The sequence below is a fragment of the Chaetodon trifascialis genome, chromosome 23 (genome assembly GCF_039877785.1).
Source record: "Chaetodon trifascialis isolate fChaTrf1 chromosome 23, fChaTrf1.hap1, whole genome shotgun sequence".
NCBI classification, from domain to species: Eukaryota; Metazoa; Chordata; class Actinopteri; order Chaetodontiformes; family Chaetodontidae; genus Chaetodon; species Chaetodon trifascialis.
Window position 1 is genome coordinate 10,611,735 of NC_092078.1, and position 61,157 is coordinate 10,672,891.

The window sequence follows — 61,157 nt, forward strand, 5'->3', positions numbered from 1 at the left end:
CGATGCTAGTTATGATGGGTGTGCGAATGCAGACCTTGTGAATCTGTGCATATACATATGCAAGCACACAAATACGCGTACCATGGCCTTGAGGCGTAAGGGAAGATGGATGGCCACTAAGTGTTTTCTGAATCATATTACAGTCCATAGATTATAACCATTATAGGTAAACCTCCTGGCAAAAAGATTAGCCTAATTAGTTCTCTCTTCAACTATGCTCGTCTTTGGTTGGACACATTCATGATGCATTGCCTCTTTAAAATTTAGAGAAGCAAGTAGAACGCCACTTTAATCGAGTGTTTTACATCTTCCAATCTGTTTACCCTTGTCATCGTAATGAGACTTGAAATGCTTTAATAGCTCTTGAAACGATTTATTGATGACGATTTGCTTAATATTTGTTTGAGGGAGCTCGGCCACGAAAACGCAAGAAATGCACAGACAAACAGCTGAGCTGCTGTCACTCCTGCGCATCAAAGACATCTTCCATCAACTTTGAGCCGTTTTTCCTCCTCAAAATATGGACTTGATGATACCCATCTCTCACTCCTAAAATAAGCAGACAGATGCCTGACAAATGTCCTGATATTTATCAAAGTACTATCTCCTTGTCTTGTTTTTTCCCTATCCATGCAGCTGCCAACAATACATCACTGCCTTTGATCCCAACTGTCTAAATGCCTGCTGAATGTCACACAAGTTTTCAAACAGCCTGTCAGTGTGTGTTGAGTGGGCAAACGCCGCATGCGATATATGTGCGGAACGTGATGTGAAGGTGGCTTGATTGTGTGAAAACACACAGCACTACTATATTATGTGTGCGTCTGTGTGGCTGCCCTCGTGCATGTGTGTACACGTCTGAGCACAAGCCTTATCCAGAGAGGGATAAATCCAATCCATTACCTGGCGGGGCTCAGGGCAGCTCAATCGATGGCACTCTCAGTGGCTGCTGATGAACTTCCCTCTCTGACAAGGTGTATCATTCAGACCTGTCGCGGAGCAAGGCTCTGTCTGGCATTTCAAAGCACCAAGAAAACTTAAGGCCAACATTTTTACTTGAGGGAAACTGAGCAGACGGTGTCCGCACCGACTGAAAGTATGTCCACAACACATTTGTGTCTATAAATGATTGCTCTCCCGACAGTCACTTGAATGGCTGTAAGCAGAGCTATGTATATCCATCATGCCACATTCCAAGAGGCCTGAGTACTATTGAATGCATGTATTTATCAATTCATGCATGGGTTGAACATAAACTGTAATTATATTCAATCATACCGAATAAGAAAACACTGAATAATATGCTTCTGGCGTGTCGGATCTGTGCTCATCTACAAGCATGTTTTCTTATCGTCGGGCTGCCACTTCCCTTCAACCTGAAAAAAAAAAAAACGAGAGGGATGGAGAGATGGAGGAGCAGTCAGTGTGAAGGAGGAGGAGGAGAAGATCAAATGGCAGGGCGGTTATGAGATGTGTGTCTGATGCCTTTTCAGACTGCGCTGTTTTGGCCGCCGCACCAGTCAATCACGATTACAATGGCGAGGAGAGATGGGAGCAGTGGTGCAGAAAGAGCAGGAGTGATAATTACAATGCAAGGGACAAGATAATGGGAACACGCTGCACTCTCCCAATCATTTCATGTATCAGCAGCCGACCGACCCCCTCCCTTACTGACAACCAGCAATCACAGGTCATATTTGTGAAATCCAAAATGAATTAATTTGATGACAGCAGTGGGGGTTGTGATCCATCTCTGTGTACGCGTGTGTTTGTGTGCAGAGTTTTGTCAAATGTCAACGAATATTGACTTGTACTTTTTCCCGATGAAATAAGCATATGAGCGTGACATCGTCATTGCAGGATGAAGAGGAGAGGGGCCGTGAGCACCGCGCTGTAAGCGGCTTGTTGCATGGATGACACGAGGCATGCCGATCCCTGATCTCGAAATGCTAGAAAAAAAAAATGGGAGCGCAATCTCTAAATCCTACACACTGGTCCCTTAAAACAAAACACATACTACATTCGCCCCTTTTAGCAATGCTCATATCAATGTTCTGCTTTTCAGCCATAATCTGTAAACATCTAGTTGCATCTTAAGTTTCATATTTCTTGTAATCCAACAGCTAATTTCAGCCAAAGTGTGTTGAATCTGCCTTTATTCCAACCATCACAGCACTGATTAATAATTCCATCCGCTGCAGCCCTGTTGCATGTCACGCATTACTGCCCAAACCTGCCTCCTGTTTTGTGTTTCCCTTCACGATGCTGCGAGCCGTTCATGTTACCCCACTGCGCCTCTTAAGCATAGTGGGCTGAGAACATTAATCATAGGATCGTCTAAATTAAATTTACCATAAAGCGTAAAGACGCTTAATGAAAATTAAGTTGTTTATGATGTGCATGATTACAAGGGTATCTTCTCTTTACTGGAAGTGCTTGAAATGAGCAATGGGATTTGAGCCATTTGGAAAGGGACAACTCTGATCACACAGCTGACGCCCAAAAGCATTCAAGCAAAGTATACAGGCACAATCAATCATTGCACTATTATTGGGGAAGTTGAGCTGTATGGTACTCACTTGTATTTGTACTAACTCGACTTATACTCAAAAGAAATATCCAATACAATCACAATCATTTTGGCCAATATAGTCACGCTATACAAGCGTAGTGTTCGCAACAATATTCCCATTTCTAGTGTAAATACGCTACACATGAGCAAACTCAATACATCACAGCCTGCAAATGATAAACAGCAAAAAAAAAAACCCACACTTCCTCTGAATACTGAAAGTCTTTGAGAGCATTAATTGTGTCTGCTTGCACAATGTCAATCAACTGATCCTTGCAACCAAAGCTGTTCACACAAATACATGAGGAGTGGATGATGGTAGATTACAAATTATATGCATCCACGGTCTGTTTAAACAAGTGTCAAAGATAAGGCTGCTTTCCTCCTTGGCTCCGAACAAATGACAAAGTTGCCATTTCATGCTTAGCAAAACTGAGCATGCTTTAAATGACTGAAAGGTAGATTGTGTTGTTGACCTCGTATCCAGGGCTGCACGAGATATTTGCTGTCCTGCTTCGAGTTGTGCAAATGAATATCATGTTAACCGTGCGGCAGAAGACGGCTCAATGTGTTTGTGGTGTATGTGCAATAATGAGTGAGCAGTTAGAAACATACGCAGCAGCACACAAAGACAACTAAATAATTATAAAAGTGAACAAAATTAATGGATCCAAGCAAAAGTCTCATCGCCCACATGCTCTTTGTGCACACACGCAATTCTGCATACTGTGTGCACAAAGCAAGGAAGGTTGGAGAGAAAGAGACCACACAGTTAAAGCTGCTAGAGGGAGAAGGCAGAGCTAATCCGTGGTTATCAACACTTTTAAGCCTGCAGACTTCAGAGCCATTTGCAAACACTCCCCTCCGTTCCCCCGCCTCGCCTTCCCTTTTCACTGGCGCACGAAAATGCTCGTGTTTCCACCTGAAGCCGTGACAGACCGCCTGCAAGTGGCAGCGCGGTAATGGTTTCCAGGGAGACGGTGAAAGCAACGCTCCTGGATGTACGAGGATGCAATGCGTTATGCCCCATTTCTGCTCCCGGGCGCAAGCCGCTGAGTCCTCTATCCGGCAAGCTTCTGCCTGAACGCGTGTTTACCACATCATCCCGGGCAGCGGGGACTGAGGATGTTGTTGCCACCCGCTGACGAGCGTGTGACTAATACCACCGTGTGGGGCCATTTTTGCTTTTCCGCTGCTAATGAACAACAAAAAAGGGCAATTATTGAAAACTTTAAGATTACCAATGCAGAATATTTTAAAGGGAATTTGAATTACTGCTGCAATCCTTTGAAATATCCCCAAAATGTTTCCATCAGGTTAAACTGCATGGCTTAAGTTAATGTTTTTCAAAGACTTAAAAATCTCTTTCACATTTTTCATTTCCAGCTTCATTGTTCTGCAAAGTAAGGCCCAGCACTAAGCTTAAATGTCAGATTTGTTATTGTCATCAATTATTTGGTGCAAACAAGCCAATTACAGCCTCAATCTGTGACAAATAACTGCTTCAAATGATTGTGCTTTTCTAATTTCCCTCAGTGTATGAAAGGGAATTCGCTTAAATCAAAATGGAAACAAAACACAGGGACTTCTACCTTCATCATGTCACAGTAATCTGCCTTAAAAAGCAGCAGCACAAAGTAAAATCAAGTCTAATTAACATATCTGTGGCTGATATCAGGGCAAGGAATTCAGCTGCTGACACACAGAAACCTGAATCAACCAAAAACGGCCGCAAGCAGCAGGCAAGACATGCAGCTTGAACAATTAATCAAAGCAGAATTTGGTCTCGCAGCCATCCTCAACGCAACATCCTGAAAACACACAAACACACACACCCACAGCGCCTTAAAAAGTCATGACGGCTGATGTCATTTCTGCATAAATATTCACAATTCCAACAACTTCGGGGGCTTAGTGATCAAAGCGAAAACAGGAAGTGAACAGAAAAAAAAAAAAAAAAAAACATGCTGGGGTCAAAGAACTAACACGCAATCAGGGCGGCCTCTCCAAAAAAGCGGGAAGATTATGGAAGGCGCAAAGCAAAAATGTTTTCTCAGCTAAAGAAAGGATTAAAATTTCTTCAAATTGCAATTAAAAACACTCAGAAGTAACGGCGAGGAAAAGTTAACAGCAAGCACTTCTTCATGAAAGACACATTTCAAATTCAGCGTTGTCTCTGTACATTTTTCTATTATTCTAATCCTTGTAATAGCTTTCAGCATATTATAGAGTCTGAGCTTCCCTCTTGCATGATATTGATTTGTTGCAAGTGAAGAAAGTCGATAGCGATTTGTCGTAGGTGTCGTGAAACAAACAGCGCGCCTGGAGAAGGCAACAGAAACAAACACAGACCAGCGTCGTGGCGTCACTGGGAGCCACCTCCAGCTGAATTTTACATACAGTGGAGGGGAAAGCACAAGGCATGTGGATGATAAAGAGAAGGAGAGGACAGAAAAGAGAAACCGGGGAAGGCCGATGGCAAGTGGAGCAGACATATGATGCTGCAAAGCATGTGCTGCCGAAAGCCTCTGCCCATCAATGCCATTCCACCTCTGTCAACATCGTCTGAAGCCTTTCAATAAGATGTGAGATCGCTCTTTTGTGGCTAATCTGCAGCACTTGGAGGAAAACTAAAAATGGGCTGCTGTGTCTGTTTTTATTTCCCAAAAGACATCTCTTCCCTCACACTCTTGTGCTACTGTTTGTCTGCACCGTGCAGTCATTATAGTGATTTTGTTTCGTGCAGGCAAGTGGAAGAGACTCATAAATGGAAGTGGTGGAAACTGGCAAGGGGGCTTTGCCAAATAGCCTCAGGCTGGAGTGAAACGAGAGCGCGACACTTTAATGCCCCCTAGTGATGAATTAGGGTAACACAGCAGGTGCCAAATGCTCCGCCTCAGAACTTTGTTTATATAATTTATGAACCTTTTTGATGACAGAGGTGCATTTGGGAAGAACAGCAGCGTGAGTTGTGACACTGTTTCAAAAACGTGACACTGTGACATCTCTTGATATCATCCTTCAGCGAGTTAACAGTACAGCAGTAACAAAACCGAACTTGCAAAAGAGACGCTGGGGAAAAAGTAGCTATTGCCACCTATGCACCCTGCAGCTTCTTCTCTCTGTCCTCTATTAAGCCACCCTCTCAAAGTCTGGAAATTTGGCAAATCCCCGGAACAGACTACACCCTACTGCTATACTGCTTCAGCCTGCTCATATTTAGGATTCCACCGACCTCACAGGGTCCTATTTTTTAAATCTTCCAAAGCAATCAGATTTCACACTTTCTTCTGCCCCAAGTAAGAGGCCCTCTACCCATAATCCTGTTCCTACTGCTTGTCAGGATGACAACGAGAACAGAAAGCTGTGGGCTGTGTGTGCGTGTGTCTGTGTGCGCGCTTGTGCACGACTGGGCGCAGGGTGGTCTGCTGAAGAAGAGATCCAGACAAGACAGGAAATTCAGGGGGGGGGGGGAATGTAGAAACTGTGGGGGGAAAGGAAAATAAGACATTTGAAAAACGAGTGGAAAAGACTTAAGTGAATTACAGCAAACATATACTACAAAACAAAAACAGCACTAAACACGCACACACTAAAACGGCAGACATAAAAATTAATCAGTCACAACTCCAGCCACTTTGTCGATCCCCCTTCTCAAACAGGACGCAGTGAAAGCCTTTCCCTCACAGCCACAGATGCAGTCAGCAATAAAAATCATAAACTTGCAGCTTAAAGCTGAAAATTCATTGCCTCCTCCAGCAATGAAGCAGAGGAACCAAGTTTTTCAGAAAAAAAATAACATTACGGCATCAAATGCATTTATAGACAGGAGGCAACAAGCGTCACACTCCAGTGGAGAAGCAGGGGAGCCGCTGATTCGGTGTAAACTGGGGCACTCAGACCTCCATCGAGGCCAACAGTCCACTCTTTTGTGACATGCAAACCTGCAAGCTCAAAACTTAATATTATCACTTTTTCAAATCTCCCTGGTGGAGTTTAATGCAGGCAATTCACATTAGGATGAAAAGCAATATTTGTTTGCATGTTATGGGTGTATTTACGTTTTAGTTTGGGGGGAAAAAAAGGCTTTGATGCAATTGTGATGTTACAACTGCACCAGTTCTCCCATGAAACTACTGTGCACCAAGTTTCATGGAAATCCGGCATGCTGATTTACTGTAATGCTGCCGAAAAACAAACAAGCAAGCTGACCTGAAAGGACAACCTCAGAGGGAATGCACACAAACATCTTTTAGCCAAGCAGCAGCCACCCCCACCAAAAGTGCTGACAGACAGTGTTCCTCTGATGGCCACTTGAAGCGGCCTCCAGAATAACGCTCCATGCTTGGATCCACTGACATGCACGGAGAGTCCACACTAACAAAATGTGGGCAGTTTGCTCGAACACGTCTGCTTGTGGAAGAAGAAACATGCTCTGCAAAGCACCGAAGGGCTCAGTCACACCAGAACGTGGAAGACCATCGTTCCCTCCTGTGGTGATAACAGCAAGTGATCGTCTGGCAAAAACTGATCCTATCATCCAGTTTATACGTCTGCAGGTGCTTTTATATGGATCAAACAGTCCTGACGTGCAAATAATCACAATTGTAGCCAAAGAAATGTGTTTGCAGTGCAATCAGGCATAACACTATACTACTGTTTACAATGTTTATTTATATGTTTAGGCTTATGTTTGGAAACTTGACTGTATTTAACATCATGGCTCTGCAGAGTTTCACCTGTATTATTTTACCTGCTGCATTGTAAATGATCAAATCAATTTCACCAGTTTAAATATCTTCAAAACAGACAGCCATCAGGTGTCACAGATTATCAGTTTTTGCAGCAGCTCCTGAGCTCAATAGCTTTATTAACTGCTAGCCTATTAGCTAGCAGCCAGCTCACAGGCTTTTAGGGTGGAGAGCCTGCTCGTGCACAGGTGCACTGATCAATTATGGATCCGTGCAGGACACCACAGGTCCTTCACCTCACTTCCTGTTGTATTATCTGACTGATGTTTGCAGATCATCATGTCACAGCTGACCCTAGTTGTAGATTATTGGCCGGACAGAAGCTGCAAACATTACCAAGCCACCAAAAATTAAATAAAAAAGAACAGCTGATGTGTTCATATGATCAAGCACTCCCTGCAAACAAACTACTGATACACGATGAACATTTACCTTAAAATAACAATGTGTCCGGGTCCGGATAAAGACAAAACACAGCATGACTCACCAGTGGAGGAGTTCACGGGTCAGTCGCGTTGACCGTTGGCATCAAATGAACGGTGTCCGTGTGTAGTTCACTGCCTACCGTTAGTCCCATCAGCTAAAGGCCAAACAGCTCGTTTTAACTTGTCACTTTGTCCGAGTTCAGTTAAAACATACTCATTTCTACTCCACATTATTCGAGGACGAAGTTCAATACGCATTTCTTCTTTTAGTCCTGATAATTCCACATGGTAATTTTCACATGACGCTTCTGCCGTCGCCAGGTGTTTGTCATTAGCCGGACGGTGACGCCACTCAGGTGCATTTCCAAAGCTGCGTTTACGTGCTCCCTGTAAAGTCCCACTTCACGAAATTAATTTACTGAATCCGTTCGGAAAATAAAAATCCCTACAATATAATGTCGTGATGACTGTTTTGGATATCCATAAGCAGCTTATTGCGAAATATATATGCAACAAATTTACAGCAACAGTGCATTTTTGATGGCAAGCAGTCATTTGGTGTGATTAAAATTTGTTACCAGACGAATTTGGGAAAATACAGACAGCACTGCATGTGAATTTTTTTCCAGTTCAAGACAAGCAAGAAGTCAGATGGTTTAAAATAAAATAATTAAAAAAAAACCCTTCTCCAATGAGTATAATTCAATTTCATTAAGTTCACTTCAACCCCTACAAAATGCAAAACAAGGCATGCACAGCATAAAACAACAGAATTCATCTGAAAATTTCAACATGAAAGTTTGGAAATAGTACATTTCGAGTAGATATATTTAAAAAGAATTGTGTGCAAGGAAAATCAGACATGTGCGCTGATTGTGAGACTCATATGCTGATTTAAAGACGGAATAATAGAAAAAAAAAAAGAAAAAAAAACCTGAACAGAGAATAGGAAGTCGGCTTAAAAGGAGTCTGGGGAGGAGATGGAGCATGTTGCAAAGCGAGGGCAGGGGAGAACTGAGCAAGAAGGGAAAGACAGAGGTAAGTTGACAGACTGAGAAATCATATGAGGATGAAGGATGTGAGTGAGCTTGAGGGACAGTTGAGAGAGAGAGAAAGAGAGAGAGAGAGTGAGAGCAGAATTGAGAAACTCTGACTCTGACAGCAAAGTACTGAGTTCAGCTGATGGCCCCTAATGAAGTACGGCAGCTGCAGAGGAGGAGCCCACACTGACAGGCCGGGTCCTATTCTGACGGATGGCTGAGAAGACACACACTCACTCTCTCTCTCACACACACACACACACACACACTCACCAGAAGACAGCTAAGATTTAAGCATACCAAAACTATGATGGACATGCCCTGCAATGAGGAGCAGAGTACTGAATGGCAGAACATTGTCAGGATTCTCTGAATACATTGCACGGCATGCACTCTCCCTTTTCTCCCTCCAATACACACTGGAAGAATTCTTTTCCGGTCTGGGACTGACATTTTAAAAAATCACTATCCCTTCATGATCCTATTTGTGAGTTGTCTTCCCACAAGCGGCAACACATAGTTCATATGATGCAGATGAGTGGGAGTGAAAATCCATTCTGTACCTGTTTTTTCAAAGTCAAGCATGCAGTTGCCATTTTGGTACATAAAAGCATAAAAGTCCATTTTGTTTCCATGTATTTACGTCTTTTTGAAGAACTTATTTAGTACATTTCCAGCATTGCTGAAGAGTCAATAAAATCCTGAAATACCTGCAGTGAGTCACCTGACATGTGGAGGGGCAATGTGCTAGAAAAGGAAGATGCTGTGCAAAAGTTTATATATATATATATATATATATATATATATATATATATATATATATATATATATATATATATATATATGCAGGCATTGTCTTTTTTTTTTTTTAAATTGATGTTAAATGAGGGTCGCAGTCTCCACCTGGGTTACATCTTAACAATGGAAAGACTGGACCACTTTTGCTTGCTAAAAATATGTCATAAAGGCCGACTGAGATGCAGAGAAACACATTAAATCAACAGAACTTAGAGTAAATTATTGTAGACGTTGTGTCTGGATCAAGTTGCATCTTCTGTTTATTTTGGTAGAAAAGCCCTCTACTTCCCTCTTGAGGTTAAAAACAGTATCTTCATTTATTTTGTGTTGTGAATCATAGAGGTGGCAGAAAGATCAAGGGACCTTTTAAAACCATTGATATGACAACAATCCTGAAACGCCTTCGCTTCAAAGTCCGTCATTGGTGTGAGTGAATCCACTGGCCGTGCAAGTGTCTGCACAGTAGCTCTGTGGAAGGATTTCAGAAGTGAGTTGGCATGGTCCAGTGGTATAATAACCTCAGACATGTATGTGGAATCTGTTGTGTTAATGAGATGGTTTTTGTAATGAAAAAGCTCTGATTGTTAAATATATCCCAGTATATACTGTCTGTAGGAGAGTCACTGACACAATTCTCTGAAATATGCATAATTAGTTTGAGTAATTCTATGATGTCAGGCCACATTCTGATCCAGTGGCAGATTGCAGAGACGCCGGTTATCATTTTATCAGGATAGACCTTTCTTTTCAAGTGTTTAATCAGGTAATTGCCTTGATTTTCCCATATGGCGACATCATTTCTCTTCTGTCCCCAGCCACAGATGGAAAGGGCAGAAAATGGCCTTCTGTTGATGTAAAAGTTTGCATAATTTTTCAAAGTATAAGACACACTGTGACACACTGTTGGGTTTTATATGTGTCCTGGACAGCACCACATATACAGTATTGCTCACTGATGCTTTTTGAGGAGTCATGTGCTTTGGGTGTAACTTGTATTTGGGTGAAAATTGTGAGGTGGAGGAAGGGGAAAATATTTAGGGAATGTTAACAATCTGAAGCATCAAAAGCTTTGTTTTCCAAATATCTTTCCAGCCTGGGGATTTTTAGCTGTGTCGCCAGTACTTGATATTATAAGGTGCATTAAGGATACATGACAGCAGGTGGCAGCAAATCACTATACTTCCTTACATTTGCTGAATACAATCATCACTGTGTCATCATGACAGTGTCTGTCATCACTCATATTTGAATAATCAAAAAATGATCATATTGATCATAGACCACATTTCTTCTTACTAAATAATAAAGATTCAAGACCAGGTTTTTGCTCCTGAACATAACATGGCTGGACACACAGATGTGGTTAAATAAAATCATTTATTTAACAATCGTTAATCAATAAAAATAAAATTAAATGTTACAAAAATTCTTTAAAATCAAAGAATTGTACAAACCATGGCTCCAATTTAACCTTCTCATGACATAGAAAAATACAAAAGGCACTGTGCATAAGTCTGCTGCATATATAAAACATTTTGAACCCAAAAAAATAGTCTACTACTCAGATTTACAGCATGTTATTAATAACCTCCCTCAAAAAAAAGGAAGCCCTGTCTCACTGTAGACTACTTTTACGAAACAGGACAGGAAAGTGAAACTGATTCTGCTAAGGACAGAAGATTGAAGTTTATAACTGAGGAGTGTGAAAAGTAAAACTATCAACCAGAAATACAGTGTAAAGACATAAAAAAAATACAGAAAATACGCAAGGATGGTGGGATGTGTGCATATGAGAAGCGACGAACATGCCTCAATTTTGTGTGCCACATACTTTTCAACCATTAGCAATCAATTTGACATATGTATGCATCACCTTACATCCCCTGGACACCTACACTAGTAGTCAGAGATATTTTGGTATGTTAGACCTCCACAGCTTGAATTTGGACAAAAGAACAAGGACAAAAGACAAAAGAATAAGCTAAGAGTGACGTTTGCGGAGGTCAATCAACTCCATGGACCAACAAGAGTCCTGCGAGGGGGTCTCATCGGCCAAAAACCAATGTGGGTGTCCTGGAGTGTCACATTCACAGATCCTTGGGATCCATTCTTAAGTTTAAGAGTGCCCAAAATGCTGAATTGCTTTCCAAAATGTACAAAAAAAAAAACACGTTCTTAACATTATGAGAGCCTTTAAAATCCACTGAAAGGTGCGAAGGTCGAGAACAGATACAACTGGAGCAGACACCTCGTAACACTGAAATGAGAGTAATTAAACAAGTGAAAGCTTCCGTGAGCAGAACTGCAAGACATCGGTTACTTCTTCATGTTAAATAATATTGTGTGGTAAAGTGGCTTGTTTTCTGAAACATTCGTTACTAATCCCACCCTTCCATCAACAGCGATGAGTTTCGTTCTCAGTACCGACTCTCAACTGTGCAAATTCACTATTCATTCAAAGCTTTAGACGTTCATAACAGAACAGCGAGATACTGCAGCTTTTAAGGACACCTGCCATTCTTTTACAATCTCTTCGGCATCCAGTTTTATGTTCAACTTTCTGTTAGGACAGAAGTATACAAACTCAAATCCCAGTTAGGACTCAAATTGTGTAGCAGTCATCGTGTATAACTTCATTGTGGCATCCAATCACTGGATCAGACGAGGTCCATTGATGCTTTTGCTAAAATCATAGGTAACCATGCTCGTCAAGTCCTTTTGAAGTAACTGGGTTCCACTTTGCAGTAGTTTTCATCGTAGAATATCCTGTAAGACAAAAGCCAAAGATCAATGCAAACATTTACAAAAAAATTAAAACTGGTAAATAGTGAAAATAGCATCAATAATAGGGCACAGTACCTGATTCTGATCTGCTTTTGGAAGGCTCTGGTGGCTGAACATCTGGCAAAGTGAGCCCCCTCCCTTCGACATCACTCTCCCCTGATGACGTATGATCCTCTGCTTTCATGTACAAGGCAGGCCTCTTGTGGTATTTGGCCCGGTAAGTGTCCGTCATACAGTTATCCACAGAAAAGTAGGTGGTGGGAAGGACCCTATCTGTCAGACCAGGGGAGTCTGTACCGTCATCGTGTCCGGGCTTTGGACTGGGTAACCTCTCTTCGCAATCGCTGGCCGACAGATCATTCCTGTCCTGGTCCAATGACCCCGACTTGGAGCTGGCATCAGATGAAAGCCTGTGCTCCGCAGGTGTCTCAATCCACCGACGGAGGGTGGTGTGCGAGAGGGGAGACGAGCCATTTTTGGGTTCATTGCGGGGGCTCGACCGCGTTGGCAGCTCCGGCGGTTGGGAGTGAACGCCAGATGGGTCAGCGTGACTGCTGCCAAAGGTCTTGGGGGGTAAAGGTGGGGGATAGTTGTGCGAGAAAGGGTCATTGTGGGCAACACTGCCAGTCTCTTCTTGTTCAGAGAAAGGTCCAGCAAGGTCATCTGAGCTATTCCACTCAGAACTGCTGGTCTTTGCCAAGTAAGGAGGCACAGGGCTCACAGGGCTGCCGTCCACATCTTCCTCTCGCTCACTGTCCAGACCATTGTTCCTTTCCAAGATCCCAGGAGTGTATCGGAAGGCTCTTCCTCTGTCACACAGCAAAAAAACAAACATCAGGTTCTTATTCGCCCTTGTACCAAGTCAACTGTGTTCTCGTAAAGGTCTTATTTTACCTTCGTATTGGCTGACCAGAGAGGATGATTCCATCTGGTAGATCTGGAGATTTCCTCCCTTGTTCACCTGGACAATAACAAATCCTCATGAACATTTTATATCACAACACACTCATTTATAAATGCATGGTCATCACCACCAGATGGTCAAAAAACAGAGCAAGGTAACATCTGTCACGGACCTTTATTTGAACATTGCTACAATATTTTTTTTTCCTGTGTCTCCAGCAAAGACATGTTATCTAACAGGGGTCACGGTGAGGCCCTTTGCCTGGTGCTGGGAGAGGAAGTATCAAAGCAGCTAGTCTGGCAGAGCGCCCTCAGGCCCCCTGTGTACCACTCTGACTGTCTGATCCAGCCAAAGAACATGGCCCCTCAAAGGGAATTTGGGTTCATATCCAGGCCCTGTTGGCTTTGAGCTGAGAGTACTAATGAAACAATATAGACCCTGAATGAACTCTGGCAGATTTAAAAGTCGGAACATATGAGAACAAGTGAAACAATGGAAAATTCTATAATTTCTATAAATTCTATTAGGCCACAATGTGTTATCAGCAAATTATGCTACAATAATTTGAGATATCAACTGAAACAAGCAAAAATGCATGTTTAGAAATCGGCCCCTGGGTGGGTAGGTGGCTGGTGTGGAGCTTAGCCAAGTTAGCAGGGTGGGTGTGATTTACAAGGCCTGAGACAGACAACAGCTGACTAACAGGACAAGGAAGAGAGTGAGTGGCGGAGGACCATCTGTGATGTGTCAGCATCCCCTCTTTTTTTTTCCTGTGCTCTCTCAAAGCATTAGTGGCTAAATCCTTTGTGCTGGCATGCAATTACGCCGGGGTCAGACTCCAGACTCCAGATCCCCTCCACAACACTATTGCATTTTTAAGCCGCTAAGTCCATGCGGCAATTCACAATTTGATGACGCTGATCTGCAATGTTGGCAAGCAACCGTAACAATATCATTCTCGCAAACAAAAAAGGGATGCCGTTTACAATGCTTTCTTCTGAGAAAATCCCCTCATCTTTACGGTCACATGCGCTGCTGCCGAAAGAAAGCCTGAAGGAGAAAGCAGCTGGAGAACAAAACCGCAAGGAGACTCTGTTGGTGTTGGGTTGCAAGACTGTCTCTTAGTGTTGAAATCAAAAGATTGTTCAGCTATCAAATAATCGCCACGGTTCCGTCCAGTTCCACAGGTTCAGAGTCGGGCTGAAAACATTCATGTCAGTGGAATTTTAGAATCACCGCTACAGCTGGGAACGCCAGCAAAACAGATGTACTCAAGGTGTCCTGCTGTTTACATGGCCTACTGCACTTGCCTGGGAAACCATCCATGTACTGAGATTGCATGGATTAGACTGTGGTTCAGTGGCATTTAATGTACTATCTAAACTGCACCAAGTGGTGTGCAATAAAATTTCTATGACATTCCCATGCTAAGTGGAAAGCACAAAGTCAAGGTGCAAAATAGGATAAAAGAAAATGTAGTTGTCTCATGTGCATACATATCTTTTTACATTTGCTCCATGTGTGAGCAGCCATGCTGTATGTGCGACTATATATTCATCTTTTAAATACTTTTGGGCATAAAGATACTCTACTCATGCAAATCACTGGCAGACCTGTCTCTAATCTCATTCCTGCATAAAGGATCGCTCTGAGGAAGGTTCAAGAGAGGCTTTTTGGGGGCCTGCTCTTACCCCCTAAAAAGCTATGAGTTAAGGTGAACAGTGATGTGACCTGACATCATTTCAATTATTCCAACTGCCAGAGTTGAAAATGTGCCTCTATGCAGACCATGAAAGCAAACTCTACCTAGGTTCTGATAAACTCTACATGCAAAAATTTCCTGACAGCCCTCTGAAGTTTTGGTGATGCAACAAAGAAACAAAAAAAACACCTCTACACATTTCAGCTCAAAGGCTGTCAAGTCGAGATTTGTCGTTCCCTGCTGTCTGGAGTACTTAAAATTCTTAAACATCACTCAGACCCGCATGCAAATTTACAGTTGAGCTTTTCATTAAGACTTGAAATACAAAAAAAGGTCAAGTTTTCATCAACTTGATCTGTCAGTGGCTGGAACTCCAGAAAAGTTGTCGCAAATTCTTAAAAATCCTTCGGAGCAGCCTTTGTTACTGTGTGTATTGATATGACACAGGCATCGGAAAATTAAGTAATTGTTGAGTGGTATCAATAGCTCAATTGCTAACTCATGGACACACTTTGGCTGCAGAAGACACATGTTAACAAACACAATGGATAACAAATCAATTTAATCAGATAAAGGATAAACTTCCCCTTTTTTTAATCTTTTTTCTGAACTTCACATCACGAGCATTGTTTCAGACAGGGACACTATCTCAGTACAATCTATGATAATTCAGGATTTTATGCATACATGAGGGCAAAGTTAAGTAGACAACTCTTCTGTTCATATCATCATAACTTTGAAGATGATATGCTCATGTGCAAACTGAGCCATAACAGCCTCCCAAGTGTGTTTCTATGGGCTCCTGTAGTGGCCAATCAGGACAAATTGGCCTGATTTACTGTCAAGATAGCAGGCTGAAGTGCACCCATCTCCTGAGAGCTGTGACCTTTCACACGCTTATCCACAGGATATTTTGCTCCCATTTTAGTATGATGCTACTCAATGAGATTTATTCACAACAATGACAAAAGGTTGCCATTAAGCAACTCAGAAGTGCCCTGACCTAGACGTCCTGTCTTTGATGCAACAAGCGGTCATAAAAATGAATGCCTGTGGCCAAAGTCTCAGCTGAATTCCTCACAACAGCCCGCCCACATCTGTGTGCTTTTAGAAAGGATTTTGGACTTTAATGGACTACTGGAATCTGCTCAGCCTTCTCTGAAACTGCAGCTCAAGCCAGACTACCACCGCTGACTTTAGGCCAAATTGACTTTGGACACATTTACTGCAGCTTGTCAATACAATTTGCAGACAGCTGGGCGTAAATATCCTGGACTGGTTTTAAAATAGCCACTGAAGAATAAACCTCAAAGGACCTCAAAGCCAGGTTTAGGTTTAAAAATTAACAATTCAGCATTAAAAAGCGTTCAATTGAATCAACATTAACGTATAATACAGTGGCAGGTACTTTTCAAAGAAGAGATATTACAAATCAAAGAGGAGGCAAGTGCTTGAACGTGGTTCACTGTGTGATCTGTAGACGCTGTCATGTCTCCTTTGAGGCACTAGGGGGCAAACTGCCTGAGTGAGTAAATAAAAGCATCACAGCGTGCACCTTCATATAAAAATGTAACACTCTGCATACACCTTAGCACTATGTCAAGGTTTGTACAATCAACTATGACCATCATAATTGATTTATCAGATAAGGTTGAGTCTTCATAATAATTTCAGGGAAAATGCTTAAGAAAGAATTGTACTAAAAATATCTCAAAATACATATTGCAGCATTGAATAAATAACCATGCCGACCACAGAAGTGTTTGTCTCTTTGCCTGTGATTCTTTCACATGAATCACTCTGCATGTGCAGATGCTCACAGGCCAATGACAGGACCAGCATGCAACACGATGCATTTCTGCTTTGGTTTCCCCAACTCACTGCACTTGTGTGAGAGTTATTTTTATCTCTGAATAAACCTAAAAGACAGATACAACTGTAGCGGATGTTTCTCTGCTGTATTTCATAACTCTTTGGGACCTTGAAGTAACTGCAGTGCTACAAAACGGCATTTCTGTTGCCTCGTGTTTGAATACCACCTTCTGACAGGCCCAGTCGTGGCATTTTCTGCCCGGCTGGGCACAGCTGGGTGGCCCCTGCGCGCTCACTCCTCTCCCCCTCTTACTCGGGATTAACTCTGCGTATTCCTGCTGAGGGAATTACTGAGGCATTTTTCAAGATATTCATTAATTTAGAAGATATTTCCTCTGTGCTGATACTGTGTATCACAAGCAAGCATGTGCTAGATAAAGAATGTGAAGGGTGTCGAGGCGACAAACCCCCTAGAGCTATTCATGTCATCTAATCTCCTTCCATCCTGTCTGGAAGATAAAAATAACCATTACTGCAACATGACTCATATTTTTGTATTTTTGCAGATTTTTTTTTTGTTCCTTTTTTTTTTTTTTCCAAAACAGCAGTTGTGTCCAAACTGATTCCTCCCTAGATTTTGCATCCTCACTGATCTAAAAGTTGTTGTACTTCCTGGTGCAAGAGGGTTTAATGCAATGTGTGAACAAGGACAGAAGAGCAAATACAAACCAGGATATTTCTTTCTGTCAATGAGGTTGAAAGTGTTTTACTTTGCATTGAAGGAGATAACCAATAATTTAAAGAAGGCAGCTTTCCACTTTGGTTGATGTTTCCTTTAACCATGTACATTTCTCTACGTGCTGCATTACATAAACTTTACTCAGGAAAAAAAGGTCAAGGCGAGGCAGTGAGGAACCAGCGCACACTTATTTCCATACAGTATCCCTTCAATCAGGCTGTGACCTTAACACTACCGATGGAACAATAAATCAAGGAAATTGCTTAGTACTATCTTAATGTTTCAGATCCTCACAACACACGGAAGTCTATCGGGGGAGAGGAAATTTCTTTAATGTCAGGGCCAAGCCTTTGTGAAAGACTGATATTAAAATTTGTGACTTATATCCACAACGTAACACGTAGAAAATCGCAATTTCTTCTGGATTTAAAGGTGCAAATCACAAAATCATTGCTCAGTATTTTACAGTTTGTTATGTTTTAATGAAACCTCCACTCATAGCTAAAGCAAAACTATTGGTGTGCAGAAATAAGGAATTATGCGAAGTGTGAGAGAGTGGCTTACCAGTGGAAAATGCAGGGTGCAATATGTCAGCCTTCAAATCATCACTTCTTCTCTGAGGGAAGTGATCCCTGAAATACAAAATAAATTCAATTATTCATGCAGTGTGGATTGCCACGAGATATTCCAGAGCTTGATCTTTTAACAACCACTTAAAAGTGCTAAAATGGACCTTTGCTGTGAGCAAAACTGGGGAAATAAACTCTCACGACCTCAGTCTAAATATATATTATCATGACTGATTTCTCACAGTATAATCTGATACGAACTCATGGAATATTCTCCTCTTGATCATCTTGAATGTGAAGACAGCGCAAGTACAAAGACTTTTTTTTTTTTCCTTTTGTTGTTAGTGATGTTTACTCTGTGGCACTATGTGTAGTTTCCGTTTTTTAAGAGCTGTGCTTTCTATCTGCTATCAAATGCTTCAAGATGTTGTAAAAAACCTAAAGAAAACTGGTGAGAAAAAAGCAAAATAACACTCAGAAGTTTATACATTTTCAGTTCCTTCAGACCTTAACCCAGTGACAGAACATCTGATGACATCTATGTTAAAGAATTATTAATCAAAAGGAACACTTAACCAAAATACTGTCAAGAGATAGGCTTGAATAATGCACTTGAGGAAGTCAGCTATCTGCTGGATCTCCCCTCTGAGTACAGGAGCTGTCAGCTAGTTGGGATCATTATCTCCAAACAAGACCTGTACTACAAAGCCAACAAGTGACAGCCAAGCATAACAAGGCTGGTGCATCTGCCTTGTGTGCATTTATGTTAAATGGGTCTTGCTATTCTTAGAACAGTTTGTTTGTAATTTTTAATAATTTAAAAATGGCAGCACTTTTGAGACTCAGATCCTTAAATGAGTGGGGCATGTGATGACAAAGCAGCAGTCTGCCGCTGGCATCGCACAGCAAAGATTGTGTGATGGTTATTTCTGCGTCATGCTTAGCGGGGCCAAGATTTCGCATTCTTTCCTTGTAAAAACTTCTATCCAATGTCCGTTTTTACCTTGCCAGGTGCAGCTCAGGTATAGGCCGCAGGTCCTTGGAGGAGAGGTTCTCTACCACAGGTGAGTCGAGGTTTGCTGAGCCATTGCTTAGTCTGTCACTGCTTTCGTATCCAGATTCAGTTCGCTGGATCTTCCAGTTATCATTCCGCACTTTGAGAGTTGCTGAGCCCTTTGACCGGTCTTTGTCGCTGTAGCCGCCCCGGCCGTCTGAGTCCAGCGAGCTCCGGCTGCCGCCAGTTTCGTGCCTCTGCTCATCCTCATAGATAGTCATGAGGCTTTTGGGTTTGCGCTCTTCTCGGCCTCCCCACGTAAAATCTCTGTCTCGCTCTCGGTCACGAGAGGGCGACTGACTACTGGGTCTTCTCCGGGGGCTGTGCTGCCGTCGCTCTTGACTTATCGAGTTACCGCCACTGCCGCCACTTAAAACGCTGTCCACATTTAGCGCTTCCCGCATGGGCTTCCACGGGCGGCTGGACCTGCTGCGGCTGTTACCTCCACTTCCTGGACGCTCCCGGGAGTCTTGGCTGCTGTCAGTGTCGTATCCGTTGGAGAGCTGGTCTAATCTCCGGCTGCGATGACCACTGCTGTTGCTGGGCACGCTGGGCAACACTTGGACCCTCGTGTGAGAGCGAGGGGGCTCATGTGAGGACCGTCCGCCAAGGTGAGGTGTTCGCTCAGTCCGAGTGGGACCTTTTCCTTGGCTGCTGTACAGTCGAGTTTCCAGGTGTTGTTTGAAGCCATTCTCTGGAGGGGAGGCAGAGCGGGAGTAGATCCTGTCCTGACCTGGATCTGGTTTTAAACAAAGGACGAGAGCTTAAACTACGAGAACAGCAAAACACACTTTGCATAGAGGGTTTAAATCAATGATTCAAGAATATAACACTTCGCAGTATATCCACTGAAACCTCTCTCACCTCCAAACTACCATACAAAACCAAAAACTGACTTTTGCGGACACCAAGACACAAAGCTGTGCTCTCAAGCACAGTGCAGGTTGGGCAGAAAGTGAGGGAGGGGCATGACACCATCAGGGTTACTGACATTAATGCCTGCAGATGACAGCAAGGTGAAAATTACAACCGACAGGAGTCGATTTCTGTCCCTCGCGTAAACATTGGCTAGCCAGCTCATGTACAGACATTCATGCAGATACTGATGATACAAGGTAGCACTGCGGTGTTGGGTGTATTTCGTCTGTACATGCACGCGTGTGCATGTTTTCACATGCCATGTGACATGTCCGCACATGATGGTGTGTTACGGATGTGTGTCTGCTACTCCAAGGACACTTGCAGCCATAATAGCCACTTTCAAAATATATGGCCAGACATCCTTCCAGGAAACTAGTTCATTCGTGTCAAACTATAATGCACCTATACATCCTTATTTATCTACCGGGCAGTGACATTTCTGAACAAAACTCGATCATCTGCAGAGGTTTTGCATGAATTTTCTGCATAAAATCAAAAAAGATAATTCCATTAAATTCCGTATATTTCCATGAAAGTGAAACTTGTATTGTGCGATCGCTCATTTACTTACTTTCATCGATCCGATGCATTTTAATAACTTTAAACTGTCAGTGCTTGAATCAGAGGCTGCTTGTTTTGTACTGGCGGAATCTAATGTGTGGTAATGTCATGTTTGAGGGTCCAAAAAGTGAATTTAATGCTACATATAATTGTCAGTCCTTGGAAATATGCCCACAAGAGATGGAGCGCCTATTGCTCTGGATTTCGCTGACTGTGCGGTGGAGTTAAATCACTTTGAACGTTTTTGCTCGTATATATGAAACCGGTGTGCTTTACAGAGTTTCTGCTGTCCGCTCAGTGTTGTCAACAATTCACAAGGCTGTGGATCGCTTTGGAAAAATGGTAACATGACTCCATCAGAGAGAGAGACACAGTGAGAGATCATTAACAATACCCTGGGGTTATCCCACACTCCAGTATGAGCAGCGAAGTTGCTTAAGCTTTTTTTCCCTTTCTGGAGGAGACTTTTTAGCCAAGTGCTAGCCGGGCATGAGCCGTGCTACGGTAAATTGTGACTCCCTACATTAACTGTAGCGTCACCTCCAGCGTCACCATTCATCACAGCAATGACACTAGCCTCCTTCAGCCGACCACAATCAATCATAATGGGACGTGAGCTTGCTGATAACACTGGCCACTGCGGTTGACACAGTGGATTTGGGAGCATGTTGCAATTCTCCATAATCCTTTCACTGATACTTAATTGAGAGCAGCCATGTACCAAAAGAGTATTAAAGGAGTTGACCAATCAGCCTACCGATGAGAACCAACACACACACTCAACTTGTGTTTCACAACAAAGGAGGGGACATGTGAAAAAAGTGGGAGGAATCTGAATGTTTGGATTTCAATTCAGCCTATAATTAAATGATACAGTATTCATCACTATTCTGTTGGATCTGCTTAGTCTGCTGTGTTTGTTTGTTTGTAAATGTTTCTCCAGACCACAGAGAGGGGAACCAATGGCTCTGAATATGAGAGAGTGGGATGAAGGCAGGCTCCAACAGACGTCAGCACTTAATCCCCTTACTGACACATTGCTCCCAAACCGGTGGTTACATAAGGGCTGGAGAAATAAAAGGCTAGGATTTTTTACCTTAAAGCCTGGTAATTCTCATGTGTGTGTGTTTATGTGGCAGTGCATGTACTGTCCTCGTCCATACATCCACATACGACCTCTCTGTGACCAACCTCTGTAGCGTGACTCCAGCCTCCGTTGACCGCTCCTGTCAGGCTCTCTTCTGGATGGATGCATCCCACGCACCTCTCCTGCTCTCTGGGCAACTTCGCGAGAAATGTCCCTGAAGTGACTCTTGGGATCGTTGGCGGCAATTTTCACTATAAAACAGAAGAGACGTCAGGTATTCCACTATGTAATTCATGCGGATTTCGTTTTTCAAGCTCGCTTGAACCTCTGCAGAATCAGGTGGGGACTTCCACCACTGCAGAAACCATTAAAAGTATTTTTATCTCAGTGTACATATTGTCACTACATCCTTTTTCCTTCTCACTGGTTTCCAACTCCAGTGCCCCCAAGGCACTGAGCAGTTGCTGAGTGTGTTGACAGAGGCGAACTTTACAGCACAATGACGTGCTGTAAAGTATTTCCGATGTATACGGTCGATTTTCTGCTTCATAAAGGGAGAGGCAGCGGGGTGAAAACGCAGAGGCTTCGTGCCCAGACGTTCACTTTGAAAGATCGGTCATGGCACTGGAAAACACTGTGGTTATACTGTGGTTCTGTTAGCTGTCTGATATTTAAATAGGACTCACTGTGAAGATGTTGACATTTCCAGAAAAAAAAAAAAAGAAAATCACTCGATGCTTTTTGAGACTACATTTGTGAATGTGTAACAATTCACGACATGATGGATCACAGCTTTCAATCATTTGACTTCAAATTGGACTGTGGTGCTTCCAGAAGCTCTGAGCGACTCCTGACGTTTTAGTGTATTGACAGTTACTTTCCCTCCCTGCGCCACAGCTTCAGCAATGAGCTTTCAAGCGAGGGGAAACAATGACAGATCTCAAGGACCTTCACAACAATGGGAGGCAGCATAGTATCAGAGGAGATGCAAGGTCACCACTTTTGTCTGCTTCAACGACTTTTTGTTTCTATCCAGTAAGGCCATTTGCTGATCTTAACAAATCTCTTCTCAATTCGCACACTTCTCTTTACTTGCACTTAAGTATGCGCAGATTTGGGCAGATCTTTGTGACCTCTCTCTTCAACGAGGCTCCCAAATCCCTTCTGTATTACTAACATGGCCAGATTTAGTTTTACAGCAAAGACATTTAATTATCTCTTCCTCTGCTTGCTATGCCAGATCCGTGCTCGTCACCACTCTCTGTGGACACAAATATTTAGAAATTAAGCAGTCTTTCAAGGCTAAAAACTACAACCACCACACAATATGACTCATTTCTCCTCTTGCATGCTTTTCTCTCTTGATCACTTCCTTCACAAATGTTGTGTTTTTAAACCAGTTTTGTTTATACTGATGTTTGTCATGATGGAACCATTTCTTTAAAACACTCTTGCAGTGTAAACAAGTAAAAATATCTTACTCAACTTCCAGATTTTTCACTCCTCAACACACATTAAATGACTTGATAATATGGAAACTTGTGCTGTGTGTTCCTCCATGTCTTGTTACACATCTCTCTCTTAGCATTCTGATCATATCCGTATGTCCTCTCCTACCTGGTCCCCGCCCTCCACTGGTCTGAGCACTGCCCCTGCTGAAGGTTGAAGGGGTCTTCTGTTTGAAAGAGCCTTGACCCAACAGAGCGTTCAGATTCTCCCTGGTGAGGTCCAGCTTCTTGGGAGCTAAAACTGGAGACTCAAAGCCTGCAGAGGAGAAAAAAAGGAAACATAAAACATCAAATTTTCAAGCTACGGCTTTTTATGCAGGATTTCCTTTTACCAACAAAAAGGTTCATGTGATAAAACAATTTAATTTGATGCCGACAAATACACAGACTGCACCTGAAACTCAGAAGCAGAATGTAAATTACAAAATCCAGACATGTTCCCCTTGGTTTTTGCAGGATCATCCAGTTTGGTCCAGCGCCCTGTCAGCTCTGATGGGCAGTGAGCGGCTGCCACAGCTTGGACCTGGGGCACGGCCAGCATGGAGAGTTGGAGGAGGATCTTTAAAGGGGATAAAAACCTCCCCAACCAAACAAATCCAGGGATATATAATCCAAACAGCAGAGATGTTCAGCTGTTGTCATCAACAAATTTTCATTACCGCCTGCAAAGGCAACTAATATGACCTGGGATTTTACACGTCCTATTAAGAGCTGTTTTTTTGTTTGCTGGGGTTTCTCTGAATTTGAATGAAGTGATTTGTAAATGAAGGGTATTTTGATCTACAGTTAATTAAATGAATGCTGTGGGGGTAAAAGAACTACAAGAATTTTACTTTTCTTTAAAAATATCATGTCTACATGTAAGATTATATTTGTTCTTAGTGAACTCCAGCTGGGTGTACAGGGGCTAAATTCTGAAGTTGCATTCAAGCAGCAGTCCTGCCCCAACTTCCTTCACAGTTCTTCTTTTTTCCCCCGAAATCCTGCACTATTTTTACGACTACAAAGACTAAAAAAATACACATCAGCTTCATATCACGGGGTGTTTTACAGCATGGCATTATAATCAAAAAGGCCACTTGGGATGGGATTATGGTTTGTGAATGCAAAAGAAAAACACATAACACTTAACAGCACTAATAACCAAGATGGATGCATCTCAAGGGAATTTGATGTTGTCATTTCCATAGAAGGACACTCAATCAACACCTCATCCTACCAGATACAATATAACTGTGCTGCCAGCAGAGCGTCTACAGTGACACAGCAGATGTTAATCACGATAAAGACTTTTAAACATCATCATGATGACCACCTTCTGACGGCTCTTGAACAAAGTATGCTACAAATGCTTGCACCATGAAAAATGACCAAATCTAACCTTAAAATACTGACATTCTATCAAGATCACTTCATTTTACATGTCTCAAAATGCACTGACCATATCCTGTAAAAAATATAAAATTTGGCGCTCCTCAGCGCAACTGGGTAGCCTTGACTGGCTCTGCTGAGACCTGCAGTTATGTGACAACAGTTCAGTGGGTTGACTAAAGTGCAGGATTTATGACATTATAACTGTGTTATACTGCACAATAGACATGCCCCAGTTCTCCCTACCGGTCATGATTGCGCCGTTTCAACTGCAGCGGAGGACTATAAACTATATTGCAGAGAAAAATGAGGCCACAGTGAGTAAAAATAGTTCAGTAGGTTAAAAAAAATTCAAATTCGATCATACTTTGCACTTCTCCATTGACGGGGGTCTTGTGGTGAGACTGGCTGATGTTTTGTCTTGAGGCATCGTCTGCGGTGATAGCGCTGCCGTCTGGGTTGGAGTAGAAGAGGAGGAGAGGCTGGAAGTGATCTTTGATACATTTGCTGACCACATCTTTCCACCTGGAGCTGATCTACAAAGAAAGACAAGAAGAAGTTGGTCAGTGCACATGCACGTGATTCACATTAGACACAGGAATTCTGCACCTTTATGTGCGATAACACACAGTGAAACAACCCCCTCAAAAAAAGATTTACAGCATTTTTTGTGTGAAAATCATAATTTCACGGGGATCAACCAATTTGAAGATATCAAAGAGGGTTTAAAAGTTCGATTTTCCAAATGGGAAATAAAGCAATCTTGCTCTAATTCAGTTCAGAAAAGGAACCAGACTGTGCACATAACAGGATAATTTGCTTTCTTGTGACCCCATCTGTTTTCAGTTTAAAATTTTTTTGCTGTACAACTGTGATCTGATATCAAGCATTTTAACTTCTTACAAACTGGACACTTTGTACGAATACCCAGCTTTGGCAGCATCGCGAGAAGCCCACAATCCAAATCAATCTTAAACAAGACAATGATGCGACAGCTTTCATAAAATCCATTGGCAACTTTGAAACAAAAACCTCACCTTCATTGTGGATACACTAATTTGTGAATGAATTTAACACGCTGAGGCCAAATCACACAATCACATTAGCTAAGCTGTGTAAGGTGCGTGTCTCGCCACAAAGGCACCACAAAGGCAGGCTGCAGGCTAACAGATGCTTGTGTGCTCCTTAATTAAGCAAATGATGGTGGAAGAAGGGAGTGGAGAGGGGAGGAGGAGGAGGGATAGAAAGATGAGGTAAAGAAGAATGAGTGCAACACAGGCAACACAAAGGAAACACAACAGACAGATTGTTGCAGAGATGGATAATATTTTAGAAAAAAAAAAAACAGATTGTGAAGAATGAAGGAATATAAACTAGCAGGAGGAAGACGTGAGTTCAGTGCATGCTTTCTATGTAAACCACTATGAAAAAAAGCTCAATGCTTAGCAGTCTCTTACTCCTGGCATGCTAATGACACCATAATGAGGCCACAGTTTGCACCTACTTGTCTCCATAAACTAAATGTAGCCTCTGTGCATTAGGCATTTTTGCCATTATTTGCCAATTAACTGTATCTCATCTGCATTTCATCACCAGTACTAAACAAAGAAATTCCTTTGCACCGGGAAAGCAGTGAACGGGCTAAACTACAGTGGTCAATTAGCGGCTGGGACTGGCAAGTTTCGACCCAGGTATAGACTTGGCAGGCGCTGCTGATCACTGTAGCTCCTCCATCTCAGTCGACGAGGGTGGGGAGACCTGCACACGCAGCACAAGCTGCTGATGGATTGACACAGAGCCAGCCAGCCGCTGCACCACAGCCCCAGAGAAAATTGTGAGGATGTGGTGCAAAAGGCACGGTCGCATGTGCACACCATGGAAATAAATCCGACATTTGTTAAAAAAAAAAAAGGGAAGGGATGAAAGGGAGGATTTACAGCCCATATAGACTGTATACACACACAAGCATTAACCTGCAAAAAACAAACAATTAAACTTGTTTCTCACAGACAGATGGCATACACACCTACACATTAGACCTTAGCATTCTCACTGACCCTTCAACTTTAACCAGTGAGGGGATCCGCTTACTGAAGCTTCACTTCACTACTGCAGTACTTTTTTGAGTGGGGGAACTGCAGTAGAAATGTGGGTAGCTGCTGGGGGGGTTAGCTGACTCTTCAGTGCCATAAAGGCTCATCAACCCAGAGGCTCATGAAGGGCAATTGATGTGGCCCTCATTGGGCGATAAAGAGACTTGGTGGTGGAGATACAAGACTGAATATCGCTCCTCTTTTGCTGCTACTTGTATATAAAAAAAAAAAAAAACTTTACACTAAAAGCGATCCCTTTTTTGTTACAAGATGCAACATAATACATTCAGATAAACCATTAAATGCAGCTTTCCATGTGTGTGGTGGTAACTACCCATCGGTCTACTACTTTACTTAATTGTCAAATAATTTTGGATGAGTGTACCCCTTCTCACCTCTTTCACTGTTGCGTCATCAAAGAAGACCCATTTAGAGGACTTGGTGTGGAAGGCGAAGGCACAGTAGTGGCGACTGGAGTAGCAGATCATCCCCACGAGCTGCAGCTCTCCCTTTTTGGCATGCTCATCTGTCACCCTATAGAAGAGCTGTGTCCACACACACACAAATATATTACACCAATTATTCATTGACATCAATGCTTCAGTAAGTGGGCTGGCACAGCTCATTGAATCAGTTATTCCATCTGTTTATAGATTAAGGTGTGAGGGAATGAACTGGCATTGATTTGACAATCGGTACAAATCAGGGCTCAGCGCCACCATAGCAGCACTTGATATGTAGACTAATCCCACAGTGGTCCACAGTATTCTTACTGATGGCTTAAATGCTAACACACAACAGTATCTTCTAATGTTACTTCTTTCAAAAATAATGTAAAAAATATCAGCATGAAAAAACAATGACTGAAATAAATAAAAGGGTGCAGCATTTAGTAGATATATTGAGAAAGTGGGAGTGAGACAGTCACTTGGTTTCCTGCACAGCCAGCTCTCTGTCTCCCTCTCACTCTGTTAAACAATAGATTTCAAAGCAAACGATGGGGTGGAGGGCTCCCTTTAACACCCAATAAAGTGCAAGAAAAACTCCCTAATGAATCAAGGCTTTTGTGGCCCACTTGTGTGTGTGCATGTGTGTGTGTGTGGAGGGAGGGGGGTGGGGTGGGGTGGGGTGGGGGGCGGTGGACAAATTCTTTTGATGGTATGCTTTGAAAACGCGCAAGTGGGAGCTGTCAAATAAAGGGTTTGAATTCTTCAATAAAGAAGTTATATAATGAGTGGAGTGTATGAGCATCGCCCTGCTCTGAACTACACTGATTGATTTTTTGCTTGTGAAGCTCATCCAGCACAGTGGACTAATGTGAACAGGCTACTGAGGAGTATTTAGGAAGTCATGCGCCAATTTTGCACATACATATTTGATGTGAACGCTGCAGACAGCCTAACCATAAACATGTGTGTGCAAAGATGGGATTTCATGGACAGAAAAGGAGCAACGCCTGCCCACGTTTCTGCATACTTAACATCAAGAATGTGTGAATATAAACACTGCAACAAAAGCAGGCTTTAACACATGTTTTCTTCCCCCTATCTCAGTGACGTCTATCCAGCCCACATGTTCCCTTGGACAGGCATGCACACACACACAACACACACACACACACAGGAAAACACAGAGATGAGGGAGGGGCTTCTGACAAGCTGACCAAGGCCAGCAGGGGCTTTTTGATCAGTGGCCCGGGCCAACTGGGCATTGGGCGTTGACTGCTTACGCAACGGGCCCGACTTACAGAGAAATAAATCCCCACTTTATTTCCCACATATGTTCAATTGCACCGAAATAAACTGATCCTAACAGCAAAAAAAACTAAATGGCAGCTGTGTGAATGTGCAAAAGACACAGACGACCTGAACTTTGTCTTTTTTATATCCTGAAAAGATCTGGCTGTGTGTACATTTTGCCTTGAAAAATGACTTTTTTTAACTACCTTAATTTTGAATCTGAGATCAATTTTAATGTGGGAATTGCACACACTACAGGTGACAAAACATGAATGGAGGAAAAACAGAACTACAAAGTGTAAAGAGTACATAAAACATTGACTCACTGCAGAAAGACTGAGATGAGGCCCCAGTGATCGGATCACATCCTCTGTGAGGTCTGACTGGTCAGAGTCCCAGACGAAGCCTATGGTAACTATCTCAGGGGAGTTCATGAGGACTCGTCTGATCCTGATCCTCTGCCCACAGTTGCTCTGGAAAAGACAACAGTTTTATGCTACAAAACTGCTCAGTAAAAATTTATATCCAAACCAAAGCCTACAGGCTTCTGCAGGACATTGGACACTCTTTGAGGGAATGTGGAAAATGTGCTTATTAAAACTTCGCAAAAGCCACTTACTGGACAGTTGCGAAGGTCCCCAATCGTACTTGCTGCTTGTAACACTTCCCCAAATGACTCGTGTCTGCGCTGAAGCATCTGTTGACTGAGAAAGAAGCGATGCATCGTCAGCAGGACAGAGCAAGCGAGCAGGAGGAAAGGAGACAGAGACAAATAAAGATGAAGGTATGTGGAGAGGAATAAAAACTGCCGGGTGAAATGTCAGCTCAAAAGTTAAGTGATGGCCTTGTGACAAATGTGCAGAGAGACATGAAAAGGGAAAACAGAGTGGAGCTGGACAGATGACAACAGGGGAAGCAAAGAACGTTTCGTATTGCCTGCGCCCTACCAGAGTGCGGTGGTGGAGACATAATGCACCAGCTCTGTAAACGGCAGTGGGTCGGAGGATGCCCCACAGCTACGGCACACAGACTGCAGAGAGAGGCAGAGACAGAAAAAAAAAAAAAAAGTTACAAGAAGACATACACAGGTGTTATTTCAGCACACATACCTGCTGTCAAGGACTAATTATCAAGTCAGCATGCCATTTTCCAGAACAGCCAGATCAGAAATAGTCACAGTAAAAGACATGAAACCCTTCTTGATTTGTTATGGCACGCTTGTCTTTGTACTCAGTTATTAACTGCGGGCTCTGTAGCATCCTTTTAAGTCAGCAACTCAAGTGATCGACATCATCAGGCTTCCAATTTCATTTTGGAAGTTATCAATCTCCCTCTGACTGAGGCAATACTCATTTAAAGGCCTTGATCATATTTGCCGGATTGGGTGCCCTGAAGCTGAGATGGAACAAAATCCAGTGACTGTGCCCCTAAGGGATTTAGTCCAAAGGCGTATTATCTGTTTGATTCTGAGATAGAACTGGTTTGGGATGGGGACACAGTCAGTGATGGGCTTCGCAACCACAGGGAAGGGTGGTGGTGTGTGTGTTTGTTGTGCTGGAATTTATGTGTACACCATCTGTGATTTATCTGGTACTACTGCTGCTGCTGCTGCTGCTGCTGCACTGTGGAATCTGACCAGAAAAACCCTCCTTATTCCACTGGGGCAACCCAGTATCAAAACATGACGGATTGGATTTCGACTGTCTCAGACAGTGATTCATGCACCTGCCTGTGTTTGTGTGCGTGTGTGTGTGTGTGTGTGTTGCTTAATCCTAATATTGGCTAGAATGGTGAGGCTGTCCACACATTACTGTAGAGGCTGTGCAAACACTCTATGAAGTAAAACATCTACAGCAGGAAGGCCAAAGTCTCAGTCTGGATTTACACATTTCTGACGCCGCACTTTTTTCAGATCAGGAAAAAATAATCACATAATAATATGACATTTCATATGCTTTCTAACCCCCTACTGACCTGCTCATACAGTGACATAGCAAACTTCTGATGCGTGATGCAAGACTTTGAAGTGCAGGCGTCTGTCTCCTCTGGCACAATATGCAGGTGGATCCTCTCCAGGATGTTCTCCTGTGACACAACAGCACATCGATCAGGTATGGAACAAAACATTTCCATCAAACACAATGGGCTATTTATTTATTTTTACACCAATAAAGGTATTTCTGAGAGCGAAACTACAGTGCCACACACCAAGAGTCAATGGAGAATTTTAGGAATCGTGTTGTAAACCTGAGAGCAGAAGGAATGCATTTAAAGAGAAGCTCCACTCCTTTTTAGCTCCCACCTGTTTCTATGAAGTGCTTGTGACTTTATAAAATATTAAGGCTGCGAGGTAGGCCTGCAAAGGTGACAGGCGCAACTTCACAGCCTGTTACTCTGACACCGGCTAACTCCTCACATAAATTCTACAACGGCTTACTGCTGCCTATGCATTGCATGGTGAATGCTCAAGGGCAAAGATCTGTGTGGGAATAAGAATTAAGATTGTCTAGAAAAGATAGTAATTTTGGCATGCAAGCTTCAGTCTTCGATGTAAAAAAGTTACTGTTGCTGGGACTGAGCAGACACAGAATGAAGCAAAGCATCAAAGTTGCTTTCTCTGCAGCAGGTTTCAAAGTGACTTAATGTTCACACCAGTGTTCACATATAGTAAAATCCTTTACACTTCTGTTGCAGAGCAGAGGTTTTCTCTTTTGTTTATCTATTTCAGTGCAATTGGACTTCCTTAGGGGATAAACAATAATTGAGGCGGGACAGAAAATCAGGATACATCTGTGCTGTCTGGGTACACTGTTATTAAGCAGAAGTGATCAAAATCAAAAGAAGAAAATAAACTAATTAAGCTAAAACAAAAAAATGGTTGAAAAACAAAGGATAAAAAATGCTGCAGAATCAGTTTTATATTTAGTGGCTGGAGTCAAAATAAAACTCAAACAAAAAAGACATGTAAATTACATGATCTGGCCAAAACAATGTGTGCCAAAAAGAGCAAGAAAAACTGGAACTGATGTGTAAAAATGACGAAGGACGCATGAAATCGACTTTAAAAAAGCACAGAAATGATGCGACATAATACGGTGGCACAACACACAGAGATTCAAACACAACTCCGCCGCTTATATAACCTGTCATGATGATATTTAGAGGCAATGTGGCAGGGGTTGATGGGAGGGACAGAAGCTCTTTCAGTGACCTCGCCGAACAGTTTGTTGCAGTGCATTACCCCGAACTGTGTGGCAGGGTAACACACAAACATGCACACACATCCCTCTCTCCATACGCTAGTCTCCCTCCCTCGGGACAGCCGCGTTGCCACAGGAACTTACAAAGCACTCTGCGGCATCGTCCATGAAGCCCAGCTGGAAGCGCTGCTCGTCCTTAAAGGTCTCTGCCAAGGCGTGACGCAGGTTGTCAGAGGGCAGGGCGCGCTCCCGACTGTGCTGGAACTGGGAGAAAATACCCTGGAGAGGAGAGCAAGAACTTGATTGCACACAGACAATGGAACATTTTGTTTATTAAAGGCATTTGTGTCACCCTCACCACTCAACACACAGTCTAGACATGTGACCCAAACAGTTGCCACATTCATGATGACGAACTGGAATTTAAGGTTCGCTCCTGATATAAAAAAATATATATATATATTTTAAACATATAAAAACATATTACAAAACCATCACTCACACAGTGATACACAAACCCACAACTGACTGTGAAGGTAACATAACATGTAAGCAGAGAGGGGCAGACTAAATGAGATGGAAAATGGTAGAAATAGAATAGATAATAGAAAATATATGATGCAAAGAATAAAATAATATTTAGCTAAATGTGAAAGTTGTTTGGAGTGAGTGGCAAAAATGTGACTCTCTTTAACAAATTTCTCAGCTGAACCCCAAAACGAGTGTTTAACTTTCTTCAAGCCAGACAGAAGTGGAGCGAATGTCTGCTTGTTTAGAATTTAATGAGACAGATCGTTGGGGAACGGCTGAGGGAATCAAAGGGAACGGCTGCAGGTTGAACATCAGAAACGAGAACACCAGAAAGGGTTTTAAAGATTGCATGCGTTTGATTGTAGTCTACCTTTAATGCACAAAAGATGCACGATTCTCCCAGACAGAAGTGTCCAGGTAGCTGCCTCAAGCTGCGTCTGAAGATGTCCAGCTGCCAAAGTACCTACACAACGGAAAGAGGAGCAGGTTAGCTTGATTCTTAGCTACGAAACACTGACCTGGACTTTACAGAATTTCTTAGTTAGGGCCTGAAACAACAAAGCAATAAGAGGAGGTGTGTGATTTTGTTCAAGCAATTATGTACAAAAACCCGACAGGCTAGGGTTTTCTGTTACGTATAGTATTTAGGCATTAGGAAAGAGCCTCCAAGGTCATGAGGACGAGGAGTGGGCAAGAGGAACATAGCCCTCACAGAAACAAAGCCGAAGGTAATGATCATCTTCAACCAGCTCATCGGCTGTCTCACCCTCTGAGTCACATTCTCCACGAGTGACCTCACTGTGGGGCTGACTGCAATCACGGACTAACTCACCAGGCCAGTATCCCAATAGTCAAAAGCAACCTTCAACTACATTAATAAACTGTTGGGAAGCTCTGACGAATTTAGACGGTGACTAAGCTTTGAAATCTCTGCATAAATGGTCACATTTTAAGAGGGTGGAACATGGTGTACAGGTCCTACAGGGACACAGCAACAAGTGAATAAATAAGCATGTGCAAAAATAAAAGCAGTCATTTAAGCAAAGATCACCCAGTTTTGGTTTTGGGTGAAATATCCATGAACTGTGGTGATCTCCAAACCTTTCATCTGGCCACGTCAAACTTTTTACCACACAATACTTTGCTTTATGACCAGTCCCTGCAAAACTAATTCCCATCATTCCTACCTGTACACTGTACTGGGTACTATTTGAAAATGTGCATCCTTATGATAGCATGTAGATTAAAGCATCGATGTACTCACTAGCATGTTGCTAGCATGGCAATTTCTATTTGGTAAGACACCTTTTGTGATTTTATTAAGCTTTATCCGAGATAGGCTGAGGCTGTATTTACTGCATTTTTTAGGACAAAAGTACAAAAACAAAATAAATAGTAATATCCATCCATCCATCCATCCATCCATCCATCCATTTTCTCCGGGGCCAGGTCGCGGGGGGAGCAGTCTGAGCAGGGACGCCCACTGCTACAATACAACCTGATTTTTCATATATATATATATATATATATATATATATATATATATATATATATATATATATATATATATATATATATATATATATATATATATATATAAGGAAGTAATTCTCGTAGGTTTACTGGAGGATCCAGAGGGCAGAGGTTTCCTTCATTCCTGCTCACGCCTTACTACTTTTAACTGCTGAATTGCTCACTGTATCAACAAGCACTTAAGGGACAGCTTAATCATTTCAAGAAATGCCACATTAAATCCAGCCACGACCAACCAAAGCAACAGGACCGACCTACCTGCACAGCACTGTTGAGGAAGCAGCTGTTTTGGCCCGGCTCGTTCAGCAGTCCTTTGGTGGGGGCCAGAGACAGCATGCTCCCCGGCTGGTACGATTTCCCCAGATTGCCCCCTGGCTTCCTGAAGAACTTGACCCATGCCATTGGATAGTGGGGTCTGCCTTTAGACAGGTGGGAAAGTCAAACGACGACAGGTGGCGAGGGTTGTTGGTGCTGGGATTAGATCCCTCTGCCCCTGAAGAAGCGACTCCCCAACAGTCTGGGGCTAAGTTATTCCACGAGCTGCAGCAGCTGCCCTGCTACACATGGGCCTCTAGTCCATTTCTGCAGCTCATGTAGAAGGCGCTCTCACTTTGTCTGCTAGTTGAAGGTTTCTCCAGGAAAAAAAAAAAAAAAGTCAACACAAAAAAACTACAATCCAAGTCTTTGTTTTGGGAAGCCTTTGATGATCAGCGGTCGGATGCTTCTGATAAGGTGCGTTTCGATGGGAGAGCATGCCGCAGTCATCTTGTTTTCTCGATGGCTCTGCACGAAGCTTCACAGCAGCTTCAGAGGGGCTTGTGGACCCCTATAAGCACATTTTGCCACATGGTCGTATTGAAGATATTCAGCTGCAGTCAACTGTCCCTCTGAGAGGCTCATCCACAGTTTTTTCCAGGTTGGACACAGTTGGGCTGTTTGGATAAAGACAGAATGAGATTTCAGGTGACATTATGGAATCAGATAGTATTTTTTTATAGTGTGTTTAATTGCTTTTTTGACTGGGCAACATTTTATGTTCTGTGATTCTGTAACAGAGAAATTAACTGTCCATCTAAGACTACAGTCTTCACATCTGTCCTCATTCTAGATGAGACGTCAGCTGGACTTTTCAGTTATGTAAACAAGGCTTATACATTAACTTTTACAAACACCCTTTGCACTGGAGGCGTGTCAAACTTGAGCTAGCCCGAGGCAAAGTTGCATAGTAACATTCAGGAGGATTCAATTTCGCTTTTCTAAACAACAGAGAAGAAAAGCCAAGAGACATCTGAATGGAACAAAGACAATTCCGCCATGTTCTCATGTGCTTTAAAACAACCAAGTTTGCAGCTGAGAAGCCAAACTGAAGTTGCTGGTCAGCAATCTGTGGCCTGGGATTTTAAAATTCACAGAGAAAAATACTGCTTCAAGTTTCTTATGTCCCGTTTCCTGGCATTGTTCTTCTTTTCGAAAATCAAATACAAAAGAGGACTGACCCGACCTAGTTTTAACACAAGAAGAGCAGTGGAGGACGTTATATAGAACCACTGATTTCAATTTATGAAACATGTAGTCCATACAGCTTTAACAACAAAGCAAGAAAAAGCAGTAAACGTGCAGCGTGCACCCATGAAAGCAGCTCTGGACACAGACAACAGGTTTGATAGATGAATATGTTAGTGCTGAGTGAGGCAGTGGAAGCTGTCTCTAGGTTATTATAATAATGAAGGCCCCAAGAGGTGCACATAGTCAAGGCCTGAAAGTCTGAATGCTTAATATGATTTTTATAAGATATTCCTTTATGTCATTCTAAAGGACAACAAAGCAAAGCAGATGTACTTCCAGCACCAAAAAACGCACAAAGAAGCAACAATGAGCAAGGATTCCTTGTGTGATACACAGTGATTCATTCTTTCAGTCTCCAACACCTTAGAAAAAAAAAAAACCTCAAAGAATAAACCTCAAACATTTTGTTATTCAGGGTGAGAACAAAAAAAATACTGCCCTACTTTGCACAAACAATGAAACTTCCCTCTTGTGACAGTCTCCAGAACCATACTAAGTTTCAGCCAAAACCAGTTGGACGACATTTCCATCCTGGTATTTCAGGAATCCTCAACGGATGATGATGTTGCAATGCTGAAACTTCACAGCAGGTTAATGGTGCAACCTGAAGTTTAGTATGTATTTACATGGAGCATTTACAGTCGTCTTTGATTTAACGAAACATGCTAACGTCCCTGCCTCTGTACTTTGCAACTGGACTCCATAGCAACAGCATTCCAAAGCAATCACTTAAGCTCGCCGTTGCTTAAGAGCTGCTGTTTTCGGATTAGTTTCAGGGCTGGAGGGCCGAGCGGAAAACTGTGCGCTGCACCTATACAGCCCACCTTTACCACTGACATGCCCTGACAGGCTGCAACTATCTGTATGTCTCATCTCGAGTCATCTCCCTGCCACATTAGCATGTGATGAAATAGAAAATATCTCTCATATCTCTTTAATCCATTATTCTTTTGTAACAATATTATTATCCTTTGTTATTATTGCTGGGATGTTACCACCACATCAATCCCTGCAGGACAGCACACTTTGAGTTTGACAGTTAAAGAATAGTATCAAATCCTATTTGTAAAGGTGCAGGAAAAATACAATGTATGGACTCATGCAAAAGTGTGTGCGAGTGTACTTTCTGCAGGGACTCTGCCCTCTGCCTGTATTTTCTTACTCTCTTCTCATTTTACTGTGGTCAGGATGCTTCTGGGCTGCAACCTTTGGGCAGTGGGTGTGTCGCCCCCGGTCAATAACTGCCCACAAGTGAGTGACTTTATTATCAAGTAGCGACCAGCTACCAGACCATAAGCAGGCATGCATCCAAGAGGGAGCTACAAAAAAAGCGGCCACAGTGCTTGTTTATGAACAGTAACCAACAGTTCCTGCCCAGAATACCTTTAAAGATATCACAAACATCCAACATGACGGCGTAGCATCTCTTCCACATCAATTTGCCAGCAAGCAAAAACAACACATCCACACGTCCACATCATTCAATGTCAGTTTGATGGCACGGACAATGAAGCCAGCGCACGTTTTGCATTGTGACACTGCTCTGCTCTGCCTTTCTGGTCCCAGAAAGTTTATTGCATTATGGTGGTCCACTTGAAAAACTGCCAGCCTCACTTACGTTAAATTTACCTTTGAGTCCGAGCAAAATTGGCACTTGCTGACTACAGTTCAATGACATCATTTTAAAAGATTATGCTTTGTTGCTTGAGGGCAAAGAGCATCATTTTCCAATTCAAGGAAAAATAACATGTCATTTCCTTTAAACATTTTTGCCCTCCCTTTACAATAACCAACATTACTTTCACCGTCATTTCATTTCCCTCTGTGGTATGACGAAGCATTGTTGACATGAACTCCCCTCCACCTCCCAAAGAAATTAAAAAAACATTCTCGGCTTATCAGATTAAGCATGACACCTTTCGTCTGACAACATCATGTGATGGGGACCATGTGGCGTTCGCACTGTCAGACTGGCGCACATTTTTAGATTTGGACTGGCTGAGTTACAATCCCGAGAGGTTAAAGTGGCACATATCGTACCCAGCATGTGAGCAGGAGACAGTGATGAGTTGGAAAGAGCCTTGTTCAGTCTGCACAGGTGGCTATGCTGATATCCACAGGCCAGCTTCTCAAAAACTGAAAACAGATCCCTCATTATTGACTGCAAGTGCATGCAGCCATGTGAAGTATCTAGCTCCTTGTTTATAAACCTAGGTGGAGAAAATGACTCAACCGGCCAGTCACAATATTGTCACAGAGCCAGGTTTACGTCATTGCTTAACGTAAGCCAACACGGCCGCTGACACCCTTCCGTTTCAAGTCTTGACAGGTTAGGTTTTCTTTAGGCTGATCCAAGTTTGTCCTTATTAAAGCTGATATGAAGCCCTAACCAACATGAGCTCATGTTGATATGATAGCTCTTTGTTCAGCACTGTCTTAAAGCAAGCAACTATCTTAGGTTCTCTTGGAGTTGTCTGGCTTTAAAACACCCAACACTAGAGATCCAGGGTAACACATGGCTCAGATGACCCTAGGTTTTTGGATTTCACTATGACCTCAAGCACATGAAAGAAGCGGGGTTCAGTCTCATGCAACACTGACAAGAGCCTTGTAGTTGACATGAGATGAAATCATGGGTCGCTGTGGGAAAATGAGGTCATGACTGCAGCAAAAACTAATATTCAATGAGGTAAAAGAGACTTGTTGCACCCAGTAATGTAATCATTTCGTGAAATGCAATAATGTCTGAAAGCATCCATAGTGTAATAACAACCAAAAGTATAATACAATGGCCTGGCTGATAATGTAATGGCATTTTATAAAGCAAAATTATGTATAATGATAACATTATATTCCATTATTGAGATCCCCCATCATAATTCATGGGGCTGCAACAGGGTGAAAATCAAGAAGTTTCTCCTTTTAGATGAAGTTAACCGTCATATTTTTGTTCATTTCAAATGAAATTTGAAATCCTTTTTGAATGAGGAAATTTCCTAAGATCAGGGAAGGCAAAGGAGACACTTCACTCGATAAGAAACCACTGTTGACTCGGGTGAAAAATAACATTTCTTGGAGAACCATTCTGCTTTCATCGCTCGCTTGCATAATACTCGCCATCTTCTGCAGCTTTTGTAATCTTATGATTGTGTCTTATCTAAGATCCACTCTGGTCTATTGGACAATCCTTGCTGAGCAACTAATCAGCATGGGCATGGGCAGGTTCATGTCCCATTGATAGGGATTTTAGTTTAATGCATCTTTGCCTGATGACAGCGTATCACTTGCGATCTGTTGGACATTTTCTAAATAAAGCTGAGAGTTTATATGAAATCAGTGTCAAATGTGAGTGTTTTGTATTATCAGTTTTGAGGAAGAAGTACAAATCTTACATTTTCAGGCGTTGCTACATTTTCATTGCACATCCCCAAATTTGTAGTTGCTATTTTACATGTTAGGTACACATGAGCAAAAAAGTCACAAAGCTCCAACAATTAACTGCTGGCTGCATCATTATTTCTGCTGCTGTGCAGAGAAAAAAAATAAAACTCAATAAAGGTGTGTGTGAACGAAGGCTTGTGGGAATAAATTATTAGGAGCTAATTTTCAGTGTGTAGATATTCTTCTTTTTATTAAATTAAAGAGATAATCACGGCACAGTGGGAATTCTTTGTATTAACATAATCTAATTTATTCTATGGAACAATTAGTGCATCTAATCACAGGACATCATGCAGTGTGTCCACTGGGTCTGCAGCAACAGGCTGCACTGTATAACATGAAAATATCAAACGAGCGTTTATTCTATTGATTACTGATCCTGCAAAAAACTGTCCAACTGAAACTCATTAGCAGCCCTGTTTTTAGACGAGAGGGGAAAGCTGGTCGTAATGCAAACATCTGTTCTATTTCCAATACAGATCAAATTGTCATGGAAAGCAGAGTCTTTGTTCGGCTTTAGTGTAATCAAACGAGAATGACGACTGACAGTCGAGTGCGAAGGAGGTGGTTCTTTTGATATTCTGTATTTTTTTCTATAACTTTTAATTCTAGATAAAAAAAATGTTCCTTGCGGGTGTGGTGTGTGGCATTGTTTACTGGAGACAATTTCCATATGTTAGCTGGCTAAAACATGAATTCTACTACAACACTGTACAAGAAAGCAGCAACACAAAACATGGAGTAGAATAAAACTCTTATTGTTATGAACACACTTAATAACGAACTTCATAAATAAAGGAAGGTTATAATTAAACCTAATAACAACTGAATAACCCTTAACGACGCACCCTATGTGCTGCTGTGCCATTACTAAATAATTTCTAACAATTCAAAAAGCTGCCAGAAGAGCTGCGACATTGATGGCTACACTGCAAAAACAAAAGCAACATCACTCTGCCTGCATTACTAAAGTCTTGCCAAAAAAAAAAAAATGTAGTACACATATGAGCAGAAGCCAAACAAAAGAAGCAATTTCACTTTTTCCTCTCAGGGGCACAAGTACAGGAAGTCCAGTCTTCCTTTCTAAACAAAAGCTTGCACAGACTTGTCAAGCAAACTCCAGGATTGACTCTTTTTTCCCCCCTCCTTGTCATCGGAAAAATGCTAAGGCTAGCATCTTGGAGCAATCAGGCAAAGAGTGTGTTGTGCATCAGCACCTTTGACAAGCTGAAGGGAGTCTGGGAGATGTGGGCATGTTTGGTGTGAAGGCACAGCAAGTCAGATGCTAGAATTTATCTATTAGCAATCTGCTGATGGATAGCCTCATTAAGAATGATTCAATTAATCTCCTTTATATGGTAATGAAAAAAGCTGCTAATGAATCAATCTGTGGGAAATTCAGTCACGCTAACGCAATGTGTGTAAGACGTGAACGCAGAAACACACCGTGGGAATAGCACAAGGAGAGAAGAAGCATTCTGTGTATGTGTATACAAAGAGGCCTTTGTGGGGACAATTTACCACACAGGTTCACTTTCAAGTCAATAATTGTCTTTATATCTCAGTTCTTTCAAACACCCCAATTGCTTACAGTTGCTCACGGGTCATACACAGCTTTTAAATGAATTACCATCCACTTTTCTTGATAAATCATAACATCAGATGTCCCACAGCACGGTACAACTTCCCGGCTCTCCACAACAAATTCTAGGAGTCGAATCGAGGCACGGTCTATCTTTTTCTCGGTGCAGATCAATACATCTTTCCATCAAGCTGCTGCATTATCCATCTGCATGACAGCTGAGAGTGTTGCTGTTACTCCTAAACTCTGGCTCCCAGTTGATGAATGACTTTCCTGACTGAGGGTTGCGTTCAACAGCATCTCCAACTCCTGTGGGTGGGAAAGCGTTGTGCATCATTTTTTCTCTATTTATAGCCATTTTTTTTTTCTTAAATTCAGCAAGAAACTTGTACATCATATACTTCTGAGTTATGTTGAGTCATACTTTGTGTCTTGCAACAGCTGTAAAATGAACAAATATCTATTCTCACACCTACACTGAAGAAGCCCACACAGTTTTTTATGTAAACCACACATGAGCTTGAATTGCTGGCTGACAACATAATTAGACAGTATTTAAAATTAGACTGTTGCTACAGTAGCAAAGAAATTCTGTTTTAAGACACAACATTTTATGAGCAACTATTTCTTGAACAGATGATGTGTGATCCATTAGCTGCACCTGATCTTGCGCCAAAATGTGGGAAAAAACAAAAAGTATCCTAATGAATGGAAGGGAAAAAATGCTGAGCAAGGCAACAGATTACTGTATTGTGTTTGTGGTTATATACTGCACACACACTTTTCTGAATTTTACTTTAGCGCTGACATCTCCCACCACTGAATTTAAGAACGTTTACTGACATTTCCATGTCTTGAGTTCGCCTTGGGTAAAAAAAACAACAACTATTTTTGATGCAGTCACGTAAATTTCTGAGAAGTCTGACTCATACGCTAAACGTAGGAATGAAGTCAGATTTTTATAGGAGTCTCACAGCTCTCCCACTCAGACTTCCACTTTATATGCTTTATTTTTACAAAGCGGTTCACTTAAGTGTTGGACATTAGGACATAAACATTTTTCTCTACATCTCCTCCCCACTGTCGACACCATGTTCTAATTTTCTATGATTTAACACTTTGGCTTGCCACAGTTCTTTAGTCAGCCTGTTTATTTTAATTGGGAGTTGGAGCTCGGCAGACACACAAAAGCCTGAAAATGTACAAAAGCCTGAACACAAGCAGCCACTGCGTGAATGAGAAAAAGCAATGAAACATGACCCAGCATGCTAAAAAGCTAATATAACAGTGAAACTTGACTGTAAAACTCCCACCGGACTGCAGACATGGTTTAAGGCTTCAGGCAACAATGCAGCGGTGGTTTCCTGTGTGGCCTTCCTGCTCAAAGGCTCGCCGCTTTCCAGCACACGGTCACCACGTTCAACCCTGTGAAACTGAACAGGTCACCCACACCACGCTGAGTCACCCATTATTCCTCGCCGCGTCCAAGAGAGGAAAAGGGAGAACAAAAGCACATGTTCCAGGATCCAGTGCTGAATAGAATCTGATTGAGATATAACATCCTCCTCTGCGCTCTTATGATTGCTTCCTTAATGTCCCAACATCTGACAGCCAAGAAATATCAAATGTGATGACCAACAGCTCTGCTCCTTTTCCCCTCCATCTTCACACCAAAATGCAAAGCGGCAAACCCCTGGGTCAGGATTTCCAGCAACTGCCACAATCTTTATCAAAACCAGATCAACACATTAAAAAAAACTCCTCGTGAAAGTACACTCAGTACAAGCGCTCTTGCTCAACATGCCTGCGAACAAAGAGGTGACAGAGAGGTTCCTCTCGAAACTGGTTCCTCAGCATGCCTCCATATTTACTTCACCATCCTGAAGGAGAAGTTCCACAAGCATCAACACAGGATGAGTGTGCACGGCGGCTGTCAGGGGCTGATGATCTCAGCGCTTCATCATCACTGTGCTGATGGGCCTGAGGTCTGCCGCTCAGGGGGTCTTATCACAGCAATGAATTAAAGTGGGTGAAACCAGTTCACAGGGTGCACTGGGTGGGGGTCTGCAAATGAGCTCCTATAAACTCAATATATTTAAAAAAAAAAAAAAAAGGGGGGGGGTAGACTAAATGAAAGATCGCAGTCCACTCCAAAACACAAAAGGAGACTTGGCAGTTAGCTTAAACTGTGCTTGTTTATCCTGAGGTGACACAACACTATAAAAGACAGAGGAAAGCTGATATTTAGACGGTATAAAATGACACGTAAAGCAGAATTATGAGCCAGTAAACACACATTTCGACAGACTAAGAGAATAGCTGGAATAGAAACAGAGCGCGAGACGAGTAATGTTAGCTAGCTACGTGTTTTTAATATTTGATGAAAAACCGACACATATGAGCCAGCTGTCAAAAACAACGCCACTACCGACGAGTTAAAAAAAAATGCCAGAAATAAGTTCAGGTCAAACTAAATAAACTGTAAAAAATTATAAAATGTTGTTTTAAACACCTTCAGTCACATTCGGCGACTTGACAAGTGTGCTAACAAAAGCTACGTGACCCAGCGGAGGCGGCTCAAGCTAGGCCTACCTGCTGCCCGACTTACCTGAGCTCCAGGTAGAGCTCCATTTCCGCCCCACGTACTGCTGCAAAAACACACACCAGGAAAGTTTGAGGAACTACTTCTGTCAAACTCACACGAAGAGCCACTCACCTGCGGAAGGAAAAATAACCTCAAAGTGCGGTAATATCCTCCAGTGAGAACAAGAGTTGGGAGTATTTTGGCTGAGTTTCGGGGGGGAGGAAACTGTGAAGCCGGAGGAGTCGCTGCTTAAAATCTCCTTCAAGGCAGAGGCAGACGCTGGAAACTAAAACACCGAGCCAGAAAACAAAGTCATGCCTTCACGGAGCTGGAAGTTCACTCTCTCCGGGTTTCTTCTCTCCCTCACTTCGGACGCAGCAGCCGTCTCTGCCCACTTGCGATATACTCCGCTTGTTGGAGGCGTGCGGTCCTGCTGCAGTTCGCTGACGCGCGGCGGTAGTGAGCAATGGTCGCTCGGTCGACTTCGGCACCTGAAATACTGGATTAGAGATGTTTTCAGAGCGGAGATGTCAAACCCCGCCTCTTCAACAGTGTATTTACTGCAGTCTGCCATGCTACTGTACAGCGCTGCCACAGCGACAGTGCGCGCGCACACACGCACACTCCAACACTTGCAGAGCGCCAAGTCTGCTGGCAGGCTCGTTAATGTTGCTCCACGGTGCAGGGGTTTGCAGTTTGCAGCGCACTACAATGCGTAGCGTTTGTTTACAACTCTCCCACTGCAAAACCGTACCACGTCCACACTTGAAAAATTGTTTTAAAGTAGCTGGCGTTTCATCAAAAAATGCAAAAATACTTAAAAATCACATTGGGATAGTGGTGATACATATTTTTTGTTTTGCCTGTATCCATGGATGCAAAACAAGCCATGAAAGCGAATGACTACCAATGAAATACCTGCATGCATACATTTGCAAGTAGTGTGCATTGCAGTAGTGTGCTGGATAATGAGTTAACATGCTTTTAGGGCTGTTAAACATTTACCTGCATGCTTATACCCCAACAATGTGCTGACAGCTACATCCCTGATGCTGATGAAGAGGGTGGAGGAAAGTGATGTAAGGCTCAAACACCATCTGCCTGATCCTGTTATATAAAGAAAGAGAGATATGCAATTAAAGCAAGAGACTTGTGAGTCTAATAGCCCTATGGTGTTTCTAGGCTCCAGGCCCTCAGTGAGCGGACCACATTTCGATCTGGAAAAATTATATTAATTAAATAAGTAGTTTGGATCACCTCCACAAGAGGGCATATTATAAGGGATATACAATTATGAGGCCATAAAATACATTTTTGATGTTCCATTCGTTTATTTCCAAAAATATCTCTGTTACTGTAGGCAACAACATTTATTTAGACCATGACTCTGGGCTATCTTGATCATATGAGAAATATAGCCAAACAACAATTTCCATATCGCCAACATGACTTTTTTTGTTGTTGTTGTTGTTGTTCTTTGATTTTGCAGAGGAGGAATCTGTGTATTTGTAATCAGCACTTCATGATTTGCAAAGGTCAGTCTGCTTTCTCAGCTGTCTTTCAGAGGCCCTCCTTGAGTGTCATTTTTCCACAGTGTTTCCACATTTGACCAATTCATTTGCAACGTCGACTTCATTTAGACTGAAGGAGGAAATTCACTTTTAGTGGAGCGTTGTGTCAAAACCCTTAAAATAATCCTAGATGCTTAATTAGATAGACCAATAATCAGCCCTAAGATCAAGCCCGCTAGTTATTCTAACCAGACCATATGTCCGACAAGCGTTGTGTTGAAGGAAAAACCGCCTGCTTTCCAAAGAAAATCAACACAGTCACTCATGAGGGCTGAGGAAACTGCATGCAGTGATCGAGTGTGTGGTGAGGGGTCACAATATATCGGTGCGGTCCAGCCTTTCCCCAGGAAGTACTTGAAAGGGTCCACTGAGGAGACAATTTCCCTCTCCGCACATTTCCTCAAGGGACATATAATGCTTCCTTTTGAAATATAAAAAAGTTCAAGAGAGTGGTAATAACCAGTTTGAGTGATGTGAACCTTAATAATCTTGCTGCAAAAGAATCTGCTTTACCTCGTGACCCCACACTGACTCACTACACTGAAATAACCCAGCAAACTTTAAGGCATTCTGGAGGGTAGATGTTAAGTTTTGGTAACTTTTTAGACAGGATTAACAAAAAAAAAAAAGTATTTTGCGATCAGTGTGGTACTCTAGCTCAGATGGAGATGATCCACTTTATGATGTTGGACATTCCCACCCTGGCTGTGGGCCTCCTCACTTTGAAGTGCTGCCACTGAATATACTCTCCATAAATTATGGATCAGACAGCTCAAACAGATCAGGTCTTTAACAAGTTCCACAAATGTAAACTTTTCTTTTCTGACCTTGGTAGACAGCTTGCAATCCGGCCGCTGAATCTGACTATTTGTGCCCTGTCAGCATTCCTGCCTTACTGTGAGCCAAAAGTCTAAAAATGTCTGTATCATTGCACTGACACATCATTGCCTGGCTGGCGTGCACTTTGAATGACTTCTGCAGTCATCTTCTCATTGACTTTCTGTCATGATTTATTCATTTTTGACCCTTTTTGTGTGCACTTCTTTGCTTGTATTGCTAATTCTGAAAGTATTTCAACCAGATAATCCGTGGAACTTGCTGGATGTGACTTTTAGATTAATTAGCGAGACTTTGCCAGCTCTGTAAGAAACACAGTGAATGTCCCGCTGAGAGTCGGTGCCGTTGCCCTGACTTCTCACCTTGAGAAAGCCCCAGTGAACAGCGAGAGATCTGCTGAACACAGTGGATAAACTCAGCTCAAATGACAAAGCTGCGTCCTCCACATTACCTGTGATGCCCTTTTTACTGTTTCACCAACACCAACGACAACAACACCACAATATATCAACTTTGAGGAGTCAAGTGTACTCAATATGTTTTTTTCTGTCACCACACACGCTACCAGTGCCTCTTTTCTCTCATAGATAGATTCATTGACGATGTTGATTGGGTCACTGGGCAGCTGAATTCCATTTCACCCATAGGTTCTGCCATTTGAAGGGATATTTTTAGCACTGTTGTGTGGCTTTTCAATCCATACTTACTGTACTCTATAACCCCACCCCAAGAGTCAATGGCAAAACAGGGAAACAATTCAGAAACAGACGTTTTTAAGTCTGTCCTTTGAGTGAGGTCTGCAAAGTGAATTACACAAGGTGCTGGTCTCACCTGCTGTTGGAGCAACTGCACAATTTAAGTGTCGAGTTCAAATGTAAACTTAATCAGCTCTTTTCTGAGACTAGTGCCCTAGTTTGTGTGTGCGCATGCAAACCCAGATGTGTGTGATACCAGGGGAATGCAAATAATTCAAATGGAACAGCTTGTACAAATGAAAAATAATGTGAGGACTACACACTAACAAATATTTGCGAGAAGGCATTAGTGTGTGAGATTGTCAATCACGGTTCCTCTGCTTAAATGAAAATGCCCTTTTTGTCTCTTTCTTCAAAAACTGCACACAGTGGAATGGCTGAATAAAGCAAAGCTTGCGATGTTTTCTGTGAACATCATTTGTTGTGTTGCTATTGAATTACAACTAATGAGATACCACACAGCAGTGAATGCCCCGTTGTTACGTAAGAGATTAGACATGTTCCAACGCCACGATGGGGGCCATAGGAGGCAACGCCTCTTAAGCAACTTGCGCTATATTTAACCGGGGATTAAAATAAGGTAATGATGAGTTTTGTGGAACGAAACCGCTCCTCAAGTTTCTAAAGAACAATGAAGTCAGCGGGTGTTGGTGAGGACTTTTTGTTCAAGCACAAGTGACATCTGCACATTTCAGCCCAGTCAAATTTCAAAATAAGGGCCTGCAGAAAACATCAAAGAAACCCTGATAAGATCCAACAAAAAATCCTTTGCATCTTTTCTACATTGTATATCCCTCACAAGAATGGTATTTGTGTGCTATCATGATGACTTTGCATGACCACAAACACAGCACGGGTGTATTTCATAACACTCTGCCGGAGCAGGTGAGCGCTTATGTCAGTGCCAGAGGAAAAGACTCAATCTGTGTACATTTATTTAACATTTGTTCATTTGTAGTAATTCACCTTTCCTTTCTCAGCCCTGTGTAGGACTGTGTTCATTGTTTTGCTGCAGAAAAGTGGATGACATAAGCATCATTTTTTTGGCAACTGCCCATGTTACATTAATTCTGGAGCGCAGCCAAAGCGGTGACTGTGATATATTTCACTGCTGTGTTTGAGTATCCGTGGTAGCTGCAGCGCACAGGAGAAGCATGCTATCGCCTCAGTGCTGTCTATTAGGGAAAGTAATACCCTTCATTGGCTAAGATAAGACACATTAATTATTCTTTCCCCAGCAACATCATCAAAAATGGGCTACTTCCTCCTTATCTCCACATTAAGAACAGTTAAAGCTATTCTCTGCTCTTTCCTGTATTAGATGAGTTTTTCTTGTCACCTAAAGGTCTCAGTGTGACACTTTGTTTGCTCGCTAGTTGAGTTAGAAGTTGCAAGTTAATAATTCTTCACTGACTATAAACCAAAGAGAAGAGGTTAACATATGTTGAGCAGTCAGGAATATAGATGAGCCTCCTGAGGTAACAGTCAGAGGCTGGATTACTGTGAGAGAACACAGTTCTAATTGGTCTCAAGGGATTTTGCAAGTAAACAGGAACGCAATTTTGAATGTTGGTTTGTCCAAACAGGCTAATTACCGGCCTCGCTGTGTGCACCCTTCCATACCGTGGTCACTACAGTGGTGGCTTTTTGTGTACTTAACCTCCGTTCACTTGATGAAAATGAGTGAATGTTGCTCAACAGTCATTTGCTGTATTTATTTGTGCAACAGAATTGACGATTAATTCCCGTACGCACCGTCATACCACCGTGAAACAAATCTCCCCCACAGACTTACACACAAGCGTACCCGTCATTGCTTATGGATGAACGTGTGCGCACACAGGCATCCACCCTCGCACGCCCGGCTGACACTTGATGGATTGAACATTTTCTCAGAGCGAAACATAGTTCAACCCGTTGCGTCATTTCACCTCATTTCAGGGGTGGAATGTGTGCCCCCCGTCCCCCTTTGCCTCACCTCGTCAACAACCCGACACCACCCTACTGACCCCTGAGATGCTTTATTTTCACTCATATTTTTAGACATCCCATTGCACTTTTCCTGTGAGAATGACCACCTGCTGCACACATCCATCACTAGGCAAGTTCGAGCTAGAACTAAAATGTTGACAGTCATTTATGGATTTATGGATCAGGGGGTCACTTCAACACAACATCACAAGTAAATATCAGATTTCCGACATTCATGATGGAAAATCTGTGCATCAACTCCCCACCAAAGGAGATGTGTCTGTCTGCTAAAACCTTTGAGAGAACCACGTATCTCCTTCTAAGTTCAGCTCATTCAATATATTTCTTTCCTCACCTTGCGCATACTTAAAGAAATCCTTCTGGATTATTGGCTGGTCAGGTGGCTCAACCTTTCAGCAGCTGTCTGTGTCAGCAGCATACTGCACACTCAGTGTTGCGGTGCTGCGTGTGCAGATGGAAACCCGAGGGATTTCAGCTTTAAAACATGACAGTGAATGCAACAGCAGCAGAGTTCATTGTGAACTGCTGATAAAGACGCTGAAGGCCAGCTGCTCGGTTTTAGGCCGAGCTGGGTCACAGAGTGTAACACACGAGATGAGTGATGAAACTGAATCGAACCTGACTCTCACTTCTTGTACCTGTTGAGTACAAAAAAAAACATACCTAGCATGTTCCCACCTTGTCAGGCGTCATCTTACATAACACTTGGTCACTCCAATCTAAGATTATTATCAGGTGCCTTGTGCTTAGGTCACCGAGGCTCCACCTCAGTTTCGTTGACACTCTTATCCGCGGTGACTGAGAAGGACTGCGCGTGACAGACTTCCTGTTGAGGGGCACCACAAGAGTCAATAACTGTAAATAACTTTTCAGTATAGGACAGTAACTCTGTCCACTATAGGACAGAGCCATCCTGTCATCCACAGCGAACAGCAGACCTCGCAGCCTATAATCCAGTGTCCTGTGCCTACTGTGCCATGGCATGCCAAGCCAAACACGCCTGAGGGGAAACTGCTTGCATTTAGAGACTAATAATCGAATCGTCTGGCTCCCCGACCCTCAGCCTACGCTATTGTCTCTGCCAACAATATTTCCGTTGCTGCATTTTGATAATGGCTACAATCAAAGTTCAAAGAGAGTTCATGCCTGCCCTTGATAAACACTGCTCAATATTGACTGTGGTGCTTGGCAGAGCTACCGGCCCTGTCGGATGCTGGCTGCTGTACACACCATTCTCCCGAGGAGTCTGGCAGGAGGGATTCAATAGGACTCCAAAAGGGAGTGGCACCCGGAGCCGCACATTCCAAAGGATCTCCGACAGAGGTGAGGAATGCTGATGCTGGACTTAGTCACATGGCTGAAGGAGCGGCATTTCCTAATTCATTTTTGGGAGACAGAGAAGACTTCAATAACTTCTTACAAAACCAAGCAAATCTCTTCTTCAGACAAAGCGGTCTTCCAGAGCGCTCAAAGCCAGAAAAGCATTCTCAAACACAGTTCTCATGAGAACTGCAGTGCAAATGTTTGGAGCAGACATTTGAATTTTCTTTTGTCATTATTTTGCAGGATCATGTTGCATCTCTTATACTGTTCATTTTAATTGCACCCCTGCTGCTGAAAGTGTGAAAAAAAAACTTACCTGCTGATGTAACAGCTTTAATGAAGGCAATATAAAATATGTCATATTCCTGGTATCACAAAGAGATCAACAATACAACACAACCTACCCACAATAAGCACACACTGGTTTATAGAACCAATTCTGCATTTGTCATATGGTTCGCAAACAACACCCATAACTGACTTATATGATGTCATACTGGATGTCTCATTCGTGCATCACCCTGCCATGTTATCTAACACACTGTTAGAGTGACTGACAGCTACACCTAGAGTGGGATCTGACTCCTCCTCGGTGAAACTTCCACACTAAATGTTACTTTATACTTGTACTCCACGACATCTCAGAGAAAAATATTGTACTTTTTACTCCACTAAAATGATATGAAAGCTTCAGTTAGTTGTTACTTTACTAAAAGTCACACATGAAAACAAGCACAGGTCAAACAATCGATGGAAAGCTTGCATGCGAAAACATTTTATGGTTCCAGCTTCAGAAATGTGAGCATTTACTCCTTTTCTTTTTTATCATTTTAAACTATTTTTTTAAGATTTTTGAAGTTTGGACTGTTGCTTGCAAAACGAGCCTTGTCAAGGGGTCCCTTGTAATCGCATTTTTCCATCAAACAATCAGTTGATTGATGGAGAAAATAATCAGCAGATTAATCCATAATGGACAAAATCATTAATGGCAGTCAAAAATCAACTAACTACAGTGATGCTTTTCCATTTATGCATGAGTAATAATAATTTAATAATCTAATACATGATTCAATCAGAGAGACATTTTCTGCATTGAGTACTTTTAAGTGCAGTTTCCTCAGTACTTTCACTTAAATAAAGGATCTGAATACTTACATTTTATGCCAAATCTGCAGTTACTAGTAGCAACCTAATACTCAAAAAGGTCAAAGTACTTTTAATCTGTGGTCACAGGTGAAATGAGTGGATAAGCTCTTTTATGGCTTTAACCTTGCAGCAGGTGGACTCAAATGGTCACTGATTACACAGGGAGAGGATGATAATGTAAATGGAAAAGTAAAAGAGCTGAAAAAGGGCTGGAAAATATCTGACCTTCTCCGGTGCCTCAGGTTATCTTACATTATTCAAATATCTCTGTCAGCTAAGAAGCAGCAGTAAATGTGCCAAAGAGTTGAAGACAGTGAATAGACACGTGCATACAAACATCTCGAACACGTTCCTTGAACATTAACTTGTTAAAAGGAATTAGCACTGCAGCAACAAGTAGTTTACTTCATCATAATCTATTTCCAATGATGCATAATACTGCAAATATTGCCTACAAGTACTCAAACACATCACTGAAGTAAAATTAACTTCTTTCTTCTTTTTGTTGAATGATACACCATTAAACTGCTGTGTCTTGTCTGTGCATCTTTTGCAAAAACCTGCTGGCAACTTCCAGTCAGTCAAGTCTGTTTGCTCAGGCCCGTTATCTCTGAGATAAATTCCTCAGCGCTGTAGTAATAAACATACAGACAGATAAGGAGTGGGCACAGCTCATCAAGCAGCTCTCCCATCAATCCCACTCCTTTGACTGGGCATAGCCAAAAGATGAGAGACACATCAGTCAAGCCGCTCACGTCAGTGAAGCAGATTTGATTTGTCAGGCGGTGTAACCTTGAGGCGTGTTACAGTGGCTCACATGTATCTTTGGCCTCTCACACGATGTGATAAGTGATGGGTTTGCATATGACTATAACACGCAGGCGAAGCATCATTCATGCGAGCCCTCGGTGTAGCTCAGGCCAACTCACTGTGAAATGATTACCTGGGGGCATGTTGTGGAATATGTTACAGATTCACGACAATGTCCAAAACTTTTTTTTTTTTTTTTTTGGTGGCAGGAAATGAAATTCAAGCGTACAAAATAAAAAGAAACTGACAAAAATAACTCGAACATGTTGAATTCTATGCCATTTTATTGAGCGAAAAACTTGCATCTGCAAGATTAAAATACTCTTGTGCACATTAATACACAACATATTTCATTTATTTCTGTCGTGTCTGTGCATAGTGTACAGGATGATTACTTTACTTCTCAGTTTAGTGCAATAGTTGACATCCCTGGAAAAACCAAGAATGCTGCATTCATGGCAGCTTGAACCAGCGATGCCCAACACGACACTTTCTCCCACTGTTTTGACCAAAACATTACCCTGCTCACCACAACCTCTGGTACAGCATCTCTGTGTGACCTCATTATGGGTTCAAAGGTCGTCTGACTCAGGGATGAGCGCAGGCTCAAGGGAAATGTTAGGAACCCCGACTGGATCGCCTGCTGACACCCACCCCAGAGCAGATCTGTTGAAGGAGGGTCGATTTACCCCTGCGTCCCCCTGGAGCGCTGTGTAGTCCGGGAGGGGTTCCACCTCGAGGGTCTTGATGGGAGCAGGTCTGGGTGCTTTGCTGAAGCCACCGAATGGGGTCGCCACCCTGGAGGTGATGGAGTGACAGTGTTTTAATAGTAGTCATCATGTGCTAGTGAGAGGGACGGCAGCGACATTTGAAGTGATGCAACTAATTAAAGCTCAGCAAAGACTTTGACCAGGGGACATATTCTAAGAGATAGCTGTTTTTCGAGTACATTGTCCATTGTGAGTTAGATGAAGGACAGTGCTTGTTTTGCTCACTCAGCTTTTGTGTGCGTATAATAATTTAAAGCAGGACTATGTTAGGTGTGAATAACAAAATTTTCCTCCAAATTTTCCCAATTTTCCTCTTCTGAATGAAGAGCTGAATTGAGAAGCCATAAAAAGCACCCTTGCTCAGTTCATTGCCCATATGGGTTTAGCTGCTACGGCCTTGCTTACGCTCTGTTCTGACCAGTAGCTTATGCTGGCTAATGTTAACTATTAATGTAGCCTCTTGTAGCCATTTTTCTTTTATTCATGACTTGACTGTCCACCTGCAAGATCGTTACCTGTTGAAACTTTTGTATCCTGGTAGATCTGGTCGGGGCTCCGGTTCAGGCATGCAGGTGATGAGAGTGTCAGCCAAGGCTGGGTCACTGGTAATGGCCAGCTGCCACGGTGACTGGTAGGACTTTGGCACAGCTGTAGAGTTGAACTTCTCTGGGGGGATATCTTTCAAAGGACCTCTGTATCCTGGATGGGTTTACAGAAAAGAGAAACAGCAGGGGATTTTTGCTTTTCTTTTAGTGTGCAAAATCTAGTTACTCATACTTTTCAGTGTATTTTCAAAAACCTATTCTGGTGTCAGAGTTGGGTAAATTCCCCACAGTTGGTTGATAATGAAGTGAAACTGAGCCAAATTCAAAACTATTTCTTAAACGGCAACAAGCAAACATGCTGCCCAAACACAGCTCCTTCCCTTGATTTCCAATTGTGTAAAACGATCACAGACCAGTCAGCTGGTCATGAGTAAGCCTGAGTAGGAGTGTATGCAATTTGCTGATGTCTCATCATATGATTTCTGGGTAGCGAATTTTACAAAACTACACTCTTGTTGCCATTTGGAGCTTTAAAGAGCCTATTATTACATGCAATTTAAGCAATCTTTTTTGTAGCATTGATTTCAAGATTTGGGGTGTGTGTTTTTGTGTACCGCCCGTGTTGTGGAGACATAAATCCGTTTACACCGTCACATTGCGGGGTCCCACCTTCTTTAAATACAAGGAAGGTTTTTGGTGTTTTCAGGGCAAAGACTTAGCTTAATGTTAGGGTTAGGGTGAGTCTACAGGAAATGAATGTAAGTGTATGTAATGTCCCCAGAAGTGATGAAAACCTCTCGTGTGTGTGTGTGTGTGTGTGTGTGTGAGAATGTGTGTGAGAAAGAGAGAGAGAGAAAGAGAGAGAGAAGATGAGTGAGGAAAGAGGATTTAGTGGTTCAGTTATAAAAGAGAAAATAGAAAACAAATGAAATATGTTAAAATATTCATAGCATCAAAAAAATCAATACATATCTTTATTGATATGTCACTCACTGCAAAGCACTGTTGTTTTTTTAAGCTCTTTATTCCTTGTTAAAGTTCACAGCAAAGCAAATCAAGAGGCAGCTTCCCTATGTTTCTGTGTGTGTGTGTGTGTGTGTGTGTGTGTGTGTGTGTGTGTGTGTTTACTATATGTGCATGCCTGCATATGTGTCTTCCCACGTACTCTATGTGTGTTGATGGGAGAGACCTATCCAAAGCACTATCCTTCAAACCCAGCGCTTCACTCAGGGGGGCTTGCAAGCTCAGGCATTACATAACACGGGCCGTCGTGTCACGTCCTAACCTCTCACAATGAACAATCCCCCTTCCTGAGTTTATGTTTTGCCCTGAGGAGGAAGCAGGGGAGACCAAACAGACCTGTGGGGAAGTTTACAGATTTTGGGGGGAATCTATTACAAAACATTGGATAAAAGATCGTCTGAGGCCGCGGACGATTGTTCTTGTGGTTGCGCATTTGGCTGACTTGATATTTTTGCGGGAGAGGACGGCCACACAGCCAGCTACTCTGTGTGGAGATGAAAGCGGGAGTCCAAAAAGCCCTGAAAGGACAGAGCGAAAGAGGGGCAGGCTGGCTTTTAGCACATAAAGGGCTTTTCAAGCTTTCTCAAATGTGGCAACGTGAAGAAACACGGTCCTATAACTAAAGGCGCATTTCATATTTTTCTCTGCTTTGTTCTGAAAATTGTACAAAAAAAGCTGAAATGCAAACATACAACAGTGCATTTTTAGAAAGCTTTAACAGCTATCACATCCTCTGGTAAATCGAGACTTGACTAGCTCAAACTTTCCACACTGTCAGCATATTATCTGCCAATTAGAATCCAAAGTGTTCACTGCATGTCATTATAGCTTGGTTAAAACATTTTTCTACCAGTATGGGGGCATGGAACATGATGAGTGTGCTATTTTAGGGAGTCCTTACCATTTGATACCTGATGCACTTTGGCCTGATTTCTGTTACAGCTGGAATGACTTCATTCAGACACTGAAGGGTGGTGTCTGGTCTGAAGCTCCAGAAATAACACCCCACCCCGGTGAGGTCGTACTCATCCCTAAATCAGTATATCGCTTTTGTGTCAACTGGGCAGAACTGAAACAGGAGGGAGGATGTGACTGATGGTATCAGTGGCACGAGAGGCAAACAGGAAACACTTCCCGTGGGTAAAACTCAACAATTCTGTAAAAGATGGTCAAAGCTGATTGTGGACGACGAGGGGTTAGGAAAAAAAAGAGAGGGGGACGAGAGAAAAAGGGGAATGTGGAGGAGCAGACATGAAACAAAGAAGTGGGATGAAGAGAGAAAGGAGGCAGCCGGAGAGAGGAGGAACAAAAACATGTAATCACACTCTGCCCGAGGCCAGCAGATTCCAGGCAAGAAGAAAATGTTTTCCTCCACGATCAAAGCCTGCGTGAGCACAAACAATGAAAAGCAGTTGAATCCTTATCAAAACACGGCACATCCAGTGCTTTTTGGAGAGCACATCCACACAGTCGATCCACCAGGAGTAGGACCGCTTCTCATCAGCTGTACTGTACATTCAGTACATGTTTCAAAAAACTGGACTGGTGGTAGGTGACCTGAGTTTTTACCCTGCCAAAGACAACATTTTCCCTGCATTTGGCAGGTGCTAATTCCATCCCCTGGCATTCCCTGGTCACTGGTGTTACCTACCCGGGGCGATACTGTCTGGATTTGGCACCATTGTTTTATCTGGCGTGTCAGACGGCACTTTAGGTGGTTGGTCGTCACCTGAGTTCTTCTCGCCACTGTGGCTGTCTGTGGCGTTCTCGGTTTGAGAAACCACTGCGTCCTGAAAGACAGATGGAAGAAGTGAATTAATATAAGTCCAATATTCACTCTCCTTTTAGCTCTGTTTTCATCTCCACCAACCTCCGGGTGAAAAACGTGGAAAACTAGCGGCTTTGTTGACCAGCTCGTGGCTAACTTTGTCTGACATTTGATGCAAGGAAAGGGTGGGGTTAGCAAGCACCACCTTTAATTCACAAAAGGACAAGTGTGGACATACTACACTTGCTGAGGAAGATTGGGTGATAAAGCCACAATCTCAGCAACCAACACAGCAGAGAGAAGTCCTGAAAGTGCTCAGAAAAATGAAAAATAGTATCACAGCTATGACAGTAAACGGACCTATGGTGAGGTTTCTATCACATGGCACATTGAACTCTTTTGTTTGAGAGACTGGCAAAAATGATCAATGTTTTTTTAAAGACATATTTAGATGCACTGAATTAAAATGAAAAATCTGATTTGCATGCATCGTGCATCGATTTTCCAACAACTACAAGAGGCAGAAGTGTGTCCACTTTTTCTTTAACATTCGGAAACATTGCGTTGTGGCCTGGAAAGTAATGTACAGAGGCCCGAACATCTAGCTTTCATCCCTCTGAAAGATATTTATGATGATCTGCTCCTAGACTTCCTCAGGAAATGTTGACAACTTGAAAAAAAATCCCTTGGTTGCCCTGAGCAATAAACAAACCAGAAACATGCGAGTCCTTCTCACTTCAAACATGAGGGGAAAAACTTCCCTGGGGAATAATAATTATTTTATTTACGGACTTAGACAAGGGCAGCACACAACTAAATGAAAGAGGCTACAACTAGTGCTGCTAATTAATTCGATATAAAAAAATTAACCCTTATCTTATCTTTAGTTATTATTTATCTTTATCTTGATTCAATTTACCTGAGAGCATCAGAGCATAAATTGCTTTATGTGTGACCAGGTCGGGATGAAGAAACTGCTGCGTTGGCACACTGCCCATCCATACATAAAGGGACATTAATACAGCCACTTATGAGCAGCTGGAAGCACGTCTGTAGCACGAGTCAAACAAACACTTCAACCGCTCAATCTTTGCCACACATTCTTTGTCAGGATGTAAGGTATTGTGCGAATGTTTTTCGTGTGATGGAGGGAAAAGATGTGGTGAAAATGGATGACTTTGCATGATGAAAACACGCTCTGGCAGTGTGACAGTGTTACAATAACCCCTTTATCAAAGTGTGTTTAATGGTTGGCTGTGTGTGTGTGTGTGTGTGTGTGTGTGTGTGTGTGTGTGTGTGTGTGTGTGTGTGTGTGTGTGTGTGTGTGTGTTCAGACTAAGCAAATCAGGATCTTTGGATGTCCTGGAGGTTCAATATTTTTACGATTGGGCAGTGTCAGACTAGCTGTTTTCCCTCTTCTTTCAGTCTTTATGCTAACCTAAGCTAAGATAACCATCTCCTGTTTGCTCTGGCTCCAGATTTCCTATATGACACACTATTTCAATAGAAGTGACTTTATAACATGAGTTTTTTCACAGTGTTTGTCTGTGTGTTCGTTCGTGCATGATTATTCGATCTCAGTCTCTGCTTACATTGAGCTGTTTATTGTTGTCATTCTGGATGCTCTCAAAAGTGTATTTCTCTGAGCGTCTCTGGCGCATTTTGAAGAGGCGGGAGCCTCGGTTTGAGGCAAAAGACAGCTCGTCCAACATGATGTCCTTGGGCACGCTCACTTTCTTCCCAAGATCCATCTCCATATCTGGACACAAGGAGACAAACACAAGACTAAAGAGCCTGCGTGGACAATATAACATGCAAATAATGTCTGACATGACAAATTTATCTTCCTATTTTCTATACTCCCACCGATCAAACCTCATTGAACACAAATTATATTCACACCCTGCTGGAAAAAGCCCTGCACATGGATTGCTGACTTGGTATTCCTGCCAATATGATGAACGAGGAATTATCTTCCCTCGTAATCCACTCATGTCCAGTGCTTGTTTTGTGGTTAGCGCCGCGTGCTAGCTACTGCGTGCTGATCATGGAGATGTCACAGGCCTATATCCAAGTGTGAGACGCATAATTTGCCAGAATATCTCTCAGCTGTCAGTAGCCCTCAGGCCCTCCCGATCCCAGCCGCACAGTTGTCCTCACCCTGAAATAGCGCGCTCAAAGGACAACGACAAAGGGATTAGTTACTTTGGCCCATAAAAGTATTCATTTGCTTATTTATAGTCATAGAAGGGAGGGTTGGCAACTGCTGCAAATGGTGGGCTCATACCGCCTATAAAGTGTGGGCGCGTCCATGTGTGTGTGTGAATGGCAGGGGGAGCCGGTGTTTACAGTGAAATTAATGTCTGAGAATCAAAAGTGTACTTTAAGTTATGGCGCTAAATCCGTGTCTATGTTTATATGTGCGACAAAAAGAGAATGCAGAGGGGTGAAAGGAGCAGGATGTGAGGAGAAGGGGAGAATGTGAGAGGGAAACAGAAGCAAAGGAAGGATGAAATGAGAGAAAGGGAGAAAGTGAGAGGTCGGAGGGATTAGAAAACAAGGAGGTGAAGAGGAAATGATACAGCTACCTTCTTGGCCTTGAACCTCCCTGCAGATTGCTGCCGCCTGCATTTTCCTCTCCCTGGTTGTCATGGTGGAGAACTGTGACATGGCTGCCCCTGGGGAGACAGGGGGTGAGGCAAAAAGTCACAGGAGACAGCGCACATCAGTACAGCCTGTTCACACTTACAACGAGACACAAAAGCAAGACAGCACGGCTGCATGTTGGCTATCGATTGGCCGACGTCAAATATCCTCACTACACCCACCGAAGCAGACAGAATTTATTGGAGCACTGAAAAGGGCAAAGTTTGCACATCCCTTTAAATAACCTTGGGCTGTTAAACGCTAAGCACATGCTCTTCAGACATGGCAACCAGCTGTGTCAGGGGTCTGGGAATCAATATGTTTGAAATTACCCAAGTGGGCTGAAAGGACACAGATAGAGAACATGGTGCTGTCACAGCAAACACGTGAGACAGCGGATGAAACAGCAGCGAGCAGTCAGTGAACACAACACAGACGTTTCATTCCAGTCCAACATACTTTTCCCAAAGTTTCTGGATGGAACAAAGGAGCATTTCATAGCAAAAGCCGAATGTCTTTTCACCATGCAAATCACTTCATCATTTGGAAATCATTGGTTTCAGCTCAGTAGATGAAAGGTTTCACTTTAGCCTCAACAAACCAACATCAGAATCTTGTTATGCATTTTATGTATCTTTTTAATATATTGAGCATGAGAATCTGCGTGTTTGTGTACTTGCTACTGTTAAATCAGAATATTTGCGGCATAAAAAATGTCAAGCTTTAAGACAGAAAGAAGATGCATTTATCAAAAACATATCAACATACCTTCAGGCAAGCTATGAGTGACAGGGAAATGGTGAGCGAACAACTGTAGGTGGTCGTGAAAATCATGCTTGATTCAGAGTGCGAGTGTCATGGAAGAACTAGACAGCACACCTGTGGAGAGCCCTGGTGATGGTTTACCTGTCCTGAAGGACCCTCAGGGGGGGTCTCCTGTTGTGCCTGTCTCCTCGGGGTAGGAAGTCAGAAAGGTGAGAGCTGAGAGGGTCAGACTGGGTGGTGCGACCCGTGTGGGTGCTCGCGCTCCCCGACACTGGGGCTTGTCGTGGGTGGAGGGGGCTGCAGCCTGGCACAACTGACTGAGTGACTGAATGAGTGGGTGGGTGGGTATCAGTTTGTTCTGTTGTCATTGGTATTTAGTTCACAAGCGGAGGGTCGACTAAATTTAGAGCGCTGCCACTACTGCGCTCTTTTCCCTCCATCTATCTCTCTCTCTCTCTCTCTGAGAGTGTTGTTCCACTTGCTCAGGACGGTCTATATGATTTCGATTAAAAAATATAGGCCTATATCCACAGCAACATTATCACAGCGGAACGACCTTGTGATTAAAAGTGTGAGAAAGCTAGTTAGTAAGTGAACAGAAACAGTTAAAAGTGAGGAATAATGGTTGAGACTCAGCTAAAAGTATGCATAGAGAGCTGGAATAGATAGACTTAATGGGTAAACAGTGAAAAAAGGTTAAAAAGTTAATGGATATACATGGTTAAAAGTATAAACAGCTGAAACAAATAGTTGAAAGAATTTGATAAACTGTTGAAATAGCCAACGGTAATGGATAAACAGTTTACTAAAAGTAGAGGATAAACGGTTGAAATCACTCAAAATAATGGATAAATAAATGAAATGGCTAAAAGCAATAGACGGTGGTAGTGGCACAAAGGCAAACAGCCCCAAACATTATTTCATTTGCATAACCATCTATCTATCTATCTATCTATCTATCTATCTATCTATCTATCTATCTATCTATCTATCTATCTATCTATCTATCTATCTATCTATGAAAATCAGTTGAAAGTGTCATATTTGGAACATGCTGAGTACTTGACTTGGTTGGGAATCACTAGTCTTTCTGGCTCACCGAGACAAAGGGCAGTAATCTGTTGCAGTCTTGCAACACTGCAAATACACATGAAATAAAAAAGCATCAAAGGCCTGAAAACCCTCTTAGAAACCCCTGACAAAGCTTTAAAAATGAAAATATAGTTGTGTCAGCTGCAATTTTCCTTATTTGCGCTCCAGAATTGCAATGCACAACCAACAATAAATATACTCAGTGACATCCAGCATTGGGAACATGGCTCCCTCAGGGCCTGCAAACCAATCAGATACTATTTGTTTTAAACATCAACATGTGATACAGGCCTAATAGGATTCATTCACCTTGTAATCCAGTTGCTATGCTTTAATTGACCTTGCCAAATGAAAATGGCCTCCCATATATTTCTTTGCATGGTAAAAGAGGCAAATAAAGGAAGACAAGTTGGGTTTGTAGCACCAAGTGGGGCAGGAAAGCCTAAGGTTGGATGTTAAAAGCAGCAAGTTCATTGGCAAACTCTAATGCCTGGCACAAAGAAAACTATGCCAGGAACCCCATACACTAAATTAAATGTTTTAAAGCTATTTGTGTTGCACTTTTTGATTCACACTCTCATTGCAGCTCCACCCTTTTAATCCTATCCTGCTCTCAAAATCTAAATTAGTCGGGAAATAATTTTCTGTTTATCATCTCCCTCAGTGTCCCTATCTCATTCTCTAATGGTTCAGCTACAGTAGGTACCCACTGTTATTATGTAACTGGTGGTCACCATGGGAACAAGTCCCCACCAACCCCTCCCAACCCCCTCCCCTGGGAACAGTGCGAGAGACAACACATCATACGAAAAGCTTCATGGGATGGTACAGCAAGCAACAAATCGCCCAGAGCCAAGTATTTCATGCTTGGAACGAAGAGCAAAAAGCACAAACACATGGTGCAAGTTGTGAAACAGTGCTATTTGGTTGTATTTATTTTGTAAAATGCTTCATGTGAATCCATATCTGAATTAGTTTGGAACAGAAATTGATTACTGGCATTGTATTGTGGCCATTGTAAGTGTTGTTTGAATGGAAGCAACACAGTGTGATTATCACGGATACACCACAGCACGTCAGGATGCTGAGTGAGTCAGTTGAGACACAACACAATGCTGTGTGATCAATCTTATTTGTGTTTACAAGACTGCTTGGTGGGAATCACATTAGGACGTTCTGTATACTCTGTGGAAATAAACAGCAACCTAGCTTTAGTCTTTGGAGGTGATTACAAGTTGATAACAAAA

At 42.5% G+C, this 61,157-nt stretch overlaps 2 protein-coding genes across 2 annotated transcripts in view; both read right to left on the reverse strand.

The window, feature by feature from the left end:
- Positions 1-10,945: 10,945 nt before the first annotated feature.
- On the reverse strand, positions 10,946-34,626 carry LOC139351555 (inactive ubiquitin carboxyl-terminal hydrolase 53). Its single transcript, XM_070993498.1, has 16 exons — positions 33,953-34,626; positions 32,532-32,624; positions 31,775-31,909; positions 30,405-30,515; positions 29,378-29,460; positions 29,050-29,134; positions 28,757-28,903; positions 27,087-27,236; positions 24,966-25,134; positions 23,337-23,483; positions 21,824-21,970; positions 19,100-19,889; positions 18,092-18,159; positions 13,265-13,331; positions 12,446-13,179; positions 10,946-12,352 (listed from the first exon to the last, which is right to left on the reverse strand). The coding sequence occupies exons 1-16, from the start codon at positions 34,094-34,096 to the stop codon at positions 12,276-12,278; spliced, it is 3,147 nt and encodes a 1,048-aa protein (XP_070849599.1). The 5' UTR covers positions 34,097-34,626; the 3' UTR covers positions 10,946-12,275.
- An 18,020-nt stretch (positions 34,627-52,646) lies between these two features.
- The window catches only part of LOC139351490 (synaptopodin-2), a 28,819-nt gene continuing 20,308 nt past the window's right edge, over positions 52,647-61,157 (reverse strand). The window contains exons 6-8 of the mRNA XM_070993422.1: positions 57,996-58,085; positions 55,291-55,429; positions 52,647-52,770 (exon numbers count right to left, since the gene is read on the reverse strand). Of these exons, the coding sequence (XP_070849523.1) occupies positions 52,753-52,770; positions 55,291-55,429; positions 57,996-58,085 (247 nt within the window). The 3' untranslated portion in view covers positions 52,647-52,752. The remainder of the gene's footprint in view (positions 52,771-55,290; positions 55,430-57,995; positions 58,086-61,157) is intronic.

Bases quoted from the DNA above. Each gene is read 5' to 3' on its own strand.
- LOC139351555 (XM_070993498.1), bottom strand. From the start codon at position 34,096: ATGGCATGGGTCAAGTTCTTCAGGAAGCCAGGGGGCAATCTGGGGAAA. The intron at 27,237-28,756 runs GTGAGTCAATGT...GTGTGGACACAG, and splicing joins CTCATCTCAGTCTTTCTGCA to CTCTTCTATAGGGTGACAGA. The intron at 12,353-12,445 runs GTACTGTGCCCT...TTTGTCTTACAG, and splicing joins CAAAAGCAGATCAGAATCAG to GATATTCTACGATGAAAACT.